Below are 70856 nucleotides of genomic sequence, written 5' to 3' on the forward strand. Positions count from 1 at the left end.
GGACAAAATTTTTTTTGTCCCTAATTTCGTTGCAAATTTGCAACGATAACACTGTTTCATTGCAATTTTAAAAAGATTAATTTTTAAATATATATATATATACATGTGGAGCCGGTTGATGGACCTACAGACGTCAGAATTTGATGAAATCAATTCCTGTGTGTTCGTATATTTGTCCTGATTATATAAATGTCCATAATTTTTTTTTTAGTTTGTAGATTTTTATTTGTGATTTTTAGATCACTTACGTGTCCAAAAAATATATTTCGGATTTTAAAAATCACACATCCAAAATCTATTGGGTCAAAATGATTTTTGAAGAAATGCATATAATCAGAAGAACTATACGAACACATAGAAACTAATTTTGTTCCATTCTGACCTCTCTGACATTAATTTGTAACTTTAATATGTTCCACTAATTAATTTTCCTTTCTAAACTTTGATATGTTCAACTGTAATTAAAATACATCTATTTTACTTAGGTATGAAAAATATATATATTCGGTAAAAAAATTATTTGCGACATTTATATAATTATGAGAATGAGACGAACACATAGGAACTTATTTCATCTCATTACAAGCTTCCTAGGTCCATTAACCGACCTCAGAGTTTTTTTTTCATCACCGAGGTTTGCAACGAATCTAGAAATTTGTTGCAAATCGGCAACGAATTTTAAATTCATTGCAAACTTTGATTCTATACATGCAGAGCTGGTTGATGGACCTAGAGACGTCGAAATTCGATGAAATCAATTTCTGTGTGTTTGTATATTTGTTCTGATTATATAAATGTCCTTAAATTTTTTTAGTTAGTATATTTTTTGTGATTTTTAGATCACCTACGTGTCCGAAAAATATATTTCGGGCTTTAAAAATCACACATCCAAAATCTATTGGGTCAAAATGATTTTTGAAAACATGCGTATAATCAAGAGAACTATACGGACACATAGAAACTAATTTTGTTCCATTCTGACCTCTCTGACATTAATTTGTAACTTTAATAAGTTCCACTAATTAATTTTCCTTTCTAACTCTAATATGTTCAACTATAATTAAAATACATCTATTTTACTTAGTTATGAAAAATATATATATTCGATCAAAAAATTATTTGGCAATATTTACATAATCATGAGAATGAGATGAACACATGAGAACTTGTTTCATCTTATTTTGAGCTCCCTAGGTCCATTAACCAGCCTCAGAGTTTTTTTTTCATCGCCAAGGTTTGCAATGAATTTCAGAATTCGTTGCAGATTTGCAACGAATTTCAGAATTCGTTGCAGATTTGCAACGAATTTCAGAATTCGTTGCAGATTTGCAACGAATTCTTAAATTAGTTGCAAATGTTTGCAACGAATCTAGAAATTCTAAAATTCGTTGCAAATGTTTGCAAATGAAAATCGACAACGAAATCTGAAATTTGTTGCAGATTTGCAATGAATTCTAAATTCGTTCCAAACTTTGATTCTATACATACGGAGCCGGTTGATGGACCTAAAGACGTTAGAATTTGATGAAATCAATTCATATGTGTTCGTGTATTTGTCCTAATTATACAAATGTTCTTAAATTTTTTTTTTAGTTAGTATATTTTTTTTGTGATTTTTAGATCACCTACGTGCCCGAAAAATATATTTTGGATTTTAAAAATCACACATCCAAAATCTATTGGGTCAAAATGATTTTTGAAAACATGTGTATAATCAGGAGAACTATACGGACATATTGTAACGCCCGCCCTTCCAGGGGACACTCTGATTGCCCTTAGAGGGACGGGGTTACTTAGATTCACCTAACATACTAATGCATATGAACTCATGGCAGCGGAAGACATGCTTAAAAATTTTATCATATGCATTTGATTGTCTTAAACATGGCATGTGAATCATAACTTATTTAACATTTACCATATCATAATAAGTCTAACACGGTAAACTATCATGAGAGCATAACATACTAGTTCAACCATCATCATCAACATAGGGTTCAAACTAAGTTCACATGCACAATTTAGTCAAAATGAATTTAAACTTAATTGATCTATCCACCATGCCACTTCCACACACATCATCATCGCCCTTCCTGCTGCTCCCCTTAGTTCATCCATTCCTTGCCCTTATCTGCAGTACAAGGAAACGTAAAACTATAAGCCCAAAGGCTTAATGAGCTCCTTTCCTACTCATAAAACATAAAGCACGTGATACCACATAGCATGTGAAACATAGCATAACATAGCATAGCATGGAGAATCATAACATAAAACATAGTGCATAACATAGCATGGCATAGCGTGTGAGTACATATCATGGGAACATATCATATCCTGAAATCATGTATCATAACTCATACCTGTTCATAATAATACATAATCAATAATTCATATAACATATGCATGTAAATGCAATATGTATATTTTTAAAACATGTATCATGGAATGCACATATACATCATGTCTCTTTTTAAAACATATCTTATACATACTTGAACATAACATAATCATCATGAGGGCCCGACTTGTACCACATACATACATAAATGCGTGCAATCTCTAGGACAGGGTAGCTAGCCCCGAACCTACTAGGGATCTAGGTCTGTACATAGTCCGTCGACCTAGGGGCGTACTAAGGAGCCCATCACTTTTTACGAGGCCCGTTTCATAGACCATCGACCTCGGGGCGCTTATGGAGCCCACCCTTAGTACAAGCCATATAAAATAAAATATCATGTCATACATATCATGTCATCATGCATATCATAGCTTATCATACATGTCATAATTTCTTGTCATATTATGAAGAGAGCTCTTGATCTCATCTTAAGGGAAGCATCTCCTTGCCATACCATGAAGAGTGCTCTTGATCCCAACTTAAGGGAAGCAACTCTTAGGCTTTTCTTCTTACATAAGCCTTTCATACATATATCATAACATGTTCGTATCACAACATAAAACATATCATGTGACCTTCATAGCACTAAGCATGACATATCATATCATGAAGGATAGCATAGCATATCATATCATGGGCATGACATATCATATCATATCATAACATATCATATCATGAGTATAGCATATCATATCATGGAACATAGCTTATCTCATAACATAAGGCATAACATATCATATCATAACATAACATATCTTATTATGAGTATAGCATATCATATCATGGAACATAGCCTATCTCATAACATAAGACATAACATATTATATCATGAACATGGAACTTAAACTAATCACTTATCAAAGACCATACATCATGAGTAAACATAAGTATGCTTAGTTAGATTCACTCTAGACCTAATTATCCATCTTGGTCGAACCCTACTAATTGGGTTTCCCATTTTGTTTCCACTATAAGAAGCATGAAACTAAAGCCACCTATAGATAAGTAACCATATATCATCAATGGGCATAAACAAGCATGGTTAGTTTACAAGACATGGCTCTAGGCCTCTACACTTGCTTGGCCGAGCCCTAAAGTGAAGTGCTAGGTTCCATTTGTGTAACATGTAGCATAAAACTTATCTAACCATAAAAGATCATGATTAGGTTTCAAAACTCTACCCTAAGCTTGGTATTCCTTCTTGGCCGAGACCTTCATTTAGGGTTTTAGGTTTTCTAATGCAACATGTAACATAGTGCTTTAACCTTACCATATACAAGATATCATACTTCATGAACAAGCATAAATAAGCATGATTGGGTTTCAAAACTCTACCCTAAGCTTGGTATTCCTTCTTGGCCGAGACCTTCATTTAAGGTTTTAGGTTTTCTAGTGCAACATGTAACATAGTGCTTTAACCTTACCATATACAAGATATCATACTTCATGAATAAGCATAAATAAGCATGATTGGGTTTCAAAACTCTACCCTAAGCTTGGTATTCCTTCTTGGCCGAGACCTTCATTTAGGGTTTTAGGTTTTCTAATGCAACATGTAACATAGTGCTTTAACCTTACCATATACAAGATATCATACTTCATGAACAAGCATAAATAAGCATGATTGGGTTTCAAAACTCTACCCTAAGCTTGGTATCATGTCTTGGCTGAAACTTTACACTAAGGTTTCCATCATTTTTATTATCACATGAAGCATAAAACCTAAGCTATCAACATATAAAAATTTCATATATCTTGAAGGAGCATAACAACATATTTTTTTCCTCAAAATCTTGCCCTAAACTCTATGATTCATCTTGACCGAACCCTTAGATTAGGGTTTCTAATTCTTTTATTGACATATAAGGTCTTAAGACTTAAAGTATCAACACATGAAAGATCCTACATCATATAAGAGCATGGATAAGTATGATACTACAAGAAACTTTGCTCTAAATCTTCCCCTTTTGTCTTGGCCGAAATCTCAAGATGAGGAGAATATATTTCTCTCCTTCTTTTTTTTTTACAACGTGAAGCATAACTTGTAACTTGTAAATCCTAAATGCCTACCAATCTATCTTGTCAAAACTTTCAATGAATTTCATAAGGTTTCAAAAGCATTTTCATACAACACAATCGAAACTACTTGTACTGCAGTGAGGGGATACTCACATCCTTCGCTTGATTTCCTTAGGGAAGTAACCTTGATTTGTGGAGCTTTCCTAGAGGGAAGCTTTCCTTTGCTTGGGTTCGGCAATGGTGAGGGGAAGTGTTCTTGGTCACGGTGAGAAGGAGGAGGAAGGGAGGAAGAGAGAAAAAAATGAACTCTCTTCTTAAATTTCTCCTTTTATTCTACATGAGTGGAGGAAGGGAAATTACATTTTTCCTTCCCCTTTCTTTTACTCACTCTAAATGAAAAGAAGAAGTAAGACTCATCTTTTCATTTGAGAGGAAGAAGGCAACTCCAATTTCTCCTTCTAAGTGAAGAGAGCCTTCACTTCCTTACCTTTAACTATGATTTCCCTCTCGTTTCTTACAATAATTACTCTTGGTCTATTGGTTAACACATACATGTATCTAGTAAGAGATTCAAGGTTTAAACCTTGGTCATCTCTTTTTAGTTCTCTTATTTTATTGTTTTTTTTTATATATAAGGCCTATTTATTTTTATTCATGATAAAATATCTAAAATCTTGCTAAGTACCCTATGGGTGTTACAGTCCCCCATACCTCATAAAAGTTCGTCCTCGAACTTAAAATAGTTCCGGGTGCTTTTGTCTCATATCGTCTTCTCGTTCCCATGTGGCTTCTTCGAACCGTTGATTTTGCCACAGGACTTTTACCAAGGGTACCTCTTTGTTCCTTAGTATTTTGATACTTCGATCCAATATCTGAACCGGTCGACTTTCGTAACTTAGATCCTCTTGCACTTGTACGGTTTGTGGTTCAATCACTTGGTCCATGCTCGGAATACATTTCTTTAACATCGAAACATGGAACACATTGTGGATAGCTGACATCTCCTGGGGTAGCGCTATTTCGTAGGCTACCTTGCCAACTCTTTTCAGAACTTGATATGGGCCTACATAGCGCGGCTTAGTTTTCCCTTCTTTTCGAACCTCATCACTCCTTTCATAGGAGCTACTTTAAGGAATACTGCATCTCCGACACTGAATTCTAGGGGCCTTCGTCTTTTATCTGGATAACTCTTTTGTCGACTCTGAGCTGTTTCTATTCTTTGGCGGATGTTCTGTATAGCACGGGTGGTGTTGTCAATGAATTCTGTTTGAACTCCCATCTCTTCTTTTCACCACCTTCGTACCAGCATATAGGGGACCTACATTTCCTTCCGTACAGAGCCTCGTAGGGTGTCATTCCAATAGTAGTCTGGTAACTATTGTTGTAGGCGAATTCCGCTAAACATAAATATCGGCACCAACTCCCTTTGAAATCTAAGGCGCAAGCCCGTAACATGTCTTCTAGTACTTGATTTACCCTTTCTGTTTGTCCGTCGGTTTGAGGGTGGAAGGCAGTACTGAACAATAGCTTGGTGCCAAGGGCTTTCTGAACACATTCCCAAAAATGTGAAATAAAACGACCATCTCTGTCAGAAATAATGGTCTTAGGAATCTCATGTAATCTAACAATTTCTTTGACATATAATTGAGCTAATTGCTCAATAGAGTAGGTCATCTTAATTGCCAGAAAGTGGCCAGATTTCGTCAATCTGTCCACGATTACCCATATAACATCGTAACCATTCGTCGTCTTGGGTAATCCCGAGATGAAATCCATAGAGATGTCTTCCCATTTCCATTCTGGGATTTGGATTGGCTGCAGTAATCCTCCAGGCCTCTGGTGTTCTGCTTTAACCTGTTGACAGGTCAAACAGGTACTGACATACTGAGCCACATCTCTTTTTATACCGGACCACCAGAATTTCTTTTTCAGATCTTGGTACATCTTAGTGGAACTCGGATGCATCACATAGGGTGTTGCATGGGCCTCTTCCAGTATCTTCTTTCACAACTCTGGATCCCCGGGAATACACAATCGATCCCTGAGATATAATATTCCACTATCCGCGATACGGAATCCGTCATTCTTTCCCTCTAAGGTTTCCTGCTTAATTCTTTGGAGGCTTTGGTCACTAGTTTGCTTTTCCAATATATTATCAAATAATGTCGGTGCTAGGGTCAGGGTAGAGAGTTGCCCAGACATATTTTCGACCCAGTGACACGTAATGTTTCTCGGCTTCCCGATAGATTCGACTATTGGTTCGCCTTCAGTATTAGATAACAGTTCACCTTCAGTATCAGATAAAACTTTAGCATATTGACTAAAATTAGGTAACTGACTTGTGATGACTGTAGAAGCATTCGCCACTTCTTCCTCGGTGAGGGAGAAGATTCGGGCATTCGTCGTCACTAGCGGAGCTTCCAATCTCCCTTGACTTATCTGAGGGCCTTCTAATGCAGCTTGCATCATGTGTAGCTGTGGAAGCGCACCTTTGTTTTGGACATGCGGTGGAGGGGGTGCCTGAATCTGAGTAGGACAGTTCCGAGCCATATGCCCTTCCATTCCACAGTTGTAGCATCTATTTGTGCCTATCCAACATATTCCCGGGTGCTTCTTTCTACAGGTGGTACATTGAGGAAACATGAGTTGTTTGCTTGCTGGTCCACCCTTGGAGTCAGTCCATTGCTTCCACTTGCCACTATGATTTCCTTTCCAGTTGGTTCGGTTATTCTGAGATTTTTGTCCTCCCGGCTGAGTTTGACTCTTGCCATCGCTCATTGCTTTCTGATAGTGTTCGGTGATCAAAGCACTACTGATTAATTCTTCGGCGGTCTACGGTCTATTAACTCCGCCGGCCACATTCAGAGCTATCTCAGGTCTAAGCATTTTCAGCATAAGTCTGACCCTTTGTCTTTCAGTACTGACCAATTCTGGACATAAGCGCGCTAAACGGTTGAATTTCTTGACCGCTTCATTAACTGACAAATCGCCTTGTCGGAACTCGGTGAACTCGTCATAATGCCTGTTTGTCACCCTCATATAGAAGAATTCCTCGAAAAATTCTGTCTCAAAGTCTGTCCATCTCATCTGATTTATCTGTCATTTTGCTTTGACTCGGTCCCACCACATTCTGGCATCGCCCGTAAGGCAGAACGACGCGCATTTGACCTTCTCGTGCTCAGGCCAATCCAGTAACTCCACTATGCTCTCCACAGTCTTGAACCAGGCCTGTGCATCCCATGGTTCACAGTTACCGGAGAAAGCTTCCGGCTTCAGTCTCTGCCACTGAATCAGATATGCCTCTTGACGAACCACTGGAGCTGGGCCTACCGGTGGTGCAGGTGTCGGTGGTACTGGTACAGCTGTAGGTATTACTGGTACTACGTTCTGGTGTCCTGGCGGGGTAGCAGGATTCCCCTGTTGATCTGCTGCTGTTCCGTAACTTGACGCTGGAGCTCGGTAACTACATGCATCAGATCAGGTGGAGGTGTTGTTTCCTCTGCTCTGGTATTACGTCTTCTAGCCATCCTTATCTTCATTAATGACAACATAGCTAGTGTAAGTTATTATCATTCTTAACCAGACTAACGAAAGGTTAACGTCATTTCTAACTATTTGTAAGTTTGTTGTGTTATCATCCCTAATCTACCATCATGCAACCTAACTAAAACTGTGACTTAACAGATGTAAGTTTGTTGTGTCATCATCCCTAATCTACCATCATGCAACCTAAACTAAAACTGTGACTTAACAGAATAAAGTAAGCATGCATACTACTAAAACACCATAAATAAAATAAATAAATAAACTGAGCATAAGCATCATAAAAGAAATAAATAAATAAGCTGAGCATAAGCATCATAAAATAACTGAGCATAAGCATCATAAAAGAAATATACTAAATAAACTGAGCATAAGCATCATAAAAGAAATAAATAAATAACTGAACATAAGCATCATAAAAGAAATATACTAAATAAACTGAGCATAAGCATCATAAAAGAAATATACTAAGCATAAATAAATTTTTTTTTCTTACTTGGAGCGGCAGAAAGAGACTCGATGTGTGTGTAGTGGAAGGTAGAAACCTGGCTCTGATACCAACCTGTAACGCCCGCCCTTCCAGGGGACACTCTGATTGCCCTTAAAGGGACGGGGTTACTTATATTCACCTAACATACTAATGCATATGAACTCATGGCAGCGGAAGACATGCTTAAAAATGTTATCATATGCATTTGATTGTCTTAAACATGGCATGTGAATCATAACTTATTTAACATTTACCATATCATAATAAGTCTAACACGGTAAACTATCATGAGAGCATAACATACTAGTTCAACCATCATCATCAACATAGGGTTCAAACTTAGTTCACATGCACAATTTAGTCAAAATGAATTTAAACTTAATTGATCTATCCACCATGCCACTTCCACACACATCATCATCGCCCTTCTTGCTGCTCCCCTTAGTTCATCCATTCCTTGCCCTTATCTGCAGTACAAGGAAACGTAAAACTATAAGCCCAAAGGCTTAATGAGCTCCTTTCCTACTCATAAAACATAAAGCACGTGATACCACATAGCATGTGAAACATAGCATAACATAGCATAGCATGGAGAATAGCATAGCATGGAGAATCATAACATAAAACATAGTGCATAACATAGCATGGCATAGCGTGTGAGTACATATCATGGGAACATATCATATCCTGAAATCATGTATCATAACACATACCTGTTCATAATAATACATAATCAATAATTCATATAACATATACATGTAAATACAAGATGTATATTTTTAAAACATGTATCATGGAATGCACATATGCATCATGTCTCTTTTTAAAACATATCTTATACATACTTGAACATAACATAATCATCATGAGGGTCCGGCTTGTATCACATACATACATAAATGCGTGCAATCTCTAGGACAGGGTAGCTAGCCCCGAACCTACTAGGGATCTAGGTCCGTTCATAGTCCGCCGACCTAGGGGCGTACTAAGGAGCCCATCCCTTTTTACGAGGTCCGTTTCATAGACCATCTTCCTCGGGGCGCTTATGGAGCCCACCCTTGGTACAAGCCATATAAAATAAAATATCATGTCATACATATCATGTCATCATGCATATCATAGCTTATCATACATGTCATAATTTCTTGTCATATTATGAAGAGAGCTCTTGATCTCATCTTAAGGGAAGCATCTCCTTGCCATACCATGAAGAGTGCTCTTGATCCCAACTTAAGGGAAGCAACTCTTAGGCTTTTCTTCTTACATAAGCCTTTCATACATATATCATAACATGTTCGTATCACAACATAAAACATATCATGTGACCTTCATAGCACTAAGCATGACATATCATATCATGAAGCATAGCATAGCATATCATATCATGGGCATGACATATCATATCATATCATAACATATCATATCATGAGTATAGCATATCATATCATGGAACATAGCTTATCTCATAACATAAGGCATAACATATCATATCATAACATAACATATCTTATTATGAGTATAGCATATCATATCATGGAACATAGCCTATCTCATAACATAAGACATAACATATTATATCATGAACATGGAACTTAAACTAATCACTTATCAAAGACCATACATCATGAGTAAACATAAGTATGCTTAGTTAGATTCACTCTAGACCTAATTATCCATCTTGGTCGAACCCTACTAATTGGGTTTCCCATTTTGTTTCCACTATAAGAAGCATGAAACTAAAGCCACCTATAGATAAGTAACCATATATCATCAATGGGCATAAACAAGCATGGTTAGTTTACAAGACATGGCTCTAGGCCTCTACACTTGCTTGGCCGAGCCCTAAAGTGAAGTGCTAGGTTCCATTTGTATAACATGTAGCATAAAACTTATCTAACCATAAAAGATCATGATTAGGTTTCAAAACTCTACCCTAAGCTTGGTATTCCTTCTTGGCCGAGACCTTCATTTAGGGTTTTAGGTTTTCTAATGCAACATGTAACATAGTGCTTTAACCTTACCATATACAAGATATCATACTTCATGAACAAGCATAAATAAGCATGATTGGGTTTCAAAACTCTACCCTAAGCTTGGTATTCCTTCTTGGCCGAGACCTTCATTTAGGGTTTTAGGTTTTCTAGTGCAATATGTAACATAGTGCTTTAACCTTACCATATACAAGATATCATACTTCATGAATAAGCATAAATAAGCATGATTGGGTTTCAAAACTCTACCCTAAGCTTGGTATTCCTTCTTGGCCGAGACCTTCATTTAGGGTTTTAGGTTTTCTAATGCAACATGTAACATAGTGCTTTAACCTTACCATATACAAGATATCATACTTCATGAACAAGCATAAATAAGCATGATTGGGTTTCAAAACTCTACCCTAAGCTTGGTATCATGTCTTGGCCGAAACTTTACACTAGGGTTTCCATCATTTTTATTATCACATGAAGCATAAAACCTGAGCTATCAACATATAAAAATTTCATATATCATGAAGGAGCATAACAACATATTTTTTTTCCTCAAAATCTTGCCCTAAACTCTATGATTCATCTTGACCGAACCCTTAGATTAGGGTTTCTAATTCTTTTATTGACATATAAGGTCTTAAGACTTAAACTATCAACACATGAAAGATCCTACATCATATAAGAGCATGGATAAGTATGATACTACAAGAAACTTTGCTCTAAATCTTCCCCTTTTGTCTTGGCCGAAATCTCAAGATGAGGAGAATATATTTCTCTCCTTTTTTTTTTTACAACGTGAAGCATAACTTGTAACTTGTAAATCCTAAATGCCTACCAATCTATCTTGTCAAACTTTCAATGAATTTCATAAGGTTTCAAAAGCGTTTTTATACAACACAATCGAAATTACTTGTACTGCAGTGAGGGGATACTCACATCCTTCGCTTGATTTCCTTAGGGAAGTAACCTTGATTTGTGGAGCTTTCCTAGAGGGAAGCTTTCCTTTGCTTGGGTTCGGCAATGGTGAGGGGAAGTGTTCTTGGTCACGGTGAGAAGGAGGAGGAAGGGAGGAAGAGAAAAAAAAATGAACTCTCTTCTTAAATTTCTCCTTTTATTCTACATGAGTGGAGGAAGGGAAATTACATTTTTCCTTCCCCTTTCTTTTACTCACTCTAAATGAAAAGAAGAAGTAAGACTCATTTTTTCATTTGAGAGGAAGAAGGCAACTCCAATTTCTCCTTCTAAGTGAAGAGAGCCTTCACTTCCTTACCTTTAACTATGATTTCCCTCTCATTTGTAACAATAATTATTTTTGGTCTATTGGTTAACACATACATGTATCTAGTAAGAGATTTAAGGTTCAAACCTTGGCCATCTCTTTTTTAGTTCTCTTATTTTATTGTTTTTTTTTATATAAGGCCTATTTATTTTTATTCATGATAAAATATCTAAAATCTTGTTAAGTACCCTATGGGTGTTACACATATAGAAACTAATTTTGTTCCGTTCTGACCTCTTTGACATTAATTTATAAATTTTATAAGTTCCACTAATTAATTTTCCTTTCTAACTCTAATATGTTCTAACTGTAATTAAAATAAATCTATTTTACTTAGCTATGAAAAATATATATATTCGGTCAAAAAATTATTTGACAACATTTACATAATCATGAGAATGAGACGAATACATAGGAACTTGTTTCATCTTATTCTGAGCTCCCTAGATCTATTAACCAGCCTCGGAGTTTTTTTTTTCACCACCAAGGTTTGCAACGAATTTCAGAATTCGTTGCAGATTTGCAATGAATTCTAAATTCGTTGCAAACTTTGATTCTATACATGCGGAGTCGGTTGATGGATCTAGAGATGTCGGAATTCAATGAAATTAATTCCTGTGTGTTTGTATATTTGTTCTAATTATATAAATGTCCTTAATTTTTTTTAGTTAGTATTTTTTTTTTGTGATTTTTAGATTACCTACATGTCTGAAAAATATATTTCGGGTTTTAAAAATCACACATCCAAAATCTATTGGGTTAAAATGATTTTTAAAGATATATGTATAATCAGGAGAACTATACGGACATATAGAAACTAATTTTGTTCCGTCTGACCTCTCTGACATTAATTTGTAACTTTAATAAGTTCCACTAATTAATTTTCCATTCTAACTCTAATATATTCAACTGTAATTAAAATACATCTATTTTACTTAGCTATGAAAAATATATATATTCAGTCAAAAATTATTTGGCGACATTTACATAATCATGAGAATGAGACGAACACGTAGGAACTTGTTTCATCTCATTCCAAGCTCCCTAGGTCCATTAACCGGCCTAGGAGTTTTTTTTTCATCACCAAGGTTTGCAACGAATTTTAGAATTCGTTGCAGATTTGCAATGAATTCTAAAATTCATTGCAAATTTTTGTAACGAATCTAGAAATTCATTGTGAATCTGGAACTAATTATGAAATTCATAACAGATTTGCAACGAATTATAAATTCGTTGCAGATTTGCAACGAATTATAAATTCGTCGCAAATTGTGATTCTATACATGCGAAGCCGGTTGATGGACCTAGAGACGTCGGAATTCGATGACATAAGTTCCCATGTGTTCGTATATTTGTCCTGATTATATAAATGTCTTTAAATATTTTTTTTAGTTAGTATATTTTTTTGTGTGATGTTTTAGAATTCGTTGGACCTAGTTAGTATATAAATGTTCATTATTGTTTTTTGGACCTAATTAGTATATTTGCAACGAATTTATGAATTCGTTGGAAATTTGCAACAAATCCAAAAATTAGTTGGAAATTTGCAACATATATCCTGTTTGTCGTAAATTTCAAGTTAAAATTTATTTAAACAATACCTGTAACGAATCCCGAATTCGTTGCAAATTTTGCAACAAATATGGTTTTGTTGCAAAATTTGCAACGAATATGGTTTTCGTTGCTAAATTTGCAACGAATAGTTTTTTGTCCCAAAACTTGCAATGAATGATTTTTTTTTCGTCGTCGATTTTGCAACAAGTCTATTTTTTGTTGCCAAATTGGAACCAAATTTAGCGACGAAATATTTTTTATTGCAGATTTGCGACAAATTAGTTCGTTCCTAAATTAGTTGTTAATTTGCAATAATATTTATGTTTGTTGCAAAATTCGTTGTAAATTTGGGATAAAAATTATTCGTCGTAAATATTCATCCCTAAATGACTGTTTTTTTTAGTGAAATAACATAAAGCTTTTTGATGATCTTATTACTAAAACAAATAAACTTATTTATACAAATTGACCAAAACAATAATGGAAAGATTAAATAAGGCATAAAATCATAATAATTATAAACATAGTAATATAATAGACTTGGAAATATTATTTTTCCTATTTGATTCATGTCGATCTTGAATATATGCCAAATATAATAAATCACAATTGATTGAAATCAATTAGAGATTATTTCCATTATTGTCATTATCCCCCGACAAACTCAATGAAAGTACCTAAACATTGAGTTTTGAGTGCTAACTTGGTGAAATGTTGTCTAGATAATGACTTAATAGATATATCAGCAATTTGGTCTTCCGTAGAGATATAAGAAATCGAACGTTGTTGAATTGCCACACGCTCGCGGACAAAATGAAAATTAATCTCTACATGCTTGGTATGAGCATGAAAAATAGGATTTGCCGTAAGATAAGTTGCTCCAATATTATCACACCATATTTTAAGCGTAGCAGTTGGGAAAAAGTGTAATTATGAAAGAAGATATTGTAGCCAAATAATTTCTGACGTTGCGTTAGCGATAACTTTATATTCAGCTTCAGTACTCGAACGAGAGACTAAAATATCCTGGAGATGAGTGGTCAGATGGATGAGAATTAGAATTAGAGAGTGGATCACCACTAGCCGCCGAGTCTATAGGAACTTGTGGAGATAAAGCAAGACCCAAGATACTATCCCCCCTTATACTTTTAATATGTCTTGATGAATCAATATGTGGGGCTTCTAGTATATTGCTTGGTGATATTAGATAGTTGCCTTGATTATCTGAAGGAGGATCTAAGGTAGCAACTGCAAATAGAAATAGAGATTCATCAAAAGTAACATGTTGAGAAATATATATCCGACCGATCAAAATATGGAGGCAACGGTACCCATGATGCAAATTACTATAACTAAGGAAAACACATTGTAAATAGTGAGGGTTTAACTTGTGCTTAGAGTAAAGTCGTAGCCAAGGATAACATGCGCTACCAAAGATACGAAAGAAGGAGTAATCTGGAAGACAATTATAAAGTCTTTTCAAGGGACACATATTTTGAAGTAGTAGAGTGGATAAGCGATTGATAAGATAGATTGAGGTTTGGACGACATCATCCCAAAATTTAAGTGGAACCGAGGCATGATTAAGAAGAGCTAAGGCAGTTTCAACCACATGACGATGTTTTCTCTCGGCGAATCCATTTTGTTCAGGAGTGTAGGAACAAGAGACTCGATTGATGATGCCAGAGGAAGTAAGATGATGATGAAGTGCTTGATACTCTCCACCCCAATCAGAATGAAGGGAGAAGATTTTACGATCAAAATAGCGCTCAACTTGTTTTTGAAAGCGACAAAAAATATCAAAGACATCATACTTTCTTTTCATAGGAAAAATCCAAGTAAACTTGTTGAAATTGTCAATAAAAATAACATAATAAAGAAACTTTGATTAGATAGAATAGGCGCGGGATCCCACACATCAGAGTGAATAATTTCTAAAGGAAAAAATAGAAGTGCGAGAAGAAGACACAAAAGGTAATTTATGAGATTTTGCTTTCATACAAACTTCACATAAATGAGAAAAGGAGGCTAAAAAATTGGTAAACCATACTTGTTAATGATATTCTGAATAACACGTAGAGAGGGATGACTAAGACGTGCGTGCCAAGAGAATTTATTAGTGCATTCTTCAACAAATGCATTAGTATAGGTGGGCTGAAGTTGATAAAAATCGTCTTTAATATTTCCTCAAAGTAGAATATTTCCTGTTATGAGATCCTTCACAAGACAATGATGAGGATGAAATTCAAAAAACACATTATTATTAAGAGCAAACTGACGGACGGAAAATACATTTTTAGTAATAGAAGGAACATGAAGAGTGTTGCGCATGCGAAAAGTACGACCGCATGAGTGAAAGGATGTGTTTCCAATGTGAGTAATTTTCACACCTGAGCCATTACCTATTTGTACCATGTTGGGCCCATTATAAGGTGAAGCTTCTGTGAGAATATTATACTTCGGTGTAACATGATAAATTGCTTCAGAATCCGGATGCCATCTTGGGTTCTCAAGAGTCGAAGAATGAGATGATCGAGTTGTAGAATACCAAGAAGGTGGTGGTCGATTTGAGGATGCATGCTCTCCTTGTGATATAGTTGGTTGTCCCAATGCTGCAGGACCACCGATAAAATTTGAGTCAAATCTTTTAGGACATTGAATACCAATATGTTCAACTTTGAGACAAATTTGCATCTTCTCCGATTATAAGACCAATCAAATCTTCTAGAGCAATGACTATTAGTATGACCAACGATGTGACAAATTTGACATCAGTCTAAACCTTGCTTTTGGCCACCTTGATATCATTGAGTATCCGACATCAAAAAATAAATAATGGACTCCGACGAAAAAGATGAAAAGTAGCGGTGATGGAACCCCGAGATGTCGGTGGCAAAATTGGCAATAAAGGATGTTGGCGTTGAAATCGGCAGCAAAGGACGACGATATCGAGATTGGCAGCAAAAGAACTTCGGCACCAAAATTTGAAACAAAGGACGTCGACGTTGAAATCGACAGCAAAGGATGTCGGTGTCGAAATCAGCAACAAATGATGTCGACGTCGAAGTCAATAGCAAAGAACGACAGCGCCAAAATAAGGAGACTTTTGGCAGAAAGCTGCTGGGAAGAAATCTAGAAGGTAGAGGGTGCGTAGAAGGACGCCGACTTCTTGGAGTAGAGAGAGAGCTTCGATTCTTGAAGAGAGAGAAATAGAAGTCGTGGAAGAGAGGTAAAAAAAACGAAGAATCATGGCTCTAATATTATGTTGAAATTAATAGGTAAAGGAGAAAAATAACATAAAGCTTTTTGATGATCTTATTACTAAAATCAATATACTTATTTATAAAAATTATTCAAAACAATAATGAAAAGATAAAATAAGATATAGAATAATAGTAATTATAAAAATATTAATATAATACATTTGAAAATATTATTTTTCTTATTCAATTCATCTTTGTTGTAGGTCAAATATAATAAATTTTAATTGATTAAAATTAATTAAAAATTATTTTTATTATTATCATTTGGAGTGCGCGAGAGCGGTAGCGTCAAGGAGACGAGTGGAGCGGAGCATCATAATTTGGGCAGACATTTTGGCCCATCTAGGAGAGGAGTGGGCTAATTCTTATTGGGGCCTCGAGTACCATAAATAACAATTACTTCGAGTACCATAAACCCTAACCGTTATTCCATTGCAGCAGCGCATGCGCATCTCCTCTCATCCTCCCGCTTCGCTCCGTCAACTGTCCCGGCCGTGGTCCTCCTCCGACGCTTCTCTGGTTTGCCTCCTCAATCCCGGTTCTGTTCTTCTCTCGAAGGTCTAAGCTGTTGACAATCTCACTTCTCCTGGCGTCGTCGCCTCTCTCTCTCTCTGCGAAAGGGAAAAAAGTGGTACTTGTTTCATAACCTAATGCTATCTAGAAGCACATCAATTTCCATTCATCTCAGTGGTTTATGGAAAATTTTGAATTGAGCAATACGCGTAACTTTTTATCATCAGGTTGACTCTATTCTTACTGAAGACTGGATTTTGCTTGGATAGTGATTTAGCGGGCATACTTGTTTGGTTAGTGATTTAGTTATACTTGTTTGGCATTTTATATAAGTTTTTAATGATTTGTGGCATCATTTTAGTTCTACTCGATTTTGTGCAATTCCTATCCACCTTTTTTATAAAGTTGAATTTCTTTTTAACTGAGTTGTTAATAATCTATCTTACTTGATTCTTAAGAAAACTAACTCCAATAGTTGCCTTAATATAGCTCTAAACAAGTTTTAGCTACCTTCGTATTGTATTTGACTTTATGCAACTATTAAAGTATATAAACATGTCAACTTATGAAGTTTATGTGCACTATACTTTAACAAGGATGGGTACTTTACATGGGAAATGTAAAACTTAAACATGGGCAAACTGAACCATGATAAAAATATTAAAATTTTGTAAAACTATATTACAAATTATTTTTTTGTTTGGTTTTAACTTGAATGCTGATTTTCTCTGTCATTGCTGTATGTTAAGCTTGTGATCGAGAAACTTAGTGCCAACCTAGTTCCTCTCTCCATAACTTGTAGAAGTATTTGCATTTTTGTACCAAATAGATTTCTTCATGCTGCCTTATTCCTTTTTATTGTCAATTATTATAGTACCTTTTCTTAGCAGTAGCTGACTGTGCAACCAATTAGGCGAGTAGGAGCAAGCACTGCAACCATCTCCTGTGTATTGTACAACACTTCCCATGTCTTCTGCCAAGGAGCTTCGTGAAGTGAAAATGAAGAAGTCAGACAAGAAGCGTAAGAAGAGACCAGATCCTGACCAAGAGGAGGCCAACACCATTAATAACGAAGCTGGCGGGCTTCCATCAGAAGAACAGAAAGTAGATAAGAACGAGGATAAATCCTCCAATGACTCCAATGTGAAGCAGGAGACCCATGTGGAGAGCAATGGAGATGATGTTGCAGAAGGCGTGGAGGGGTTAACTACTTCTGCTAAGAAGAAGAATAACAAAAGTCATGGGATCTTGACTGCTGAGCCTTTCTCCAGGCTCCCACTTTCTGAGCACACAATGAAGGCCATCCAAGAGATGGGTTTCGAACACATGACACAGGTCATTTTTCATTTATTCTTCAATAATGATATATTGATATCTTCAAACAACTCCATTTTGTGATTTTTTTTTCTTACTTCAACTTTCTCCCTTCCCCATACAATTATGTTGCTACCCATCTTTCTTGTTTTTGTTTTGGTTGTGCTGACGAGTTTTTTTTCTTCTAATAATTTAGTTGTAGAATTGTTTTGTGTTTACCATGTCTCATCTTGCGATGGCAGATTCAATCCAGAGCTATCCCACCTCTCTTGGCTGGAAAGGAGGTGATGGGTGCAGCTAGAACTGGTTCCGGAAAAACTCTTGCTTTCTTGATACCTGCAATTGAATTGCTGCGTAATATTGGTTTTATGCCTAGGAATGGAACTGGTGTCATCATTATCTGTCCAACCAGGGAGCTTGCAATTCAAGTAAGACTTTTGTTACTAGTTCGGTGTTTGTATTAATGTATATGATTTTGTTCAAACAAAACCATGGATGATTTAGTTTCAGATGGACAAGTTACTTATAGGGATTGGTTATTTTTTATTTAAATTTAAAATATGGATTTGATGATTGTGACTGTGTTTCTTCTTCGATCTTGTCTGCAGTGGTTCTTATTGAGAAAGTCAACAGAAGTCTTTTAAATGTTTGATGCAATAAACAATCTAAATTCTCCTACTAACTTATTGTTCAAATGATAGACACATGCTGTAGCGAAGGACCTTTTACAGTACCATTCTCAAACCCTTGGCTTGGTTATAGGCGGAGCGGGGAGAAGAGGTGAAGCTGAGCACCTTTATAAGGGAGTAAATTTGTTGGTGGCTACACCAGGAAGACTTTTGGATCACCTCCAAAACACAAAAGGGTTTATCTACAAAAGTTTAGCGGTATGTTTTTTTGTGTAACGGAACCTACTTCTTTTGATATCATGGAGTTGTTTCATTAGTCATTTTATGGTCCTTGTGTGTTTGTGTTTTTCTTCTGGAATTTGAATGTATCGGTTGGCATTTCAGCATGCCCATCCATATTGAGAATGGATGTGAATGAACACTAGTAAAGTGGTGCTGGCCTATGGGGAGTTGATGTAGTTTGAAGTGGTGGCATACTGAAAGATATTATCTTTGTTGAATGTCCTCACTGCTCATTGAGTTCCTTGAACTAAATGATCTTTTTTTCTTCTTCTTGTGTTATTTGCTTGAATCCAGTTCTTTATACTTTTGTTCTACTAATTGCCTGTTTCCTCCATTGCATACCCATGCCGATGGTATTTTGATAGCATGCCAGTTCCGGCATTGCATGTTTAATCCTAACTATGATATCAGTATTATCTTCATATATTCTTTTGATTGACATTCAAATACTAATTTTGAGTGTTTGTGTCTCAAATGTAGTTTCTTATAATTGATGAAGCAGATCGAATATTGGAGGCTAACTTTGAGGAAGATATGAAGCAGATATTTAAGCGTTTACCAAAGGTATGATATTTAGTTTCCTTGTTAGTCCTTGCAAAAGTGGTGTAAAGTTGGCATAAGATTGTTTAATCATTACATGCATTGTCTGCTCATTCTTTAATGGAATATATAGTCTCCAGCTAACAGCAGCTTAACATATAATAATAATAATATGCAGACAAGGCAGACTGCTTTATTTACAGCCACCCAGACTAAGCAGGTTTGCATTTCATACTAACTACTATTCATAATCATTTTGGTTTTCATTTTCTTTAACTTATAAAAAAAAATTGCAGGTTGAGGATTTTGCAAACTTGTCATTTAAGGAAAAGCCTGTATATGTAGGTGTTGATGATGGAAGGTCGAAGGTAATCTCCAGATTTATTTTATCATTGTTTTTACTCGGTTGTTTCGTCAATAGCAAGGTTGACACGAATTCATCTTTCTCAGGTGACCGTCGAAGGGTTGCAGCAGGGCTATTGTGTCGTGCCTAGCAATAAAAGGTTTCTGGTCTTGTATGCTTTTCTCAAAAGGAATCTTTCAAAGAAGATAATGGTCTTCTTCTCCTCATGCAATTCAGTCAAGTACCCTCAGAGCTTCTCAGGTATATTGAGTTGATTGTCTTGATATCCACGGAAAACAGAAGCAGCAGAAACGTACTAGTACGTTTTTTGAGTTCTGCAAAGCTGAAAAGGGTATACTGCTCTGCACTGATGTTGCTGCCCGCGGTCTCGATATTCCTGCTGTGGTAAGTTAAACTTTGCTTCTCTATTGCATTTTCTATTCCTAATGCTACAGCCTCTTGATTGTCTGTAGGACTGGATTGTGCAATATGATCCTCCTGATGAGCCAAAGGTGCGATTAACCAAATTAGATGGAATCCTGTTTGTCTTCGCGTGTGAAAATATATCTTAGTTTGTCTGAATTCACATTATTTTTTAGGAATACATTCACAGAGTTGGTCGGACAGCTCGAGGGGAAGGCAGTAAAGGGAATGCTTTGCTTTTCTTATTGCCTGAAGAGTTACAATTTCTAATCTATTTGAAGGTACATGTTTCCTGCATAAATGTGTCCTTATTTTGATACAGAAGTGTGCTAATCTATTTGGTATGGACTCTGATAGGAAGCAAAGGTTCCTGTCAAAGAGTACGAGTTCAACGCAAAGAAGGTGCCAAATCTGCAATCTCATCTGGTAAAAATCTTAAGCAAACATATTAATGTGTGTGTATATATATACAATTGCAAACTGAACTTTGGAGCGTGTACAGGAGAAAATAGTCGGGGAAAACTATTTTCTGCAACAATCGGCTAGGGACGCGTATAGATCCTACATCTTGGCCTACAATTCACACTCTATGAAGAATGTTTTTAACGTTCACCAACTTAATCTCAAGGTATGAACTAACATTCTTCTCTTGCTTTGTTTCTGTGAAATCTGATAAGCACGCTTAAATATTTTATAAATTAAAAAAATCCTTTCCTGTGTGTATTCCTATTTATCACTATTCTTTGAGGAAGTTTCCTAATAGACAACATGAAAAAATTAAACTATCTATATTTCCAATTATGTTTCTTCTCTCAATATCTACCTTCCTAATGTTCTATGTGCTCTAGTATTAGTACACGCCTCTTGCTTCTTTCTTAGGCTTGTAATAGTTTTCTTTTGATCTCTATCTTTATTATACTTGAGTTTTGCTTAACAGGATGTTGCTGCTTCCTTCTGCTTTACCACGCCGCCAAAGGTGAACTTGGACTTGGAAAGCAGCGCCTCCAAGTTCAGGAAGAAGATGCGCAGAACCGATGGTGGTCGACACGGCATCAGCTCAAGTAATCCTTACGGAAGACAATCGACCGACGATACAAGACAATTTGTGCGGCACTAAGGTGCAAGGGAACCAACGAAGAGTCAGCACAGAATCAGCTCAAGTAGCCCGTGCAGAATGAAGAAGGTACAAGACAATTTGTGTTGCATGATAGTTGGGTGTCCAAAATGGCAGTGCCCAAGATGTATTGTATTGTTAGAGGACGGGTTCTGACGGATTCCAATTTTGTTGCTTTGTATTTAACAAAACATGTAGTTACTTAAATCGATGAAGACAAAAGCATCATTATCATTGTAAGGTTGTCCAAAGAAGGGCACACGAGACTGAGACACTAGTATTTATTTCACTTCCCTTGTCGCCTACTAACTTTATTTCAATCTATTAACGTCAATTTGATGGCTCATTCCTCTTCCTTTACTAGCCCATCAAGATGGTGTTGTCTGTCCTTTCTTTTCTTCTACAACATAGCAATTGCTCGTACGCCGCCGCCCTTCCACGGCACGGTGAGATGATCATCGATAAGAATATCGGCCGGATCATCTATCGATGATGATGAATACACGTGGTGATTTGGAAGGATTTTATATATTAAATGTGGGGATAACAGTTTGGAAGGAATCTTTATGATGCTTAAAATTAATAATTTAGAAAGAAAAGTAGGGCACATTGAAGAAAAGTTGTTAAATCTTGATAGTTATTTTAATAATTTCCTTAAATAAAATGTTATCTCAATTTAACGAGCAAGTAGATAATCATGGAGAAGCTCTTACTTGCTCTGTCCCAAATTCTTCCACTGCCCATTAATAAATGTCTTGGAACAAGATCAAGCCCATCCATCGCCAAACTTGAAGTAATTCAATCGCCGACGAAGCTGCCGACGAAGCTGCTTACGAAGCTGCTTCTGTTCTTCCTCCTCTTCTCGCTCTGGCTCTGGCTCTGGCTCTGGCTCTGCCTCTGCCACTTCAATTGTGGCGCCGATGGCTAAGCTGCTCATGCTCAAGGAGTACCTCGAGCTCGACGACGACGGTTTCGTGCTGGGCGTCGGCGTCACTACCATCCGCAGCCTCCTCGACGCCGAGCTCCTCAGAGAATCGGCCATGAGGAACGCAGCGCGCAGCGCCGCGGCAGCTAACGGGAACGCGCTCGGTAAATTCGCCGCCGCCATCGAGGCCGTCAAAGCGCGCTGTTTGCCGTCCTCTTCGCGGCAGGAGCGGGCTACCTTCTCGGTGCTCTCCAGGAAGAATAAGACGAAGGAGAAAGATAAGAAGACAAAACAGAGGCTCACGGCGGATCAGAACCCGTCCGCCGCCGTCGGATGGCAGTGTCTCCGGTTCCCGTCGCCAGTCATCAGCAGCGGCCAGAGCAATTGCTCGCACGCCGCCTCCCCTGCCCCCTACTACCTCCAAGTCAGCTCCTCCACCAGCGAAGAAAGGAAAGAACACTCACCGCCTCCATCATCCTCGTCCCAACCATCGGGGAACGAAGAAGTCACCTCCATCACCGCCACCCTCTCGGCGGCGACGGTGAGTCACAAGACCCGTATTATTTATCTACAAAATTTCACATCGCCCCCTAAAATTTGCTAAAACTTTCCAATTTAGCCAAACATTTAATCTAAATCACGATTAAGCCCAAACAAGCCTCTTTTTCCCTACAACATCCTATTTAAATCACGATTTAGGGAACGCAAGAGTTAATACTCGTGAAGTTTCCTATTATTTTAGTCCCTAAATTTAATGCTCCCTCTATTATTTAGGGCCCCCGAAGTGACAATTAGGTGCACTGCTTTCCAGCGCTTTAATACTATATAACCGTCGACGGGCCTCCGTAATCCACTTTTAAGGGGGACCTAATCACACTCTAACCATCATTACAAAGGCTTCCAAACTGGAAACGATAAAGCACATCATTAGTAGTTAATCCGACGACAGGGACTGATGCTAATATTCCATTAATTATGAGGAGCCACCGAACTGATAAATAGTAGACTCTCTTATCTTTTTCCTTTCTGAGCCTGTCCGCAGAAAGAGTGGGGGACCGGAGCATGCGCGATCGGCTTTTGGTCTGGTCTTGTTTCACTTCCACGGTCTGGACCGGTGGTCTGGTCCAATTCGGCTCGACTCATCTTTCTCTTATTGTAATGCAGGAATTTGATGGAAGAGAGTTGGAAGAGAACGAGTCCAACGACGATGCAGAGAAGATTCGAGTGAATTTAGTTTCGGTGATCGACTATACGAATAAAAAGGATTGTGTTGTTGTTGAGGAGGAAGAGGAAGAGGAAGAGGAAGAAGAGTCCTTTTATCGCAGCCTCGACAATATTGAAAGTAAGATTTGTTGATTTTAGAAGCAAATTGGTACGTGTCTTGTTTTAAGCATATGAACACTACACGCATAATTTCTTTGGATTCTTCGACTTGATGGGCCCCGCGATATTCAATCAAGAGAAAAAAAAATAATATCATATTATATTGTCCTAAAAGCATTATTGTCCTAAAAGTATAATATTGAAAATTGGAAGGCGTAGAGTACAAACAAACGGGAGGAGACTTCGTTTTGAAATTTTGGAAAATTTGGGGTGCGAAGTGAGATTGTTTTCTACTGATCGTGTGGCACAGGGTCGACGGAGCAGCTGCTGCACCAGATCCGACGGTTCGAAATGCTCGCGGAGCTGGATCCCCCGATGGAGTGTTGCTCCCTGTCGTCGGACGGGGACGACGACGTGTCGTCGCCGTCGTCGCACGCCGAGGAGGAGGAGGGGCGGGCGTGGGAGATGTTCGGGCGGCTGAAGGCCAACGCGCCGCAAGGCGGCGGGGAGAAGCTTCTGCTGGACTTCTTCATCCAAGGCGGCAAAACTGACGGCGGTCTTCTTCTGATGAGGCAGCGTGAGACGACCACAACGACGGAGTTGCTCCGCACGGCCAGGCGGTGGATCGACGGGAGTCCGGGCGGGGAGGTGGAGGAGGACTGCGGGCACGGGGAGGCGGCGACGTTGAGGGAGATGGAGATTAACGGACGGTGGAGATGCTTCCATGAGGAGGTGGACGAGCTGGCCCTGCGGTTTGGAGACGCAATGCTTCAGTTGCTCGTGGAAAAATTAGTGAAAGAACTAGCATCACAATTATAACAGTAAAAATAATAATCCAAGATTTTCTTCTTTCTTTTTGCTGTTTTGATTCTTTGATTCGCTGATGGAGATTGCATAGTTTGATTCTGTTGGTTGATCAAATAAGAACAATAGTTTGGTAATATTATGCGGACACTAGCAGCATATTTGCTCAACAAATAGATTCGCACAAATCTACTGTTAGATTTCATCAGGATCCACACTAATCTCCTGACCAAGATCGTGCAGTTAGATCCCCAGCAAAAGAAGTGGCTAATTGTGCGAAAAGTCTACAGTAGCCACCATTTTCCCGGTTCCTGCGGCGAATTTAAATTTTTTCAAAAGTTTATTATTATTATTATTTTTTATATATTCATCGTAATTGTCGATTAATTATTAATGTCTGCTATAAAGTGAAAGCAGAGTGGCTTCTTGTTGGTGCCCTGACAAATCAACCACTAGAATCGAGAAGCGAGCGTCCTCCGCCTCCGTCGATGACCCGCCACGGCGAGCCCCCGTCGGAGCAGCCCTCCGCCACCACCGAGGAGCAGGCGTTGATCCCCTGCTCCGGAGGCGGAGGGGCAGCCATGCGCCTCATCGTCCCCCTCCAAGGCATCGTCCAGGGCCACGGCGGCGGCGGGCTGGTCCTCGGCTCCCTCCTCCCCTGCGTTCTCTTTTACGCCTTCCAGATGTACCTGAAGCGGAGCCGCTCGCCGCCGTTGAATCCCCCCGCTGACGTCCCCGAGCACCGCGGAGTCGTCCGCTCCTCCTCTCGCAGGCGTCTGCCCGTCCGCGACGCTGTCCTCTCCGCCCGTGCCTCTTTGATCGCCAAATCCGCCGATTCGTCTTATGCTGCTGGGGACAAGAGGTTCTTGGAGGATCCCTACCATCTTTTCGATAATCCCGATGGGGTTATGCAGCTTGGGTTGGCGGAGAACCGTGTAGCTCTCTCGTCCTCACCCCCCCAAATTAGTTTTTTAGGGTTCTTTGGTCTTCAAAGAATTCTTTTTCTTTACATCTTTCCCGTCGTTCAATGTAGTTGTCGTTGGATTTGATTGACGACTGGCTTGCCAAAAATTACAAGGATACGATGCTTGACCAACGGCAGGGCGCATTGAGCATTAAGGGATTAGCTACCTACCAGCCCTTTGATGGATCTTTAGAATTCAAGACGGTGAGCAAATGATCAGTCTTGTACTATTGTCTAGTGTTAACATGTTTAAGGCATTTTAGGAGAATTTTACGTGAGTTTCCTCGTTATTTTTTCTTTGTGATTTAAAATGCTTCCTAATTGTGCCATTTCTTATTTTCTTTCTTGCAGTTTCATTTCTGGAGTATCATGTTTGTTACTAATAGATGGCCAAGTGATATATTTATTGTAGCCAACTGTTCTCTGGGCACCCAGCAATCCTTTTCTAGTTTTGCCTTTGTTGGCTGTATTAAGGACATAATATCTGAAATCATACATCGCTAGGTTTTAATTGAAGAAGCCACGACTAGTTTATTGAAGTAACCAAGATTAGAGAAGCCTGACATATAGCATGGTAACAAAACTAATTATAGAGATCCAAGGAGAAGTTCAATCCAACACAAAATGCCAAGGAAATCCTTTATATAAAGTATATACAAAAGTCCCTCCTTTAACTGAAGGAAGGAGATGCCCCTTTACTTCTTTTCACTCCTTCAATCATAACATGACCATAGGTGGAGTACCATTTTCAATGTCATGTAACAATCTTAGCAAAATCTCAGTCCAAGCCAAAATGCTATGGCCCTTTGGTGCTTCTTTACTCCCGTACAAGTAGATTTAATGCATCCTTAATACTGATTATTTAGAAGCATCTAAATGTCTTTTCTTTCACATGGAGTATAATTTTCAACTTTTGTTTGTACTCCAGTAACTTACATTAATCAGATTTATGCTTCTAAGCTTTCTTTGTGAATACCTTCTTTCCATTCCCCAAAACTTGTTAAATTATAATCAGTGGATATGACTTATAATGCTCGTAGATCTTGTGTCTCTCTATTACACCTTTGTCAGTCACTCATGTATCCAGAACAACCCTAAGTATATTTCTAGGTTACTAGTAGTGGATAGTGATGATGCAACAAAAGAATCAAACTCTTTCAAGTATCATTATGAAGTGGATGATCCAGATGGGAGATTGGAGTCCCTTTTGAAGACAATATTGTAGGGAAGTAATAATCTTATACATAAAAGGAGAAAACTATCTTAATTAATCTATGCTCCTGCATAAGAAAAATCTGCCAGTGTAATCTTTTTGTGTAAAATTTTAGAAAATTAAATTCCTAATTGGCATTAAGTAACTTATTATTTTCATGCTTTATTATGGCTGTATTTCTTTGCACTATGATGAAGATGGAACATCAAAAAAATTGTTTGCATATGATCTGATAATGTTTTTGCTTAAAGAAATGATGTTATGATGATGACATTCTTTATAATGCTTCCTGTTTGCTGAAATTGCTTATGTTTCACTTCCTTGTCTTTTTCTTAGTTGATCTAGCACAAGTAGCATACTCTTTGTGATTTGATTTTTTTTTTCTTTTCCATTATGAAATATTTTTTCCGGCAGGCCATTGCTGGACTCATGGGGCAAGTGATGCAAGGGTCAGTCTCGTTTGATCCGTCACGCATTGTTTTGACTTCAGGTGCAACTCCTGCAATTGAGATTCTCAGCTTCTGCCTAGCAGATATTGGAAATGCATTTCTTGTTCCTTCACCATATCATCCAGGGTAAAATTGCTCCAGTGATATTGCGAACTTCCTTCTACAATTAAGACATCATATTTACAATTCAACATTTCTAACTGCAGGTATGATAGAAATATAAGGTGGCGAGCAGGCATAGAGTTGATACCTGTCCCATGTCGAAGCACCGATAACTTTAGCATAAGCGTTGCCTCACTTGAAAGAGCATACACTCGGGCAAAAAATCGAAGTGTAAAAGTGTGTGGAATTCTTTTCTCAAACCCCTCAAACCCAGTGGGCAACTTGCTTCGTACAGAAACACTGCTTGACATTATTGATTTTGCTACAGAGAAGAACATACATGTCATAGCTGATGAAACTTTTGCTGGCTCAATTCACGGAAATGAGGTGTTTGTGAGCATGGCAGAGGTTTTAAACACAGATGGTGTTGATAGAACTAGGGTTCATATTGTTTATTCCTTATCTAAAGTTTTTTGTATTCCTGGCGTCAGGGTTGGTATCGTATACTCCTTCAATGAATGCGTACTTGCAGCAACCTCCAGATTATCTAGGTTCTCCATTTCTGCTCCAACCCATCAATTACTTATCTCAATGCTCACAGATGTCAAGTTCATTGCACAGTACCTCAAGATGAACAGAGAGAGACTTCGAATAATGTATGCATTGTTGGTCAGCAGCCTGATGGAGTTAGGTGTTCAGTGTGTCAAAAGCATTGGTGGTTTTTACTGTTGGATGGATATGAGCAAGCTCATGAAATCATACAGCGAGAAAGGAGAGTTTGAACTTTGGAAGGTTATGCTTGATTTGGCTAAGATCCACTTAACATCTGGAACAGCATATCATTGCATTGAACCTGGATGGTTTCGTTTATGTTTCACAACATTGTCTCGAAATGATGTCCCTCTACTTATGGAACGCTTAAAGAGAGTAATCCATAGGCAATAAGTTTATTGAAGCTGAAAGCTAATAATTTTCTGTGTTGGATAAGTACGAGGCTTCAACATACATAAATGTTTTTGATGCAAGGGAAATCCAAAAGCAAGTCTATCTTGACGCCCTTTCCAGCAGCCACTTTTGATTTTGTTAGTGTAGCTACTGTTCAATTCTTCAATGTTTCTTGCTGTATATGTGGTTTATATTAGGAGCACCACATATCTTGTGAAGATTGCCGCAGTGATACTACGATGAATTTTTACTTACCAGCTTCTGATATTATGCCCTTGTTTTGTTGCTATTGCGGATGAAAGGGAAGCATAGGAGCATGCTCTTTGAGTGTTCCTGTAATGAATAAACTGGTTTAGAATGGAGAACCATGAGAGTTTTCAGTTTTGTAATCTACACAAACCTTTATGTGGAAGTAAAGATTGTTGTGTTAGTCGTAGCAATTTCTTGTAGACAACAGTGTGTTTGAATACAATCTATTTTCTATCTCTCGAAATATTACCTAGTCGAATGCACTATATTTATGTAGCTAAAGTGATAAAGCAAAGTAGGTTACCATTCTAACGTCAGTTTGTTTGCTTTTATAACTCAATTTGCGATTCAGCATCATGAGTTCCTCGAGCGTAAATGTTTTTGCAATGGCAGTGTGTTCGTGGTTGAATTTCTTTAACAGAAATGGTCCTGGGCAGGCAGTCACTGAAGATGGAGTATGATCTTTGCCATGGTTGTTGAGAAAGCTAGTATCAGCTAAAGAAACTGGGAATGGGTACTTAACAGTCGAGGTGTCCTTTCTAATTTCTGCTTCTGCGCCGCTTGAAATGCTATGATCATCTGTTTCTGATGCAGTGTGAAAGTTTTCATTCCAGTAGGAGCCATCCTCACTGAAACTTTCCCAAGCAGCTGCCATGATGTCGAAAAATTGAGTTGCTTCCATGCCAGGGACTTCATCACTTAACCCAAAAGTGAAGGCCTCAAGATCTGATGCAACAATTTCACCTTCCTCCACTTGGAAAGGATTCAGATAGGATTTGTTCTTCTCATCGACGAAAGGGTTCACATAGTGATCTGGCACAGGAAGAGGATTCGTTACATTAGAAGTGGTTGAATTTGGCACTGCCTGAGCCGGTTCCGGTTGGAGTATCGGCTTCCCGGGCTTCTCCTCCCATTCAAATGGCACAGAAACCACAAGCTTGGCAGGGGATGGAAGCGAGGCAATGGGGGCTGTCTCGATGCTCCAGTCTTTCTTCAGCTTGCCTGGCTTCTCTTCCCAGAGAAAAGGAACAGAAATCTGCTGCTTCTCTCGTCGCGGAAGAACACAGGACTCAGAGAACTCATTCGACTCCATCGTGGCTGGTGTTGTGAATTGTCTGTGTTGCTTGGTGCCATGGGCAGAGGCAGGTATATCTAGGACTGGATTTGTTGGTTTGACAGAACTGTTCCTTGATCAATTTGTTCTTGTTCAACTGTACCAATTGTGGAACTCTCCTTCTAATTCTTAACTGCATCAACTACTTTCTTCTCAAGTTGAATTTTATAAATAGTTTTAAATTATATCAAATTCGTATAAATTTTTGCATAAAGTAATACAGACAAATGAGCTTTTGGTTTTGTTTACTCATGTCAAATTGACCCAAACTGAGCCGGCATATGTCACCCGGTTCAGCATTGGGCCCGCTTTATTTTCCTTTTAAACTGTGACGGTGGTTGTTCGAAGAATCGAAGGGACGAGCGATGGCCGTGAATCCGCTGGTGACGTCGCCAATAACAATAAGGCAGAGCCCCCAGACCGTCGGTGACGCCGGAGAGCGAGATCCGAGCCGTGGCTCGCAAGTTTTCTCCGATCGGCTGCACGTTCCACTTCCTTCTTTCCCTTTTTCCTCCTCTGCCTTTTTCTATCTTCCTCCTCATCCTATCGGAAATGCACGGCTAGCGAACCCAACCCTAGCGCCGAAATCCTAGTTCTTCTTCAGCCGTCGTTGGCATAGCGCCGCAATGCTAACTAAGGGTTCGACTTTATAATGCTGACGCCTGATCTTTGTGTGATCTTTCAGTTGAAGCATCTAGTCTATTTCATTGTTTGCACTTGTTTTTTTAAAAAATGAATGTTTGGGAAGATGCGTTGAGGATCCAGGCTACCAGGTAGGTATAATGGCTATTGGCGGAAGTCATAGCAAAATGTTTTCTCTTTAAGCTAAGTATACTGCTGCAGCAGATATTACAAGTTTATAATCATGTCTAAAACCTCTGGAAGATTTCTCATGTTGTCTTTTCCAGTACAATTAACCACTATACAACCTTCGTAGGTTGAAGGAAGTTGCATTTGCATCGCCAGCAATTAATTTCTTTGCAATGATAATGTTAGCGGCTTCAGTTGGGTGATATGCATCCCAAAACACATACTTGTTTCTATCTTTGCAGAGGATGGTGCTGGAGTTGCCATCACGGACTCTGAGGCAGAGAGGAGGAAAGCTTAGGCCACAACAAGGATCATATGGATTTTCAAATCCTGGTAATATCAGCATTTGTTAAGTCAATGCCACTGATTTTTCCTATTTCTTTTTCTTTGTGGAAATAATGTGGGCTGGAAAGTTGACAAAGTGAAACACTTACCGTATTTGTGATAGTCTTGAATTATATCTTGGAAAATGTCGTAGATATTCGCATATACGAAAACAGATTCAGGACCCAGATCTTCATTTAGCTTGTTGATTGCCCTGATCAACTTCATGTTGTAACCTTGGATTAGTGTGTTTGCAGCTGATAAGCATTCCCCTTTTTTCACCAACTTTATTACTCGAAGATACGGTATGCATCCAATAGGTCCTACCCCAATGACTAGAAACTTTCTTGCCCCGAGCTCATGCAATCTCTGTTAAAATTTGCAGTAATTAATAAATTGATCAAATTTTCCATGATAGAACAGTTATTCTAACTTTGATTTGCTAGATTGTCTTAACTTTGATTTTTCCGTATGACTTTGCTTTTTGACATCTCAGAATTCATTCAAACTTTAACATGCCGTCAAAGGATTAATCATGAATAGTTTCAATTATTTTTCTCGTTTATTTTGATGATTCATTCTTTGGTTATATCTTCATGACATACCAATCAGTGCTAGCTACCTCAGATGATAGAATAATTTAAGTTAGATTCTTAGTATAGCATAATTTTTTTTTTAAAAGGAAAACAAATCCAGTCACTGATTCTTCGTATGCAATTCAGATCATCTATAATTTGATTTGATCTATTTCAACTTGTTTACGAGTATGTACTAGGTTATAATCCTAGTTCATTTTATCAAAAAAGAAGCTATAAATGTGTCAAGTAATTCTATAACACCCAGTAGCCTTTCATTACTACAATAAATCATTCAAATCCTGATGAGTAGGTACTATTTGTTCTCACCTTTAGATGCAGAGTTAAGTTGGAGACCAATATGTCCTGAAGAGCTGTTGGGGCGAGCTTCTTATCTCCAAAGAAATATACGGATGGCTCGAAGTAGTTCAAGATGTCATTAGACCCTGTTATTATTTGGAAGACAGCGGTCTTTAGGAACTCAGTAGCATTCTTTCCCAGAGTTCTCTCCATGTAATCTCTGGTTTCTTCAAAATATTTCACCTGCATGCTCAATGGTATTCTCTCAACCTGAGCATAGTTTGAGTAGAAAGCAGGTAGACAAAGTTGACATCAAATCCAAAAATTAACACCCATTAGAAGAAACATTTGTGAGTTTGCCACATACAAACAAAGATCCTGTCTCGTCCAATATCCCAGAAGCACCTGAAGCATAGTTGATGCCATTCTGAACAGCATTGCTACAGTTGTTGCCGGCTAAATAGGGTGGAGGGAAAGAATTCTTCCCCAAAGCTTGAACTAGTACAATCAATGCATAAAATTTAGAAAACTATTAAGTAATTGATCTCTAGTAAAGCTTCAGTCATCAAGTCATTTTTTAAAGTTACCATCAAACAGATGAGATTCTCTTTTCTTTTATTTTTTTGCCTTACAAGATGATGGGAAAGTAATACGAGGCCTCTGATTTAGGTTTTTTTTTTTTTTTCCAATTTTTTTATTTCCTGCAGTATATAGGAGACATGTGTATATATACCTACGAGATCACTTGTGGTTCTGCCATTAGTGAATCTTCCTGTAGGTTGGCCGCCAGAAGGCGCGAAATCAATGCCGTAAGGAGGTGAGTTAGCTTTGGAGATGGTGAAGAGATAGTTGTTGTTCCCAACGTCGACGAGAGAATCACCGAGGACGATGGTGGGGTAGCGAACTGCTGGAAGACGAAGGCCAAGAACAAACAATGGAAGCAGCAGCAGCAGTTGAAGAAGAAGAAGAGACAGGAACAATGCAACAAATGGTGAAGCCATGAGGTATGCCTTCTTCTGCTGCAGAAGCTCTGCTGTGTATTGAATATTGCATAGCTTGTGTTCTAATATTAGTTCACAAAGCATGCGATTGGCATGCCTTGCGTTGCAGCTTTGATGTGACACAATCATGAAATTTGGCCTTGGTATCCATTTCTGTGTTTGTGAAGGAGCCAAAAATCCGTTGCAGGAAAGAGGGAAAAGATAAGGGTGGAGAAAGATCAGCCGTCGAAAAGAAAATTAGGACTATTTTCAAAAATGCACTCCAAGTTCTCTAAATTATACAACGAGACCGAGTAGACCAAGAAAGATTTAGGCATTGGTCGGAGTGGAGGGAGATTGGGAGAGAGGGGTCAAAGGAGGAAGAGATGCGGCGTCAAGGAAGCGCGGGGTTTCCACCGTCGGATCTCATGGCGGCGGAGGCGCCCCTTGTGGTGGCTCTCAACTGCCTCGAAGACACCTCACTGGAGCAGGAGGCCCTCGCTGGGGTCGCCACCGTCGAGCACGTCGGCAGCGCGGCCCTCGCCGACGGGCGCATCGAGTCGGCCGCAGCTGTTATCCTGCACTCGCTCTCCCTCTTACCCGGCCCCGCCCAGCGCCGCCTCCGCCCTTGGCAGCTCGTCCTCTGCCTCGGCTCCGCCGACCGCGTCATCGACTCCGCTCTCGCCGCTGATCTAGGGCTCCGCCTCGTCCACGTCGACTGCAGCCGAGCCGAGGAAGTGGCTGACACCGTCATTGCCCTGTTTCTCAGCCTCCTCCGCCGGACCCACTTCCTTTCCCGCCCGTCCTCCGCCTCGGCCGGTTGGTTCGGATCGATCCCGCCGCTGTGCCGGGGAATGCGAAGGTGCCGTGGCCTTGTTCTTGGGATCGTTGGCAGGTCGGCCTCTGCAAGTTGCCTGGCCACCAGGATCCTTGCATTTAAGATGAGCGTGCTCTACTTCGATGTCCACCACGAGGTATTCAACTATTAGGAACCTTGGTACTGTTTTCTCTCATATTGTGCTCTGTTTCACAATGTACTTTTGATCTATCTGTTTTCTGAGAAATAAGCCTTTACAAGTTGCTAATATGAACATTCCTTTGCTGTTTAAGTTTGATTTTTTCCTTGCTCAATGAATCCGATTGAACATAGCTACTTGTTAAGCAAAATCCCGATTTCTGCACACAAAATGGTAGGCAACTCGTCGTTGTGTTTCCTTTCTACCGGTCAATATTTTGGCCAATCTGTATCCACTAGACATGTGTAGAAGTATTTGGCGCAACATCTGATATTTATGGCTAGCTATGGTAGTGTAGTTTATTATGTAATAATTACTGCAGATAACAGTTATGTAATAATTACTGCATATAACAGTTAGCCTCAGGCAATATACTCAGTACTCACATCTATTGTCAGATTTTAGTGCTGCATATTCTGAGAGCTCCGTGCTAATTTCTTAGTGATATCCTCAAAATGAAATTTTGGCACAATCTGATCATAATAAACTCTAGTCAGTGTGTAGAGGGCTTAGGTTTTCATGTTTGTATCTTAACAAATAATAAGTTGAATGGTCTTTTGAGTTAAGGATTTGATCTGTGGAAGCGAAATAGAATTTCATTTTCATGATAACAGAATCCAAGAAACTCCTTGGTAGTTTTCTCTAGCTTGATGCGATGAAAATAAGACTGTTATGCGTGTGTTAATTATCTTACCATTCAATTGTTTAAAATTTCATGACTTTTAATATTTTTTGAACATCTGTAAAGGTGACAGACAAATCAAGACGGTCTGCTATTGCATTTCCTTCTGCAGCTCGAAGGATGGACACCCTAAATGATTTGCTGGCAGCAAGTGATCTTGTTTCACTTCACTGTTCACTCTCAGATGCTACCATGCATATTCTTAATGCAGAATGCCTGCAACATATAAAGCCTGGTAAACTGTTTGACATAATTTGACTATTTGGACTATGCGTTTCTTTCAATTCTGGTTGTCTGCATAATTTAATCGCAATCTCAAATAGTTAAGTATCTGTTTTTCCACAGGTGCATTTATAGTTAATACAGCTAGCAGTCAATTGATAGATGATCGTGCATTAAAACAACTATTGATTAATGGTACCATAGCCGGTTGTGCATTGGATGGTGCTGAGGGGCCACAATGGATGGAAGCATGGGTAAGAGTCCAACTGCATAAGATCTACTGCATAAACTGTGTAACCTATGTGAGCCATAAGTGTAAAGATAAGGAACCCAAGATTAATAGTTCTCATAATAGGTGCTTGATGCATCAATATACCTAAGAGTTTACGATTTGTGTTTTATGTTTGCGACCAGAAGTTAGTTCTTTGAGCATGTTCTCATATGCCGATGCATAAGATTGGACTTTTTTTAAAAAAAAAAAAATCACAAAAATTAAGTTCATTTAGTTGCATCTTTTTCTTTTTCTATACTGCGTGTTCAATTTAGCCAATTCCAGCTGTATTATTGCTATGGAGTGCCACATAAACATGTTGAACGAGGTTTGGCTCTAGCTTATTTTACTTTGTACTTGTCAAGAGCAGATGCTGAATTTTGTCTTTCTTATATCTTCTTTCCTTTTTGTGTACATTGCGTATTATAAAATTAAAATATCTAATATGGCACATTGCTCTGAAGTTTTGTTTTAACCCATTTTCAGGTAAGAGAGATGCCAAATGTGCTAATTCTTCCTCGCAGTGCAGACTATAGTGAAGAAGTATGGATGGAAATAAGGGAAAAAGCAATCACCATATTACAGTCATTTTTCCTTGATGGAATTGTACCAGATTATGCTATATCTGATGAAGATGAAATGATAAGTGGAATTGTATGTAAAGATGAGCATACAAAGAAGGAAGTAAAAGAAACTCAAACTCAGCAGATTCATGGTCTTGAACAGCAGATAAATGAGAGCCACTTGACTTCAGAATACATCTACAAGAAGGATAACCGTGAATTTAACATTTCTCATGTTTCAGCTGTTTCCCAAAATGTAGGCTCTATAACTGAAGGCAGGCATAGTGGAACAAGTAAAAAGGGTAAGAAGAGACCTGCTCGCCGAAGATCCCACCAGGAACCAGATGATTATTCAGCAGGAGAGAGTGATACTAGTTATACATTAGATCAAGATGATGATACGGCAACAAGTGGAAGGGAGAAAGTGTTAGGTTCTGGTTCTAGGTTAACTTCTCCTGAGGATCCTAGAAATAAACTAATGTGCACCTCTGAGCCTACACTAGACTCGTCACCAAAACAGGTGTCAGTAAATGCAGAAGTTAATGAAAATTCTGTTCAACTGCTGAAAGATGGTTTCATCATTGCCCTACGTGCAAGAGATTGCCAAGGATATCATGTCTCTAGACAAAGAAATCAAGGAGGTGGCTGGTTCCTTGATACAATGTCAAACATATCAAAGAGGGATCCGGCTGCAGAATTCCTTGTTTGCTTTAGAAGCAAGGTATTTATATAGTTTTTAGTGTTGCTGAATGAAATGCCACTTCATCTCTCTTAATAGCACTTACAATTTCCAGGGCATAATCGGGTTGCGGTCTTTATCGTCTGGTGGGAAACTCTTACAGGTTAGGAATTGCATTTAATGTCTACAAGCTTTCAATTAATGTTCAAACCATTTACCGATGTATTCCGCCAACCAGCGTTTACTTTGGCTACAAATACACAACTTCCATATAACTTTTTCATGTTTTGCATGGTACCAGATCAATAGGAGAATGGAGTTTGTATTTGCGAGTTATAATTTTGATGTGTGGGAGGCTTGGACATTGCGTGGTCCTACATTGGAAGAATGTAAACTAGTTAACTGCAAAAAACCATCGGTATGCACCTTATTTGCATTATCCATACAAGGACACGGGCCATCCTACTAACGTCGCATATTTGATACTCAATATAAGACATAAAGTTTGAATTTATTCTCCCATTTTATGCCTCAGTTTTCATATTGAGTGTCTTCTCTTGTTAGCACTACAAACGTCAAACTAATTTGTGGAACTCCGTAACAACCCGTTCCAAACTTTGTTCATCAAGCATACTTTTCTGCATAATCTTGATGCTTTATATAATCACAATTTTGAATTTGTGCTTTCTCTATGATCATCTTCAATTTTAATCTATTATTCGTTACCCACTAGTGTAAATTTTCTTTTCTGCTATAATATTTTAATGACATTTTATTTGTATCATCATGTGTAGGCTGTCCTAGAAGTAAGTATAGAGATCCTTGCGACTGTCAATGAAGACGGCATCACTAGATGGATTGATTAACTTATTTACGGTAAAAGATGCTCGGAAAGAATCAGGTATCCTTGTCTTTCGACAAAGGATTTTCCTAATCTATCTGTTTTCTTTTAGCTGACTCTTGTAGTTGCTTTAAAGTTTAGGAAATGGTTGTGGAATGTGTTTTCCAATCGTTATGTATCTTTCTTTGTAAACATCAAACTCCAGTGAAGTTCTGTAAAACATTGCTCAAAATCTCAATGTCGAAGCTGTTGTCTCCTTGTTTGTTTCCTACCTTCCTCCCCGAGGCCTTGCTGGCATCCAAAACTCTTCAGATTTATGTCGCTGCAAGAAAAGATAAGAGACTTTTAGGGGGTAAAAGAAAAATTAGCGGCTCACACGATCAAACTCTTCCAATTTCTGTCACTGAAAGAAAAAAAAAAAGAAATTTTAAAGGGGGGAAAACGAAAAACCATATGCTTAAGAATATGTTCTAACCAGAGTTAAATTTCATGGGATTAGATGATAACTATGTTTTAGAAAATGGAGGATAAAATAAAATTTTTAATGGCCATGCTCGTATTCCGTGAACATAGTTAGTCGACACGTATCACTAATCATCAAAACGACTGACGTGGACGCGTTACGTGACAACTACTTCTGCATGCACGACACGTCGCACTCTCTGGATCCTGCCACCTTTATCCACCAAATCCTATATAAATGGTTCACTCGCTCACTAATGGCCATCGAAGTCTCTAATCTACTGATTAAATATTAATAGTAGCAACTGAATGCAATCGGCGGCGGAGAAGATGAAGGATGCGACAAGCAAAGCGAAAGAGAAGGTGAAGGAGTTCGCCGGGAAGGCGGAGGGGACAGCAGAGGCCGCCACGGCCCGGACGCCGGAGGAGCGAGCTGCCGCGAAGGAACGGGCCAAGGCGAGGGAGAAGGAGGCCGAGGCGGAGTATCACGAGGAGAAGGCGGAGCACCGGGAGGAGGCCGCTGCAAAACACGGCATCGCCGGCGTGCCCCTTGCCGGCACTGGACACCGTCACCACCGCCGCCCGGTGGGAACGCACCCAACTTATCCAACGTCCGGCGGGAAGTACATGTAATTTTCTAGCAAAATGTAGTATCCGCAGTCTCAACTAAATAAAAAAATAAATAGTGTGGGTTTTCATATCAGCAGCAAAATATTTGAAGTTTTCAAATTAAAAAGTTGAAATTTAGAAGTATTGGTAAAAACAAAAGCAACTTGTTCGATGGTTCCAACTAAATAGATCATAAAAAAATTAAGTAATAAAATATAAATAATAGTAGCAAAAACATCAAGGGGTGGTGGCGCAGTTGGCTAGCGCGTAGGTCTCATAGCTCCTGAGAAATCCTGAGGTCGAGAGTTCGAGCCTCTCTCACCCCATTTTTTGGTGATGTTTTTACTATTTTAGGTAATTCTGAATTCAACCATGCCGGTCAAGAGTTCGAGTCTCTCTCCCTTTTTTTGCTATTTTGCATAATTCTGAGGTCAACAATGCTGTGATGTATGAGGAGTCAAACCTTTGGGATTTTTTTTAATATCACTGTCAATTGGTCCATTGATGAATGATTGCCAAAAACTGAAACTATCATATATTTGGTAAGTTCCTAGCATAAGCTATTCGTTTGTACCATTTTTATGAGAAAATATCATGATTTAAATTACTAAATGATGATAATAGAATTTACCTCTGAGTAATACAGTGAAGATCTTTCGAGCAATATAATTGAATTCCTCCTAACAGGTAGATTAAGTTTCACATAGCAATATTACTTAGATCCCCCAGGCCAATAATATCATGATTTCACAAAATAATATTGAAACGTCCCTGATTATTCTTCTTTTTTAAACATGCGGACATCCCAAATTACAATTACACTTACAATCATAATATACTCTTGATTTAACTAAGATATTTAAATATTAGGTGCGGGTCATGTAGCTCTAAAATTTATTCTTTAAAGAAAATATTTAACTAATGTGGAAATTAAACTGAAAGATGTTTGGGTTGTACCATCATTATCACTAGCTAGCTTGCTCATCTATCAATGTCTCATGTTTCATTTGTATTATTATCTGAAATAGTTAAAATATGTGAGTTGAGAGACTTAACACATTCAAATCATACTATGCATTAATTAGTTCCTATATCCATTTGTCCAAAAGAGAAAACTTATCTAACTAAATCTTTATTCATAGTAAAGTATTTTTCTTGCAATGCATACTAAAATATGAATGTAAACATACTACATACAAGGAACAAGGACATACAAATGAACATTGTTAGGGTCGAAATGTACTAGATGGGGGGGGGGGGGGGGGGAATTACTCGTCGTCCGCTCGTCGTCTTGTTTCTTGGTAATAATAGGCAGCAGAAAATGCAAGAAACACAATTACAACACTAACACAAGGATTTACTTGGTATCCACCTCAAGAAGAGATGACTAATCCAAGGATCTACACATGACACACACTCTCCACTATAAAAACACTTCTTCTCGGTCGCAATCGGAGGTGGAGAAACCTCGTACAAACTCACTCAATAACAAGAAGAAAAGAAGAAGCAAATACAAGTAAATCTTACAAGATTTTACAGCATAAAATCATAGCTAGCTTCTCCTTCTTGTTTGGAATGCCTCTTGACCTTGGAAGTGCAAAAACACCTTGCTCCAAGAAGCTTCAAGATCTGGCAGTGAGTGGTGGAGAAGGCACTGTGAAGATCGGAGATGAATCGCGCTGTAGTCGTGTAAGCTCTGCAAAGAAGAACGCTGGCCAAAAGATATAATATGCGTCAACGATCAGATCCCAATCGATTGGATTGCTCTCAATCAATTGGGAGGCTTTGGATCGATCGGTCGATCGATCCAGAGCACCTCTGTGCTCTCTGAAAATCACCTGAATCGATTGCCCGATCGATTCAGGGTTCTCGCGCGATTTCCTGCCTCTCAATCGATCGCTCGATTGATTGGAGGCTGCTAATCGATCGGGTGATCGATTGGAGGCTCCCAATCGATCGAGTGATAGATTGGGAGGCTTTCTATGCTCGCGCCAATTCTCCCCAATCGATCGATTGGGTGATGTTTTTGTCGCGACACCTCACCCAATCGATTAACCGATCGATTGAGCATGAGTCAATCAATTAGTTGATCGATTGATTCAACTTGATTTGCCTTAATCAAGTCCCAAATCCCCAAAACCCAAGATCTGGTCAACCATAACATGTTAGGACATTATGCCTAACATCCGGTCACCCTCGACCTGGTAGGACTTCCTCACTAAGTGTCCGGTCAATCCCTTTGACCCACTTGGACTTTTCTCCTCGTGCTAAGTATCCGGTCAACCCTTTGACCTACTTGGACTTTTCAACACCAGGTGTCCAATCAACCTTGACCCACTTGGATTTCCACGTGTTTGACTTCACTCACCAGGACTTTCCTTCTGCCTAGCTTCATTCACTAGGATTTCCCATCTGCCTGGCTTCATTCACCAGGACTTTCACCTAGTTTCACTCACTAAGGTTTCCCATCTGTTTAGCTTCACTCACCAGAACTTTCACATAGCTTTACTCACTAAGGTTTTCTATCTGCCTGGCTTCACTCACCAGGACTTTCACCTAGCTTCACTCACCAGGATTTTCTAATTGCCTGGCTTCACTTACCAGGACTTTCCATCTGCTTGACTTCACTCACTAGCACTTTCCATCTGCCTAACTTCACTCACTAGGATTTTCCATTTGCCTGGTTTCACTCACCAGGACTTTTCGATCAAGTATCCAGTCATTCTTGACCTACTTGACTCTTCTTCACATCTAACTAGCCAACCATTATTAAAGGAGAATTATACCAACAATCTCCCCAAATGAACGATTGCACCTGCAATCTCTATGTATTATCAGTCTCTATGTATTGTCAAACATCAAAACCCAAACATCAAGACTCAAGCTTGAGCCATCTCAAGCTTAGTCAACCAGGTCAACCTTGACCTAGGGAATATTACACTAACAATCTTCCTCTTTTTTATGTTTGACAATACTTTTAAGTTAGGCTAATCTCATAGCCTCAACTTCCTTCATGCCAAGACATGAATGAGAGTTTCCATCATTCTCCCTCTTTCCTAGACGGCAAACTCTCTCTTTAGGTAATGAAGGCCTAACTTAAACCCTACATTCTCCTCCTATTGACACACATAAAAAAGAACTCTCCCCCTAAAGAGTTACTCACTGTTATTCACAACTTCACTCGTTGTTCACAACACTATAATGAAAGTCTCATACCATTCATTATCTTCAACGCTCACCCTTGAGCGTTAACCAATCCAACAATGAAGGTCTCATACCCTTCACTGTATTAAATGCTCACCCTGGAGCATTATTCCACCTTATGATGCTCATCCTAGAGCATCCATAACCCCACAATGAAGATATCCACTCTCCATTGTTCTTCAACGCTCAACCTTGAGCATTGGTTTTCAAGGTTTAACCACCTTCAATGGTGTTGGAAAATAAATTCCATGTCCTTAAAGAGTAACTCCTCCTAAAAACATGTTTCAAAATTCTGTCATTGCACCAACAATGAGTTGGAATCCCTAAATCTTTAGGAAGTCCAAAATTTAGAAGTTTTGAGGTTCAAAAATTTAATAATGAAACCAAACCTCAACCTAAACTTCTACTTAGTCTTCCTTAACCAATCCAATCTTGTTTTTGTTGGTGCAACCTTAGGTCAAGGTTGACCTGGTTGACCTGACTCGAGTTGACCTGACTCGAGTTGTATTTTGATGTTTGACTTAGGAAGATTGTTGGTGCAACCTTAGGTCAAGGTTGACCTAGTTGAGTTGTATTTTGATGTTTGACACTCGTGGAAGAGTTGTATTCTTGATATGGGACAAGAATAGATGTTTGGGAGATTATTGGTGCAACCGTAGGTCAAGGTTGACCTGGTTGACCTGATTCGGGAAAAAGTCCAAGTATGGAGACTTGGCAACGGAAAAGTCCAAGCAGGGAGCTTGGCACTGGAAAAGTCCAAGTATGGAGACTTGGCACTGGAAAAGTCCAAGCAGGGAGCTTGGCACGCGAAAAGTCCAAGTATGGAGACTTGGCACGGAGAAGTCCAAGCAGGGAGCTTGGCACGAGGGAAAGTCCTAACTGGGATGTTAGGCAGTTGGAAAGTCCTGGTGAGTGAAGCCAGGAAAGTCCTATGGAGATGTTGGCGGTGGGAAAGTCCCAGTGATGGAGCGGCAAAGGAAAGTCCTAACTGGGATGTTAGGCAGTTGGAAAGTCCTAGTGAGTGAAGCCAGGCAGTGAGAAAGTCCTAACTGGGATGTTAGGCAGTGTGGAAGTCCTGGTGAGTGAAGCAGGGCAAGGGAAAATCCAGATGGATCAGGGATGATCGGACTTCTGGTGTTGGAAAGTCCAAGTAGGTCAAGGGAGTGATCGGATACTTGGCATGAAGAGGAAAATCCAGATGGATCAGGGATGATCGGACATCTGGTGTGGAAAAGTCTAAGTGGGTCAAAGGGATTGACCGGACACTTAGCGGGGAGTGCTAGCAGGTCAAGGGAGTGACCGGATGCTAGGCATGATGTACCAACAGGTAAAGGTTGACCGGATGTTGGTGTGGAAGCCTTAGGTTTAGGGCTGAGAAGTTTGGATCGGGCTGCAGACCAATCCAATGATACATGGGTCATCTGATCGGTCTGGTGACCGATCAGTGACCGATCAGTATGCTACTGATGGTTATCTGATCGGTCTGGAGACCGATCAGAAGGAGATCAGTGGCAAACTAGCAGAGAAGAGAAGCCTGATCGATCTACGGACCGATCAGAAGGTTCCCTGATCGGTCTGTGGACCGATCAGGATGTTCCCTGATCGGTCTATGGACCGATCAGGAACGGAACAGAAGATCGGTCTGCAGACCGATCAGGATGTTGCCTGATCGGTCCACAGACCGATCAGGGTTCTAGCCGTTGCAACGCAACGGCTAGTTTCTTCGCTGTTTCTTCTTCGCAGGTATAAAGGAGACGAGGGCATCTTCTGTGATTCTTCTTCTTCTTCCTTCCAGTTGCGAAGTGCTGTTGTGCTTGAGCTTTGTTGAGCTCCTCCTTGTCGAAGCTTCGCGTGAGCTTCATTCCACGACTGGATCAGCTGCTGCTGAGTTGCTTGTTGCATCTGTCCGTGAAGTTGCTACTTCATCCGGGACCCCAGTCGACGAGAAGGCAAGCTACTGTGTTTACATTCCTGTTGTATTTTGTTCTTGCTATTCTCTTGTACTCTTAGCTTGCTGTTGCAAGTGATTGTGGCGAGGTTTCTCCACCCACAAGGAGTTGATATTAGCCGGTTCTCCGGGGACTCATCCACCGACGGATTGATAGGCTTCGTCCACCTTACGGACACGCCGAGGAGTAGGAGTTTCATCTCCGAACCTCGTTACATCCTTGCGTTGAGGTTTGATTTCTTCTCCTGTTTTCTTTCTACATTTAGTTTCCGCTGCGCTAACCCTAGTTTGTAGAAAGAAACGCGAGCAATTGGGGTCGGCTATTCACACCCCCCTCTCTAGCCGTACGAAGAGATCCTAACAAGTGGTATCAGAGCAAAGGTTTGCTCTTCATCGGATTAACACCCGGGGAGCACGAGCTAGAGGATGGATCTACTCGGAGAAGATGTCACCATTCCACCCTTCTACGAATGCGGTGACTTCGCGTATTGGAAGGTAAGGATGAAGTACTTTCTTATGACTAACATAATGAATTGGTTTTGTGTACAAGAAGGTTTTACTCCTCCGGTGGATAAGGAAGGAAAACCTCTTGAGAAGAAGGAGTGGACCAGAGAACAAATTCACAAATCCGAAATCAACGAAGAGGTAACGAGAATAATTGAATTTTCATTGCCTACTAACATCTTGTGTAAGATAGGTTACAACAATGCCAAGGAATTATGGGATAACTTGGCCAAGTACCATGAGGAGAGCTCCACTTCAAATCATGAAGAGGAGACAAGTGAGTCATCAAGTAGCTCACATCATGGAGGAGAGGAATTAGAAGTTGAGGGTTACTCAACATCTAAGGACGAAGAGGAGGAGAGTTCTTCTTCAAGTTCGGAGCAAGAAGAAGAAGCTTCTACCTCCGAAAGGGATGAAAAAGAGAGCTCGCATCCACCCTCAACCCTAGGTAACTCAAGCAATTTAAGTTCAATTAAATTACACATTATGTGCTTTGAGTGTAGGGAACATGGACATTACAAGAGTAAGTGTCCGAAGAGGGTAAGAAAGACTCCACCGGCGCCAAAGGTCAAGGAAGCCGGAGTCCCGAAACGCAAGGGCAAGGAGCACATCGTGTGCTTCCAATGCAAGCAAAGGGGACACTATAGGAGCCATTGTCCGAGGGGGAGGCAACCTCACAAGGGCAAGAGACCGGGCACATCGATAGGGGGAGCTAAGGCAAACCCTAAGGTAACCTCTAAGGTTCATTTTTGCAATTCTAATAAAATGCATGCTAGGAATTTTATTGCACTTGTCGATAATAACAAGCATGATAACCTTAGGAATCAATACATGTGCTTAGGAGCTAAACATGTGAGTCTAGATAAGGATAATTCTAGAAAGGCTAACCCTAGGATCAACCCATCTAAGGCTAAGGATAACCTAGGTAGGAATCCTAAATCAACTAGACATATGCCTAAGAATACCTCAAGGAAGAGTGATAAATCAAAAATTGAGGTATTAGAGAAGGAGAATCAAGTCTTGAAGTCAAGACTTGATACTTTGGAAAAGACTCTTAAGAACATGGAGAAGTCATCCCTAGGGTTTAAGGGTCAAAAACCAATGTCCAAGGACAAGAAAGGTATGGGTCACAAACCTAAGTCCCAAGTGGTCAAGCCCACCTATCATGATGTTCCATTCGATTATGGAACAAAACCTAGGGCTAGGAAGACCACCAAGGTCACAAGGGGAGTCACCCCTAGAGTTGATCTTGATGAGTCCCAAATGACCAAGGCTTCAAATCCTAGGAGGGTCATTAGGAGGGTTGCTAGGGAAGTCATCCCTAGTGAATATTTAGTGAACCCAATGAGCTCACATAGATATTAGGTTCCTAGGAGCATCTTCTCTATCCCATAGATGGGTTAGAGAGTGTCAACTCCAATTAGAATGGTAGTTAACCCAACTTTGAGGAAATTGACACTCAAGGAGCATTTTCAAGGTTTTGATAACCTTTGAAAATGAAAAAGAATTATTATTTACTCCTTGAAGAGTAAATTGTGCCATATTTGAAAAATATCGATTTTAATATTATTTGGCACAATTTAAGAAAACCTAGAGAAATACCATAATTGGGATTTTGGTTTCTCTTAGGGATATATGGGCAATCTAGGGTTAGATTTTAAGTTAGCTAAGGCTAAGGATACTTAGATAGGGAATTTAGGTATTTTGTTTGTGCTAACTTGCCATGATTGGTTGCCATATTCCATGCCATGACATCATATTTATTTTATTATCATTTGAAATGTCATGATAATGCTTAGGCTAGTTTATATGTCATGCTTTATTTAAGTTTTCAAACTTTATGCCATGACATCATGACATTGGCACATGTTTTTACTTATGATATCATTATATGCCATGTCATCATCTCTTGCATTATAATCAATGAAATTGATTTGAGGACAAACATATAATTTGATATTGAGATCAAATTGGTGTTTAGAAAATGCATGAGAACTTAGCCTAAGTTGACCTTAACCCATATCTCACATCAAATTGACTTGAATGTGGTTTGATACACCTTAGATGTGTGTGAGATATTAGGATCATGAGTTAGGATCAAGGTGCATTGTCCTTGTACCTAGATGACCCTAATTCAAGAAATTAAGGATCATAGGGAAAGCTTGTGTACAAGTCATGTACATCTAGCCCTAAGATTATGGTCTTAAATTCAAATGGGTTTAAAAGCATTTTAAAATTGATTTGAAAAACCTTGATGAAGCTTTCCTAGTGATAGCATTCATCATTGAACATTGTGATACAAAGTTGAGTTAAACTTGAACTATTTCAAAGTTTTTGAACTTTGTATCAAGATTGAAAAATGGAAGTTATTTTCATAGAAAAATATTTTTCCATGATAGTATATGTTATGAGGAATGTATCCTCAAAATTTCACAATTTTTTGAATTTTCTGGAATTTTCTAGGAGTTTCTGTATTCCGGGTAGGAAATTTCAGAAATCTGCCTATCGGCGTCTGGATCGGTGGGGACCGATCCAAATCTGATCGGTGCGTGGACCGATCCGATGAGCAGACCGATCCAGTAGGATCCAGAGCTAGGTGCGATCTGGTGAAGGCTGATCGGTCCGGGGACCGATCCATGGGGTTTCGATCGGTCTGGGGACCGATCAGGCGTGCTAGTTCGATTTTCAGCTGTTGGTCTGAAATTTCAGCTGGAAGTTGGGTTTTGTGGATTTCTAAAGGTTTGGAACTCACAAAGACATTGTTGGTGCAATGGTTAAGGGGAAGTTAACCTTTAGGGGGAGTTTTACCTAATTGTCAAGGGGGAGTTGACTGTTAGGGGGAGTCTTTACTCCTTAAGACTTTTGAGGATTAGTGATATGGGATTATCACTAAGCTGATTGTTGAGTTTAGTATCAAGGGGGAAATTAAGAGTTTCAATGAAATGTATGGGACTTTCATTAGGAAGAAACTCTTGACCTTGATACCCTTTTTTTTTTTTTCCTTTTTGATGTGTGTCAAAAAGGGGAGAGTGTTCATTGGAGAATTATTGGAGAACCCAAGTTAGGTTATCGGGTTAACCTAAGCTAGGGAAAGAATGTCAAGGAATGTTCAAGAAAAGAACATTGGAATTCTTTTTGATGTGTGTCAAAAAGGGGGAGAATTATTGGAGAACCCAAGTTAGGTTATCGGGTTAACTTAAGGGGAGAATGTCCAGAGAATGTTCAAGGAAAGAACATTGGACATTGGAAGATGGTTGGAAAACCTAAGTTAGGTTATCGGGTTAACCTAACTTGATTATGGGTTTTGTCAAACATCAAAAAGGGGGAGATTGTTGGTGCAACCTTAGGTCAAGGTTGACCTGGTTGACCTGACTCGAGTTGACCTGACTCGAGTTGTATTTTGATGTTTGACTTAGGAAGATTGTTGGTGCAACCTTAGGTCAAGGTTGACCTAGTTGAGTTGTATTTTGATGTTTGACACTCGTGGAAGAGTTGTATTCTTGATATGGGACAAGAATAGATGTTTGGGAGATTATTGGTGCAACCGTAGGTCAAGGTTGACTGGTTGACCTGATTCGGAAAAGTCCAAGTATGGAGACTTGGCGCGGAAAAGTCCAAGCAGGAGCTTGGCACTGGAAAAGTCCAAGTATGGAGACTTGGCACTGGAAAAGTCCAAGCAGGGAGCTTGGCACGCGAAAAGTCCAAGTATGGAGACTTGGCGGAGAAGTCAAGCAGGGAGCTTGGCACGAGGGAAAGTCTTAAGCTGGGATGTTAGGCGGTTGGAAAGTCCTGGTGAGTAGGCAGGTAGGAAAGTCCTAACTGGATGTTAGCGATGTGGAAAGTCCCGTGAGTGAAGCCGGGAAGTCCTAACGGGATGTTAGGCGGTTGGAAAGTCCTGGTGAGTGAAGCCAGGCAGTGAGAAAGTCCTAACTGGGATGTTAGGCAGTGTGGAAGTCCTGGTGAGTGAAGCCGAGCAAGGGAAAATCCAGATGGATCAGGGATGATCGGACTTCTGATGTTGGAAAGTCCAAGTAGGTCAAGGGAGTGATCGGATACTTGGCACGAAGAGGAAAATCCAGATGGATCAGGGATGATCGGACATCTGGTGTGGAAAAGTCTAAGTGGGTCAAAGGAATTGACCGGACACTTAGCGGGGAGTGCTAGCAGGTCAAGGGAGTGACCGGATGCTAGGCATGATGTACAAACAGGTCAAGGTTGACCGGATGTTGGTGTGGAAGCCTTAGGTTTAGGGCTGAGAAGTTTGGATCGGGCTGCAGACCGATCCAATGATACATGGGTCATCTGATCGGTCTGGTGACCGATCAGTATGCTACTGATGGTTATCTGATCGGTCTGGAGACCGATCAGAAGGAGATCAGTGGCAAACTAGCAGAGAAGAGAAGCCTGATCGGTCTACGGACCGATCAGAAGGTTCCCTGATCGGTCTGTGGACCGATCAGGATGTTTCCTGATCGGTCCATGGACCGATCAGGGACGGAACAGAAGCGAAGGCTTCTTCCCTGATCGGTCTGCAGACCGATCAGGATGTTGCCTGATCGGTCCATAGACCGATCAGAGTTCTAGCCGTTGTGGTGCAACGGCTAGTTTCTTCGCTGTCTTCTTCGCAGGTATAAAGGGGTCGAGGGCTGCTGCTGCACGAATACTTCTTCTTCTTCCTTCCTGTTGCGAAGTGCTGTTGTGCTTGAGCTTTGTTGAGCTCCTCCTTGTCGAAGCTTCGCGTGAGCTTCATTCCACGACTGGATCAGCTGCTGCTGAGTTGCTTGTTGCATCTGTCCGTGAAGTTGCTACTTCATCCGGGACCCCAGTCGACGAGAAGGCAAGCTACTGTGTTTACATTCCTGTTGTATTTTGTTCTTGCTATTCTCTTGTACTCTTAGCTTGCTGTTGCAAGTGATTGTGGCGAGGTTTCTCCACCCACAAGGAGTTTGATTTAGCCGGTTTTTCGGGGACTCATCCACCGACGGATTGATAGGCTTCGTCCACCTTACGGACACGCCGAGGAGTAGGAGTTTCATCTCCGAACCTCGTTACATCCTTGCGTAGAGGTTTGATTTCTTCTCCTGTTTTCTTTCTGCATTTAGTTTCCGCTGCGCTAACCCTAGTTTGTAGAAAGAAACGCGAGCAATTGGGGTCGGCTATTCACACCCCCCTCTCTAGCCGTACGAAGAGATCCTAACAGTTTTCATCATGAAAACTCCCCCTAAATGTAAACAAATGGGGTTTGAGGGGTTAGGAATGGTTACCTAGACTCAACATGGTCTAAAATGCTGAAAATAGGTTTTCCTAGCCAAATTCAGCACTTCAATCGATCAATGGATAAATTGAAGCAGTGTGGATCGATCCATAGAGTTTCTATTCGCGTAACCTGCCTTCTCAATCGATCGCTCGATCGATTGAGGCACTTTAATAAATCGGGTGATCGATTGAATGCCTGATTTTCTGAAACTTAATTTCAACGAACTTCAGAAACTTCCCAAAAATTATACAAAATTCTAAAAATCATGAAAATTCGTGTAGACATTACTTAGGGTATATACTATCAAGGAAAAATAGTTTTCTATAAAAATACTTTCTATTTTCAAAAATTGATACAAACTTGAAAACTTGTAAAATCTTTAGTGTTTTCTTCCAGTTTGTGTCTAACTTTTCAATGATGATTACTATCAAAAGATAGTCTTCACCAAGGTTTTCCAAAAGTATTTTGAAATAATTTTCAAAACCAATATCTAACCATATTCTTTGGGCTCAATACACATGACTTGTACATTAGCTTTTTCAATGATTGGAAAACACATAACTATATGTTTTGATGAACCTAAAACTCAAAAGAATGCACTAAATCAACATCTTGAGTTTTGTTCATCATCCTAAAATCTCACTTGTATATAATGTGCATTAAACACATACAAGTCACCTTATAAGTTTTTGTGAGATGTAAAGTTTAGTTTTGCCCTAAACTAGGGATCATGCATATCTATCTAGGTATTTTAAAAATTTTGAACATCTACCAAGGATGTTACTTGTTAATAAATGCCATTAGTCCTTAATTGCAAGGAATTAAAAATAATACATGATGTGCTATGACATACATCAAAAATAAATGATTTTTCAAACGAAAATTTGTTATAACTACATGATGTATGTATGACATGACATGGTATTTTTGTGTGTTTTCATAATAAAGCATGAATGCAAAAATGATATCATGGCATGTGATGGGCAAACAAAACATGGTAGTTTAGCTTAAATAAAATACCTAGATTATCTATCTAAGTGTCCTTAAATCCTTAGGTAATCCTAAAATTAACCTATATTGCCCCTTATCTAGTCATGAAAATGTCAAAATCCAAATTGACATTTCTTTAACCCATGATTAAATTGTGTCATTTAAAAATAAGTATATTCCTCAATGTTTGGCACACTTACTCTTTCAAAGAGTAATAATTTAAAATTAAGGCCTAACTTTCCCTTACCTTTATAAGAAAATACTAAAACCCAACTTGATATTTCTTACGCTTCTCCCAATTGTGCCAATTTAAATTGAATTCCAAATCTTCAAGTTTTGGCACATTTTACTCTTCCAAAAAGTAAACAAGTAATCTATTTCATTTTCAAAGGTTAATAAAATCTTGAAAATGCTCTTCGAGTGTCAACTTCATCAAGGTTGGATTAACTATCCTTCCAATTTGAGTTGACACTCTCTAACCCATCTAAGGGGTAGAGAAAATGCTCCTAGGAAACTAAAACCTATTTGTGCTCCTTGGATGCTCTAGGTACTCACTAGGGATAACTTCCCTAGATACCTTCCTAATGACCTTGTTGTTAGGACCTTCGGATGGCTAGAGAGGGGGGGTGTGAATAGCCTCCTTTAAAAACTTAAACAATCTTCTCACAAAAGCTTGTTAGCACAGCGGAAATAAGCAAAAGAACAACTAATACAAGGAGAAGAAACAACCCACAACTAACACAAGTATGTACGAGGTTCGGGGATAACTTGCCCATACTCCTCGGCGTGTCCGTAAGGTGGACGATCCCTTGATCTTTCGGTAGATCACACCCCGGACAAAATCCGGCTAAGTATTTCTCCTTCTCGGTGGAGTAACCTCTCCACAACGTCACAGAAAAGATTTGAAATGAAGCACAAGACTTACAGAGTTCAGTGGCCAAAAGAAATGAACAATGAAACTTACAGCCACGAAGCAGAACGCAAAGACAGAAGGGATTCCTCAGCCAAGAGCTCAACAACACAGCACCCTTGCTTCGGTCGACAGAGAGTTTCAAAAATCTTGCCAAACCTCTCTTCTTCCTTCTTCTTATTCTGCTTTCTCACTGTCTTCATCCAGAGCCGAATCATTATCACCTGTATTGAATCACTGCGACCAACTCAGGCGTCGCCAATCACTCTTCCTCCTCATCTGGTTCTCTGAACTCATACTAATACCATCCATGGTCTTCACTGGTGTCTCTGAGCTCGAACCAATAAGCAAGAGTCAAGCTGTTGCCAACTGATCACAGCCAGTGAACGTTGACGCTCCAATTGCACCATTTGCAGCGAAACACAGCAGAAAGAGCACTTGGTCTTATTCTTCTGATGGAGCTTAATTTGAAATTGAGCATTGGCACGACACCTGCAACCTGCAACTAAAAAATCTCACAGCAGATGATTTGATCAGATGAATCAGAAATCGCAGAGAAACAGCAGAAGACAAACGACATCGTTGTGGATCGGTCATCAGACCGATCCATAGCCCTCTAGACCGATCAGGACACATCCTGATCGGTCTGGGATGATTCTGATAGGTCTGTGGACCGATCAGCCTATAGGTGGATCGGTCCACAGACCGATCCCCCCTATCGCTCTGAATCCCATCGCATCCCATCTCTTCTTATTGATCGGTCACCAGACTGATCAGATAACCTCACAGATTGCTTCTGTGTGGTTACTGATTGGTCACGAGACCGATCAAATGACTAATGTATCATTGGATCGGTCTACAGACCGATCCAGACAACCAAAGTATCACTGGATCGGTCAACAGACCGATCCAATGCTTCTGTTGGTTTTAGAGCTTCCCAGCCCTAAATCCTAACGTCTTCCTGGTCCAGAGAGCGAGCTACCGAGCCCTCTCTAACTTCCACATCCGGTCTAGAGAACGAGCTACCGAACCCTCTCTGACCTAGTCCGGAGAATGAGCTACCGAGCCCTCTCCGACTTCCACATCCAGTCCAGAGAACGAGCTACCGAGCCCTCTCTGACCTAGTCCGGAGAATGAGCTACCGAGCCCTCTCCGACTTCGTCCGGTCCAGAGAACGAGCTACCGAGTCCTCTCTGACCTAGTCCAGAGTACGAGCTACCGAGCCCTCTCTGACTTCGTCCGGTCCAGAGAACGAGCTACCGAGCCCTCTCCGACTTCGTCCGGTCCAGAGAACGAGCTACCGAGCCCTCTCTGACCTAGTCCGGAGAACGAGCTACCGAGCCCTCTCCGACTTCGCGTGCCAAGTATCCGTACTTGGACTTTTCCTCTCCACATGATCAACCTTGATCATTAATCATTCTCAGTTTAATTAATATCTGATACAAACTTAAATCAGTGTCAACATCAAAACAACAGCCAGGTCAGACTGTATTAACAATCTCCCCCTTTTTGTTGTTTGACAACACGATTTAAGTTTAGATCAGAAATGTTCATATTTTCCTAATTTTAGGGGAATCAAGATTCTCCCCCTGAGACAGATACAACACCATGTAAGGATGGAGAAATCAAGATCCTCTCCCTAAAGCCAAACTTTCATTTATCTCTAAACTTAGTTATCTTCTCCCCCTTTGTTAAACACCGAAAATGTGCGAATTAGGTAAGAAAACGATAAAGGACTCCCCTTAACCCATACTGTCTTTTACTTAATCCACCTAGAATGCCCTCTAAGTGTATTATAAGACAGTAATAAAGAAATAAGAGACATACAAGACATGACATATGAAAAGCAAATTAACAGACAATAGGAAGTGAAACATAAAGAAAAATAAGAAAATGAGCAACATGAAATCAGCAAGTATCCAGGTCAGACATAAGTATCCAACAAACAATATCCAAAACATAGATAATCAAAATGACATCATAGAACAATGTGTATCACTCAGTCTCCTCATCATGAGGAGCATCAGCATCATCAACAGGAGGAGTGGGTCCTTGAGGTGGCATGCCGCTGCTCGAGGATGGATAGCCCGGGAAATCCTGCGGAGGTGGGTATCTGGCCATCCATCCCATAATCGCCTGATGTGTCGCCAGCTGCTGACTGCGTAAATCATCGTAGTGCTAGTCAATTCGGACGCGCAACCCGTGGAGCTCAGCAACCAGCAACTCATCGTGCCGATAAATGCCACTCTCCAGCTCGGCGATCTGCCAGTGCAGATCAGGATCTGCCTCTCCATCGTCAGCAGCAGCAGCAGGAGGAGCAGCAACAGGCGCAGCAGCAACCTGTCGTGGAGGTCCCCGTGGTAACTCACCTAGAGCTCTCCCATCCTTCCACCGAACGTCCCCATCCTGTCCTATGATGCCAGACTTGGAAAATGCCCGTTTCCCAAGTCTGCAGTCCTGCCTGACCATCTTGACTATTCTACCCTTGGAGACATCAATCTGAAGGGTCTCGAGCCAATCTGTAATGATATGCCCATAAGGCATATACACAGTGAAGCTGTTTGGCTCACTATAGGAGATGATCGAAGAGTAGATGCTGGACATGATGTCAAAGTCGAGAGGCCGACGCAATCCATAAAGCATCAGGCAATGATATGGTCGGATTTCAGACAAGGGTTTAGATGTGATTGACAGAAGGCAGTTTGTGACAATCTTAAAGAGGATGTAATCTTGGGCAGATAATCTCAAGGCTGCAAAAGTAGGAAAATCAACATCTAATTCATCTAGCCCACCCGGTCTAGGATGTCCAAAGAAATACTCGTAAATGGAGTCAGATGAAATATCAAAGGGAGAAGGTAAGGGGTCTGGTAAGTCAGGATATATAGAAAAAATATTTCCTGAACATCTACGGCAAGCAAGATAATCAAAGAAAGTTGAAAAACTGAAATCAAGTGTCTGCTTAGCAACTTTTGTTTTATAACTTACATAATTAGTTTGATGAACATTGTTATAAAACTCAGATACTAAGTCATAGTTGATATCTCGCTCTAAATAGACAAGGGAATCAAGTTTGTAATAGGCAATGATTTCTGATACAGATGGACAAAATTCATCCATGAATTTTTGATCCACAGACCTACAAGGGAGCAATTTGAAGGTCCGTTGTTTAAAGGCTTGTTCAAAATGGTGGTTTGGAAATCTCCCGGAGACAGATGGTTGAGGTCGGGAGGGAGCCTTAGACTTCGACTTCTCAGGTGACTTAGACTTAGAGGTTCCTTCACCCACTAGTTTCTTCCTAAGGGTTAACAATGTGATACAATGGGGCAAGTAAGTGAGCACCGAAGCCACCAACACCCGAAACAAAAAGCACAGATACGATGAGAAATGAAACCGAAATGCCAAGGTGAGTAGTTCTAGGGAAGTATGGAGTTACCTTGGTGCCATTGAAGTGTCTTTTGGCTAGGGCTTTGGCTAGGGCTTTGGCGGGCAAAGAGAGGAGAAGAGTGGAGGTGTAGGAAAGAGTCGGCTAGGGCTTCCGCATGAAAGGAGAAAAGAAAGGATCGGGAAGATTTAAGGGAGATGGGTGTTAGGTGTTGAAATGATCGGACGACTGTCCGATCAGGAGATATCAGGAGCCTCCTGATCGGTCCCTGGACCGATCTGGGAACATTCTGATCGGTCCGTAGACCGATCAGGGAACGATCAGTAGCCTGCTGATCAGTCCCTGGACCGATCAGTGAACCTTCTGATCGGTCTGTAGACCGATCAGAAGGTGATCATTGTCCTTCCCTTACCAGACTAACCTGATCGGTCCCCGAACCGATCAGGGATCCTTCTGATCGGTCTGTAGACCGATCAGTGTCTGATACTGAAGTTTCTCCAGGAATTTCAGTAACTAAAATTCGTAGAGGTGTTCGATAGAAGTTTTTCCAGTAAAACTTCCAAGTCCAGTACCTAGACCCTGAAGAATCTAGAAGCAAAATTATTTCCTAAAGATTATGGTCTGAGATTGTTTATAGCCCGAGAGTTTCAGACATTTCGAAAAACAGACAACTCAAGGCTTGAGAATTGAAATTTTCCGACTTTGTTATGTACAATTTCAAATTTGTCAAAATATATTCAAATTGCTATCATTACTTCAATAGCTTGTCTTATTTTCAATCAGAATCATGAACGGTATCGATCAAAAATATCAATCAACTCATTAACCAAGGTTAGATAAAATCTAGGTAAAAACCCAACCAAGTTTCCTTGGTTGGAATATATGAGTAAGATCTAGGAACCAAATACACATGAATTATGTAATGGTGTTCCCCATACTCAATTTATGTCTCTTTAACCTAATTATTCAAGGGATGCATGATACATTTTGAATAAATCGGTTGATCCTAGCATCTCACCCCATTTATAGCAAACAAAAATCATTTGTTAACCTTATAGTTTGTGTGAGATGTTCCCAAGTTGTCCAAATTAATTTCCCCTTTTTTTTCTTATCGTTTTAATTGTCCTTATTGATCATAATGAGGTCCTAATGGCCTATTGAGCCAAACACATTCCCAATTCTCTCCTCAAATGACTAAATTCATTTTCCGGAAGAGATTTGGTGAAAATATCGGCTAGGTTTGACTTTGACTCAACATATGTGAGTGCAATGTCTCCCCTAGCTACGTGATCTCTAATGAAGTGATGACGCACTTCAATATGTTTGGTCCTTGAATGATGGACTGGATTTTTCGTTAAGTTTATTGTGCTGATGTTGTCACACAACACTTGCACTCCCTTATACGAAAGCCCATAATCTTCTAGGGTGTGGATCATCCACAATAATTGTGATACACTCTCTCACATGGCAATGTATTCAGCCTCGGTTGTGGAGAGAGCAACGCAATGTTGCTTCCGACTCGACCAACTAACCAATGATGAACCTAAAAATTGGCAACCCCCACTGGTGCTTTTCCGATCCAATTTGCACCAGCATAATCAGAGTCGGTTTAACCTATCAAGTCAAAAGACTCCGTACGAGGGTACCATAGACCTACTCTAATTGTGCCCTTAAGGTATCTCAGAATTCTCTTAACTGCAATTAAATGAAATTCCTTGGCACATACTTGATATCTAGCGCACATGCCCACAGCAAAAAGTATGTCCGGTTGACTAGCTGTGAGATATAGAAGACTACCAATCATGCTTCTATATTGCGTTAGATCAACTGGTTTTCCATTCTCATCATTGTCAAGGCGAGTGTTCGTCGCCATTGGAGTGGATACTTCCTTAGAGTCACTCATTTTGAATTTCTTGAGCATCTCTTGAGTGTACTTCGTCTGATGGACATAAATGCCATCTCGAGTTTGTTTGATTTCAAGTCCAAGGAAGAATGTCAATTCTCCCACCAGACTCATCTCAAACTCACTTTCCATGTGAGTGATAAATTCATTCAAGTAGCCCTTGTTATTTGAGCCACAAATTATGTCATCGACATACACCTGGGCTACAAATATGTTTTCACCATCTCTACGCAGAAATAGTGTTGGATCTATTTGACCTCTTACAAAGTCCTTTTCTAGTAAGTAAGTTGACAACCTTTCGTACCAAGCTCAAGGTGCTTATTTAAGCCCATAAAGAGCTTTCTTGAGCTTGTACACGTGGTTTGGAGCTTCGGTATTCACAAACCCTGGTGGTTGTTCAACATAGACCTCTTCTTTATTGAAACCATTTAAGAAGGCCGATTTAACGTCCATTTGATAGAGCTTGAAGCCTCTATGTGCAACAAAAGCTAGCATTAAACGAATGGACTCTAATCGAGCCACGGGAGCATAAGTCTCATCATAATCGAGGCCTTCGACTTGACTATAACCTTTAGCTACAAGTCTTGCCTTGTTTCTTACGACTTCTCCCTTTTGGTTCAACTTATTTTTGAAGACCCATTTGGTTCCAATAATGGTGGTCTTCTTAGGTCTAGGAACTAAGTCCCACACTTGGCTCCTTTCAAATTGACCTAACTCATCTTGCATAGCTATGATCCAATCAGGATCGTGCAATGCCTCATCAACTAATTTTGGTTCGATTTCTGAGATCAAGGCGACCTCATTAGACTCATTTCTAAAGAATGATCTAGTTCTAACCCCTTGTTGAATGTCTCCCACAATCTAGTCTTGGGGATGACTAGAGGCTATCCTAGATTGCCTTGGTGTTGGCGGTGCCTCATGAGTGGTCTCACTAGACACAGGCAAGGGCTCTGTATCAGGTAAAGGATCAAACTGAACCCTCTCTTGCCTTTGCTCATCATTATCGGAGTCAATTTCGACTCTTCCTATGTTTTGATCATTTAAACTTAGATTTCTAAGTTCAAATTGAATTTCTCCTACATCCCTTGATTGATCATTTGATTTAGGAATTTCTTCAAATGCTACATCCGAGGACTCTTCAATCAATTTAGTCCTATTGTTGTAGACTCGATAGGCTTTGCTGGTGAGAGAGTACCCGACCAGTATCCCTTCATCAGCCTTAGCTGTGAACTTTCCAAGATGATCCTTGGTGTTCAAGATAAACACCTTACAACCAAACACCCTAAGATGTTTAATTGTAGGGGGTCTCCCAAACCAAAGTTCATGGGGAGTCTTTCCTAAAAACCTATGTATCAAGACTCGATTTTGCACGTAGCAAGCGGTATTTACAGCTTCAGCCCATAAGTAGCTCGGTAGTGAGTACTCATTGAGCATGCTTCGTGCAGCCTCTTGCAAGACTCGGTTCTTTCTCTCCACAATCCCATTTTGTTGTGGGGTCCTTGGAGTAGAGAACTCATGCCTATATCCTTTTTTTTGACAAAATTCTAAAAATCTATGGTTTTGAAATTCTCCACCATGATCACTTCTAATTGTTTTAATTGTTGTTGATTTTTCATTTTCAGTTCTTCTACAAAAAGAAACAAAAACATCTATGGTTTGATCCTTATTTTTCAAAAAGAAAGTCCATGTATATCTAGTAAAATCATCAATGATCACTAAGCAGTATCTACTTCCATTCAATGAAATAACATTACTGCAATCAAACAAATCCATATGCAATAAATCTAAAGCAGTAGATGTACTTACAGCGCTTTTACCTTTATGAGACGCTTTTGTTTGCTTACCCTTTTGACATGCATCACATAATTTTGTCTTTTGGTACTTGATGCTTGGTAAGTCTCGCACTAATCCTTTGTTGGCCAGCTTTCGAATATTCTTCATGTTTACGTGGGCCAACCTCCTATGCCACAGCCATGATTCTTCTTCTTTTGACATGAAACACTTAGCAGAGGCATTAGTAGCACTTTTAAAAGATACTTGATAAATGTTGTCTACCCTTGTGCCTACTAGTACCGTGTCAAGTGTGTCAATGTGTTTGACCAGACATTGACTTGAATGAAACTCAATTGTGTAACCCGTATCACACAATTGGCTGACACTTAGGAGATTAAAGGTCATCCCCTTGACTAGAAGGACATTTTTGATTTGGAGACATTCGGATATATGAATATCTCCAACTCCTATCACCTTAAGACTATCATTATTACCAAAGGACACATTACCTCTATTTTTGTTTTTTTTGCTTGGAGCATCCACTATCAACAAACCAAGTTGATAGATGCTCCCCCTTGACAAATGCCTACAAGACACGAAAGATAGATGTTTTAGGTACCCAAATCTTGGGACCTAATGCATCTACAATGAAAGACCTAGGAACCCACGCCTTAGTCACACCCTTCCTAGTCTCATGAACCCTAGAAGCATGTGATATATGAAACTGGGTTCTAGACACTAGGGAAATGAAACTAGACTCCTTAGGTTGATATCCTAACCCAGCCTTGTTGTAGACCGCCCTTTGGGCATTTAGAATCATATCTAAGGTCTTAGAGCTAGTTGAGAATTTCTCAAGCATTTTCTTGAGTTTCTCAACTTCACTCTTTAAGGCTTTGTTTTCATCCTCAAGAAGCTCTTGATGTAGGTCATCAACCTCATCTTCTCTAAGAGTCTTCAAGTGTTCTACTTCATCTTTTAATGATTTAATTTCTGTTTTTGATTTCTTAAGCAAAGTAGATAAATGTGCAATAGTTTTATAGCATTTTTCTAAGTGAGGAGAAGTTACCTCTTCATCATCCGAAGATGATGAAGCCGCGGCTGATGTATCACTTCCGGAATCCGATTCCTCCCTTGCCATGAGTGCTAATTGACGAGTGTTTTTCTCCTTCTTCTCTTCCTCCGATGAGCTTGAGGAGGATTCATCCCAAGTAGCTTTTAGAGCTTTCTTCTTCTTGGCCCTTTCCTCATTCTTCTTGAGTTTTGGACACTCACTCCGATAGTGTCCTTTCTTGCTACACTCATAACACGTAACATTAGTCTTATCAACATTTTGATCAATAGACTTACCTTTCCCTTTGTATCTCCGGCTCCTTCTCATGATTCTTCTCACGAAGTTGGCCATCTCGCTTGATGATGATCCACCTTCATCATCGGACTCGGAGGAGGATGTAGGACTTTCTTTCTCCTTCTTCTTTTCTTTCTTCCTTCTTCCATCCTTGCTCTTTTCTCCTACAACTAAGGCAATACCTTTCTCTTTTTGACCCTTGTTAGCAAGTTCATGAAGTTCCATTTCACAAAAGAATTCATCTAATTTAACAATTGAAAGGTCCTTAGAGACCTTGTAGGCATCTACCATAGATGACCACAAGGCATTCCTCGGAAAGGCTTTGAGAGCGTACCTTATAAGATCGCGATTCTCTACGCGTTCATCTACGGAATGAAGACCATTGATGATCTCTTTGAACCTTTTGTGTAGTTCACTTACCGTTTCGTTCTCCTTCATGGTGAGATTTTGTAGTTGGTTTAGGAACAAGTCTCTCTTGGCGATCCGAGAGTCTCGGGTTCCTTCTTGGAGCTCGATGCGCTTGTTCCACAAATCTTTTGCACTCACAAATGGACCTACCTTGACAAGTTGATCTTTGGCTATCCCACATTGTAGAGTGACCACCGCCTTGGCATCGGCTTGTCCTTTGCGAGTTTGCTCGGCAGACCACCTTGACGATTCTAGTTCCTTACCTTCTTCGTCCTTCGGAGGTGTGAACCCTTCCTTGACCGAGAACCACATGGAGATGTTGGTCTTGAGATAGTACTCCATACGGCTCTTCCAATATTGGAAGTCCGCTCCGTCGAAGTAGGGTGGACGATTGGTGCTAAAACCTTCCTTCATAGACATCTTCTTGCTCTTTAGGGTGTTAATCCGGATGAAGAGCGCCTTGCTCTGATACCACTTGTTAGGACCTTCGGATGGCTAGAGAGGGGGGTGTGAATAGCCTCCTTTAAAAACTTAAACAATCTTCTCACAAAAGCTTGTTAGAACAGCGGAAATAAGCAAAAGAACAACTAATACAAGGAGAAGAAACAACCCACAACTAACACAAATATGTACGAGGTTCGGCGATAACTTGCCCCTACTCCTCGGCGTGTCCGTAAGGTGGACGATCCCTTGATCTTTCAGTAGATCACACCCCGGACAAAATCCGGCTAAGTATTTCTCCTTCTCGGTGGAGTAACCTCTCCACAACGTCACAGAAAAGATTTGAAATGAAGCACAAGACTTATAGAGTTCAGTGGCTAAAAGAAATGAACAATGAAACTTACAGCCACGAAGCAGAACGCTAAGACAGAAGGGATTCCTTAGCCAAGAGCTCAACAACACAGCACACTTGCTTCGGTCGACAGAGAGTTTCAAAAATCTTCTTCCAAACCTCTCTTCTTCCTTCTTCTTATTCTACTTTCTCACTGTCTTCAGCCAGAGCCGAATCACTGCGACCAACTCAGGCGTCGCCAATCACTCTTCCTCCTCATCTGGTTCTCTGAACTCACACCAATACCATCCATGGTCTTCACTGGTGTCTCTGAGCTCGAGCCAATAAGCATGAGTCAAGCTGTTGCCAACTGATCGCAGCCAGTGAACGTTGACGCTCCAATTGCACCATTTGCAGTGAAACACAGCAGAAAGAGCACTTGGTCTTATTCTTCTGATGGAGCTTAATTTGAAATTGAGCATTGGCACGACACCTGCAACCTGCAACTCAAAAATCTCACAGCAGATGATTTGATCAGATGAATCAGAAATCGCAGAGAAACAGCAGAAGACAAACGACATCATTGTGGATCGGTCATCAGACCGATCCATAGCCCTCTGGACCGATCAGGACACATCCTGATCGGTCTGGGATGATTCTGATAGGTCTGTGGACCGATCAGCCTATAGGTGGATCGGTCCACAGACCGATCCCCCCTATCGCTCTGAATCCCATCGCATCCCATATCTTCTTACTGATCGGTCACTAGACCGATCAGATAACCTCACAGATTGCTTCTTTGTGGTTACTGATCAGTCACGAGACCGATCAGATGACTAATGTATCACTGGATCGGTCTACAGACCGATCCAGACAACCAAAGTATTACTAGATCGGTCAACAGACCGATCCAATGCTTCTGTTGGTTTTAGAGCTTCCCAGCCCTAAACCCTAACGTCTTCCTGGTCCAGAGAGCGAGCTACTGAGCCCTCTCTGACTTCCACATCTAGTCCAGAGAACGAGCTACCGAGCCCTCTCTGACCTAGTCCGGAGAACGAGCTACCGAGCCCTCTCTGACTTCCACATCCGGTCCAGAGAATGAGCTACCGAGCCCTCTCTGACCTAGTCCGGAGAACGAGCTACTGATCCCTCTCCGACTTCGTCCGGTCCAGAGAACGAGCTATCGAGCCCTCTCTGACCTAGTCCGGAGTACGAGCTACCGAGCCCTCTCCGACTTCGTCCGGTCCAGAGAACGAACTACCGAGCCCTCTCCGACTTCGTCCGGTCCAGAGAATGAGCTACTGAGCCCTCTCTGACCTTGTCCGGAGAACGAGCTACCGAGCCCTCTCCGACTTTGCGTGCCAAGTATCCACTTGGACTTTTCCTCTCCACATGATCAACCTTGATCATTAATCATTCTGAGTTTAATTAATATCTGATACAAACTTAAATCAGTGTCAACATCAAAACAACAGCCAGGTCAGACTGAATTTCTTCCCTTGTGACATTCTAATTAGTGACTTTCTTAGACTTCTTTGAAGTTTTAGTCACATTTGTTATTGCAAAGATACTCCTAGGAATAACTTCCCTTGTATCCTTGACTTGACCGCTAGACCTAGGGTTGGTTGCATAGCTATATGGAACACTATGTTGGTGCAGCGGGGCCGACAAGAGGGGAGGGGTGAATTGCCTGCAAAATAAGAATACCCTCCTTAAACTTTTAACTTTAAAATTATAGCAACAATAATAAGAAAATTAAATAAAGCAAAACAACAGAAAAGAAAGAAGACTCAGCAATTTTAACTTGGTTACAACCAAGAAGGTTGTTCATCCAAGGTGGTTGGAAAGCGCACTAGAAAAGTCTTCTTCTCTGAAGGCGGAAAAGCCTTTTACACACTAAAAGCTCTTACAGGTTGCTAGGAAGTTGTTACAGAGTTGATTAATTAATTTCTTAGCTCCAGGGGCCTTTATATAGCTCCTGGAAAACCTATCCTGAGTCCTGAAGGCGCCTCCAAGAGGGTTGAGGGCGCCTCCAAGGAGTTTAACCAGATAAAACTTTATCTGTGCTTAAACAGTCAAGTATACTGGGTCTGAGGCGCCTCCAATGTTCTTGAAGGCGCCTTGGACAGCTTGAAGGTGCCTCGGACAAATCTGAGGCGCCTCCAACACTACATGGTATAAATAGCTTCCAGCTTCTCTTTTTCCTCTTCTTCCGAAGCTTCGATTGCTTAGGTGATTTCGGCCAACCGAAATAGGGCTCACCCGAACCCAATTTCCGGCCTTCTCCTTGAGCAGGCTTCCGACCCGGCTTCTTGTCCCTCGAACACCGCACTCATTTTTCTCGTCCATCGGTGTACTCTTCCGCAGCTCTCTCGTCCTTCTGACGCACTGAGCCCGTCGGCTCCTTTCCTGTGCCGTCCTTCTCGCTAGATGTGTCTTCCACTCGACTTTCTGCGCTCCTATGCTCCTGCACACTTAGACATAGGGATCAAATAACAAGCAGGACCTAACCTAACTTGGTTGATCACATCAAAACAACCGCGGGGTCCAACAATCTCTCCCTTTTTAATGTGTATCAACCCAAGTTCAAGTTAGGGAAAAAATAGACAAATAGTAATTTATAGAAATTACTAAACTAACAGTTTAAGCATAAAGATTTCAATAAAAGAATTTACAGTACTAAGATTTTTTTTTTTTAACTCTCCCTAACTTGTTCCTATCTCTCCACCTTTGATTACAGTAAAAAAAAATGGGGTCATAATTATCAAGTAGAAGTTTTCTAAAGAAAAGTTCAAGTTTTAAAAGAAATCATTTTCAAAAATAATTTCTAAGTAGAAGATTTTTTTTAAATTTAGTCAATTTTTAAACAATTTTGATAACTTTTTTTTGAAAATTTTCTAAGTGAAACTTTAGGTAAGATAATTTGTCTGAAAAAAAATTTAAACAAAAAATTATTTGAAAAATTTGTCTAAGTACAAAATTTTATGCATGAACCATTTTTCTAAGTATAAAAATATTTTTGAAAAATGTTTAAAAAATATTTGAAAAACTTTTTAAAGTATTATTTAATTCTAATTTCAATGCTTTACCAAAAAGTTAATTAAACATTTTATTTCAATATTTTTGCTTCCAGATCATGGCGAGGCACTAGACCTTCTTGGTTATTGGAACAACAACCACTTCCTTAGACAAAACCTCATAAAGAAATTTTAATGTTTAATTTTCTCGCTGAAAGTTTTAACCAAAAAAAATTTAGTCTAGAAAAGATTTTGGAACCCGGTAAAGGTTCCTTCCTACATGATTAATTAGGATCTTAGGGGGTACATAACTTTTGAGAATCTTGCTAAGTTGTCCCTGGTGTTTTCTAATGTACCAGTTTAATTTTCCATATAACTTGAGTTTTGATTTTGTAAATTTATTCAAGCATGCATAATCATTTTTAAAATTTTTAATTTCATTTTTTAATTTCTCATTTTCTAATTTTAAATTATCGTACATTTCTAGTGGGCATGCTTTTGCTAAATTTAATTTTAACTCACTATTTTCTTTTTCTAATTTAATTAAATCTTTAGTGAGTACTTTAATAAATTGAAAGGATTGCTTGGGAGTTAGGTTACATACCTAACTTACCTCTATTTTCGATGCTCCCCCTTCATCGCAACTTTCTTCTTCTGATGATCCTCCCCCTTCATCTATCCTTATCTACGAGCTGGTTTCTTCAAACAGATGGTTGGCCATCAGTGCTAATCCCAAGAAGGCTTCGACTTCTGATTCCGAGGATGATGATTCATCCCATGTAGCCTTCAGACTTTTGCGCTTCGAGGATGTCGACTTTTGAAACTTCTCTTTGTCTCTTTTCTTCAGTCTTGGGTAGTCATCCTTGATGTGCCCTTCCTCGTTACAGTTGTAGCAACGAACTGTCCTTTTGCTGTGTTGATGCCTTTTTGACTGTGATATAAATTTATTAGTTTTAATAAATTTATTTAGCTTCCTTACCAATAGAGCCACTTCAGATTCGTCAATCGACGCTTCGGAGTCGGGATCGTCCTTTTCGGCTTGTAGGGCAATGTTGAGATTTGGCTTCTCTACTTGTTTAGGCTTTACAATTCGAGATTCATGAAGTTCAAATGTAGAAAATAAACTTTCTAAAATACTTACCTCAAGGTCCTTAGAGATGTAGTATGCATCTACTAAGGACGCCCATTCTGGAGACCTTGGGAAGGTGTTGAGCGCGTACCAGATTGAGTCTCGGTTTATTACCGATTCTCTGAGGTTGTTTAGCTGAGTTATTAGCTCTTTGATTCTCGCTTGGAGTTGTGCTACCTTCTCGCCGTTGTTCATCCGGAGATTCGTCACTGAGCCCGGAGGATGTCCCGCTTTGCTAACTTCGCTTCTGAGGTGCCTTCGTGGAGCTCCAGGAATTTTTCCCAGAGGTCTTTGGCGGAGTCGTAGCTTCCGATCTGACTTACCTCTTAGGGCGGCAGAACGTTGAGCAGGTGAAATTCCGCCTTTCCGTTGGCCATGAAATCGGCTTGTTCCTTCTTCGTCCACTGAGGGAGGGGGGGGGGTGAATAGCGTTTCATCGCACTTGTCTGTTGCTTCGTCTTGATAATGTGTAGCGGAAATAAACACAAGACACACACAACGCTAACACTACAGATTTACTTGGTATCCACTTCAAGAAGAGGTGACTAATCCAAGGATCCACACGACACGCTCACTCCACTAATGAAAACCTCATTCTCGGTCGCAACCGGAGGTGGAGAAGCCTCGTATAGTACTAACACACAAACAAAAACACGAACACAAGGAGAAACAAAAATACAATGTAATACACCCTTCTTCTTACTTACTTGTGTTTGTCGTCGCCTCTTGAACCTTGGAGAAACTCCCCAAGTGCCTTCAATAACTGGCGTGAGTAGATCGGAGAAAACTCGTGAAGAATCGCTGAAGAGCTGCGCAAAAGATCGCAAGAGATCTCTTGAGAAAAAGCTCCGCTTGGGCTTTATACAGTGGCTCCAATCGATTGCCATGTCACATCTGGACAATCCCAGCTGTCCATCACTTGCATCTTGCATAACGGTCACTTCCCAATCGATCGACCGATCGATTGGGACTGGCTGAATCGATCGATCGATCGATTCAGAGCCTTTCTATGCTCTCGCGATCACGCGAGAGCTTCTGCTACCCAATCGATCGACCGATCGATTGACAGCTCCTAATCGATCGCCCGATCGATTGGGAACGCTTCTGTGCTTGCGATTTCATGACCCCAATCGATCGGCTGATCGATTGAGTCATCCCAACAATCGCAACACACTCCAATCGATCGGCTGATCGATTGGAGCTTGTTCAATCGATTGGGAATGCTCGATTGAACACCCTGAACTTGACTCAAACTCAAGTCCAGCTCCCCAAACCCAACTCTCGGTCAACCATGACCTGTTGGGTTTGCACGCCTAGCATTTGGCTACTCCCGACCAACCTCGAACTAGCCTTCTAGTCTCCTCCATCAGCCTTGCGTCCCTCGGATATCTCCCAATCCTTCATGCCTTGCCTTATGGAGCTTCCATCGGCTTCATCCTAATTGTCGGGTTCTCTTAGCTAAATCATCCTAGGACTTGCTTTGCCAAGATCACACTTGGACTTTCCAATTACCTAGCTCCTCACCAGGACTTTCCCTTTGCCAAGATCATACTTGGACTTTCCAATTGTCTGGCTCCTCACCAGACTTTCCTTTTGCCAAGATCACACTTGGACTTTCCAGTTGCCTGGCTCCTCACCAGGACTTTCCCTTTGCCTAGCTATACTAGGACTTTCCAATTTCCTGATCTCACTTATCAGGACTTTCACCATCCAGTCTGGTCAACACTGACCTACTTGGATTTTTACTCTTGCCAACCTTCCTATCGGACTTACCTTTGCCTAATCTCCAATTAGGACTTTCCCAGTCAAGTCTCCTGTCAACCTTGACCTACTTGACTTCTCTCTTGCCTAACCTCCAATTAGGACTTTCCCAGATGCTTAAATTCCAGTTAGGACTTTCTCATTGCCTAAACTCTAGTTAGGACTTACCCGGTCAAGTCTCCGATCAACACTAACCCACTTGACTTGTCTTCTCATCAACCTGGTCAATCCCTTGACCATCTCCATAATCGGACAATTGGTCTAGCAATCTCCATATATTGTCAAACGGACGATTGCCCTAGCAATCTCCATATATTGTCAAATGGACGATTACCCTAGCAATCTCCATATATTGTCAAACATCAAAACTCAAATCCTGACTCAAACTTGACTCAACTCAAGCTTAGTCAAACTGGTCAAACTTGACCTAGGAAAATTGCCCAACAATCTCCCCCTTTTTGATGTTTGACAAACCTCTAAGTTAATACCTCTAAGTTAGCTTAAATCTCATAGCCTTAACCTCTTCTTTATCACAAGGCTAAATCCCATAGCCTTAACTTCTTCTTTATCCCAAAGCTAAATTCTATAGCCTTAACTTCTTCTTTGTACCAAGGCTAAATCCCATAGCCTTAACCTCTTCTTTATCACAAGGGTAAATCTCATAGCCTTAACTCCTTTTTTATCCCAAGGCTAAACCTCATAGCCTTAACCCTTTCTTGACAAGGCATGAATGAAGGTTTCCTTTATTCTCTCCCTTTCCTAGAGGGCAACCTCCCCCTGCTTGGGATGAAGGTCTGACATAACCTTCCATTCTCCCCCTTTGTCACACATCAAAACAGAAAACAAACTCTTCTCCATAAAAGTTAACTCTAAGTTGTTTACAACCTCATATGTTGTTAACAATCCCATAATGAAGATCTCATATTCTTCATTGTCTCCAAATCTTCCCCTTGAGCTCTACTTCACTTCACGATGCTCATCCTAGAGCATGCATCAACTTCCCAATGAAACTCCCATTTGTTGTATTCAATGCTCCCCCTTGAGCAGTAATCTTCTTCTCAATGCTCATCCAAGAGCATTTTTCACTTTACCAATGAAGATCCGATCCCCTTCATTAACCCAATGCTCCCCCTTGAGTAGTAATCTACTCCACAATGCTCATTCGAGAGCATTTTTCACTTTACCAATGAAGGTCCGATCCCCTTCATTAACCCAATGCTCCCCCTTGAGCAGTAATCTACTCCACAATGCCCATTCGAGTGCATTTATCATCCTAGTAATGAAGATAACCAATCTTCCATTGCTCCCCAATACTCGACCTTGAGTATTAATTCATCACGAAGGTTTAACCCCCTTCCAAGGTCTTTGAAAATATTTTTATATTTTCAAAGAGTAACTCCCCCTAAAAACATGGTCAGACTTCTATCATTGCACCAACAATGACTTGGAGTTCCTAAATAATTAGGAAAACCAAAACTCTAAGTTTTGAGGTTCAAAATTCAATAATGAAACTAAACTTCAACCTAAACTTCACCTAAATCTGCCTTAACCAATCCATGACTATTTTCATCATGAAAACTCCCCCTAAGTGTATACAAATGTATTCCAAAGGGTTAGGAATGGTTAATGACCCTGGAAAACCAAAACTTGAAGTTTTAAGGTTCCACAATTCAGAATTGAAACTAAACCTTATCCTAAACTTCACTTTGGTTTTTCTTAACCAATCCATACATGTTTTCATCATGAAAACTCCCCTTAAATGTATACAAATGTATTCCAAGGGGTTTAGAATGGTTAGTGGGACTCGAAGTGACTTAAAGTGCTGAAATTCAGCTTTTCAGGCCAAAATCAGACTTCCCAATCGATTGAAGTTGGGACTCAATCAATTCAAATCACTTCAATCGATCCATTGATCGATTCCGCAAGCTACTGCTGTAGAAATGCCCTCTGTATCAATCGACTGATCGATCCATCCTGGGTTAATCGATCGGCTGATCGATTCACTATCCTTCTATTCGTGAGAATTGGCTTCCCAATCGATTGACTGATCGATCGAAACCATCCCAATCGATCGGTTGATCGATTGGGTTTCTGATATTTCTGAAATTCAATTTCAGCAGACTTCAGAAACTCTCCGAAAATTCTACAAAATTCTAAAAATCATGAAAATTCATATAGACATTATTTAGGGTATACTTTATCAAGGTAAAATAGTTTTCTCTGAAAATACTTCTTATTTTCAAAGATTGACATAAATTTGAAAACTTATAACAACTTTAGTGTTTTCTTCAAGTTTGTGTCTAACTATTCAATGATGATTACTATCAAAAGATAGTCTTCACCAAGGTTTTTCAAAGGTATTTTAAAATCATTTTCAAAACCAATATCCAACCATGTTCTTTGGGCTCAATGCACATGACTTGTACATTAGCTTTCCCAATGATTAGAAGACACATAACTATGTGTTTTGATGAACCTAAAACTCAACAAGATGCACCAAATCAACATCTTGAGTTTTGTTCACCATCCTAACATCTCACTTGTATCTAATGTGTACTAAAACACATACAAGTCACCTTATGATTTTTTATGAGATGTATATTTGGTTTTGCCCTAAACTAAGGGATCATGCATATCTATCTAGGTATTAAGAGATTTATGATCATCCACCTAGGATGTCACTTGGTATAATCCCACTTGTTGGGATATTTACCATTTATAATAAATGCCTTTTGTCCTTAATTATAAAGAATTAAACATGATGCATGATATGTTATGACATACATCAAAAGGAAATGATTTTCAAAAGAAAATTTCCTATAACTACATGATATATGTATGACATGACATGGTATTTTTGTGTTTTTCATAATAAAATGAATGCAACACATGATGTCATGACCTATAATATGCAATCAATTATGACATTTTAGCATAAATAAAATATACCTAGATAATCTATCTAAGTATCCTTAAACCTTAGCTAAAACCTTAGCTAAAACCTTAAAATTAAGTCCTAGATTGCTTATCTCTTGAAAGAATGCCAAAATCTAATTTGGCATTTCTTTTACCCCTTTTCTATTTGTGCCAATTGAAATTAAGAATTCAATCCTCAAATATTTGTTTGGCACATATTACTCTCTTTAAGGATCAAACATTTAGATTGAGACTTAATTTTGCTCTTAATCCCTTAAGAACATACTAATATCTCAACTAGACATTTCTTATCCTTTCTCCAAGTGTGTCAACTTACCTTTAATGTGATTCCTCAAGGTTTGGCACAACTTACTCTTCCAAAGAGTAATTAATTTAATTAAGCTTTAAATTTTCCCTTAACCCCTCAATAGAATACCAAATTTCCAGTTTGGTATTTCTTTTTGCATTTGTTCCAATTTAAATTTAAGTCCAATTTCACAAGACTTGGCACATTTTACTCTTTCAAAGAGTAAATGAAATCAAATTAAGGCTTAGATTCACCTTTAACCTTCTAAGAAAATATCAAAACTCCAACTTGGCATTTCTTATCATTTTCTAAATGTGTCCATTTAACTTAAGTTCAAATCCTCAAAGTTTGACACATTTTACTCTTCCAAAGAGTAAACATCTTACATTAGGACCTAGATTTTCCTTTAATTATCCTAAGAAAGTATCAAAATCCCAATTTGGTATTTCTTATGTTTTCCCAATTGTGCCAAGTTAAATTAAATTAAATTTTCTTAGGTTTTGGCACATATTACTCTTTCCAAGAGTGACAATTTTGGATTAAGGTTTACATTTCCCTTAATTCCATAAGAAAGTGCCGAATTCTAAATTTGACATTACTTTTGCTTCTCTCAAGTGTGTCAATTTAAATTAGATTTGACTTCTCAAACTTTGACACATGTTACTCTTTCAAAGAGTAACACTAATAATCTTTTTCATTTTTAAAGGTTAACAATAACTTTGAAAATGCTCTTCAAGTGTCAACTTTACTATGGTTGGGTTAACTAACTTTCCAATTGGAGTTGACACTCTCTAAACTCATCTAGGGTGTAGAGAATATGTTCCCAGGAACCTAAAACCTATTGGTGCTCCTTGGGTGCTCTAGGTACTCACTAGGGATGACTTCCCTAGATACCTTCCTAAGGACCTTTCTTGGCTTCTTAGAAACCTTGGTCACTTCCACTAGGTCACTTCTAGGGCTAACTCCCCTTGTAATCTTATTTATGACTTTGTTTGGCCTTTTTGGAGCCTTAGTCACCATTACTAGGTCAACTCTAGGGATGGTCTCCCTTGTGACTTTGTTAGACTTCTTAGAAGTCTTAGCCACATTGGTCTTGCCAAAAATACTTTTAGGGATTCCTTCCCTAGTATCTTTGACTTGACCTCTAATCCTAGAGTTGGTTCTATAACTATATGGAATCCTATGAAAGGAAGTCACATCCTCCTTGGCTTTAGGTTTG

At 39.9% G+C, this 70856-nt stretch overlaps 6 protein-coding genes, 1 non-coding gene and 1 pseudogene across 8 annotated transcripts; 6 read left to right on the top strand and 2 right to left on the bottom strand.

The window, feature by feature from the left end:
• Positions 1–16951: 16951 nt before the first annotated feature.
• LOC122018697 lies at positions 16952–21978 on the top strand (annotated as a pseudogene).
• A 406-nt stretch (positions 21979–22384) lies between these two features.
• LOC122018700 lies at positions 22385–24880 on the top strand. The gene is made up of 3 exons (XM_042576099.1): positions 22385–23155; positions 23779–23956; positions 24248–24880. The coding sequence occupies exons 1-3, from the start codon at positions 22610–22612 to the stop codon at positions 24754–24756; spliced, it is 1233 nt and encodes a 410-aa protein (XP_042432033.1). The 5' UTR covers positions 22385–22609; the 3' UTR covers positions 24757–24880.
• A 128-nt stretch (positions 24881–25008) lies between these two features.
• LOC122018699 (probable aminotransferase ACS12) lies at positions 25009–28907 on the top strand. Its single transcript, XM_042576098.1, has 4 exons — positions 25009–25676; positions 25775–25909; positions 27333–27493; positions 27574–28907. Exons 1-4 carry the CDS (start codon positions 25230–25232, stop codon positions 28412–28414), a joined length of 1584 nt encoding a protein of 527 aa, XP_042432032.1. The 5' UTR covers positions 25009–25229; the 3' UTR covers positions 28415–28907.
• On the bottom strand, positions 28614–29819 carry LOC122018701. Its single transcript, XM_042576100.1, has 2 exons — positions 28968–29819; positions 28614–28747 (listed from the first exon to the last, which is right to left on the bottom strand). The coding sequence occupies exons 1-2, from the start codon at positions 29754–29756 to the stop codon at positions 28682–28684; spliced, it is 855 nt and encodes a 284-aa protein (XP_042432034.1). The 5' UTR covers positions 29757–29819; the 3' UTR covers positions 28614–28681.
• Positions 29820–30690: 871 nt separating this feature from the next.
• LOC122019326 (GDSL esterase/lipase At5g41890) lies at positions 30691–32787 on the bottom strand. The gene is made up of 5 exons (XM_042576806.1): positions 32520–32787; positions 32154–32284; positions 31817–32056; positions 31022–31280; positions 30691–30917 (listed from the first exon to the last, which is right to left on the bottom strand). Exons 1-5 carry the CDS (start codon positions 32785–32787, stop codon positions 30691–30693), a joined length of 1125 nt encoding a protein of 374 aa, XP_042432740.1.
• On the top strand, positions 32638–37309 carry LOC122020159 (C-terminal binding protein AN-like). 2 transcript variants are annotated; one of them, XM_042577941.1, is made up of 8 exons: positions 32638–32790; positions 32869–33740; positions 34531–34699; positions 34810–34940; positions 35444–36241; positions 36315–36362; positions 36501–36617; positions 36994–37309. In XM_042577941.1, the coding sequence occupies exons 2-8, from the start codon at positions 33153–33155 to the stop codon at positions 37063–37065; spliced, it is 1923 nt and encodes a 640-aa protein (XP_042433875.1). In that variant the 5' UTR covers positions 32638–32790; positions 32869–33152; the 3' UTR covers positions 37066–37309. The 2 variants fall into 2 exon arrangements, with proteins under 2 accessions (XP_042433875.1, XP_042433876.1); XM_042577942.1 differs by lacking the exon at positions 36501–36617.
• Positions 37310–37811: 502 nt separating this feature from the next.
• LOC122019327 (late embryogenesis abundant protein 18-like) lies at positions 37812–38135 on the top strand. The gene has a single exon (XM_042576807.1). It carries the CDS (start codon positions 37812–37814, stop codon positions 38133–38135), a length of 324 nt encoding a protein of 107 aa, XP_042432741.1.
• A 217-nt stretch (positions 38136–38352) lies between these two features.
• On the top strand, positions 38353–38437 carry TRNAM-CAU. The gene is given in 2 exon segments: positions 38353–38390; positions 38402–38437. It is a non-coding gene; the product is annotated as a tRNA-Met (tRNA).
• The last annotated feature ends 32419 nt before the right edge of the window (positions 38438–70856 follow it).

This window comes from Zingiber officinale, chromosome 9A, assembly GCF_018446385.1.
Source record: "Zingiber officinale cultivar Zhangliang chromosome 9A, Zo_v1.1, whole genome shotgun sequence".
Classification (NCBI taxonomy): Eukaryota; Viridiplantae; Streptophyta; class Magnoliopsida; order Zingiberales; family Zingiberaceae; genus Zingiber; species Zingiber officinale.

Excerpts from the sequence above, each read along its gene's own strand:
- LOC122018700 (XM_042576099.1), top strand. The coding sequence starts at position 22,610 with ATGGCTAAGCTGCTCATGCTCAAGGAGTACCTCGAGCTCGACGACGAC. Across the intron at positions 23,156-23,778 it reads CCACCCTCTCGGCGGCGACG|GAATTTGATGGAAGAGAGTT; the intron begins GTGAGTCACAAG and ends ATTGTAATGCAG. Across the intron at positions 23,957-24,247 it reads CAGCCTCGACAATATTGAAA|GGTCGACGGAGCAGCTGCTG; the intron begins GTAAGATTTGTT and ends CGTGTGGCACAG.
- LOC122018699 (XM_042576098.1), top strand. The coding sequence starts at position 25,230 with ATGACCCGCCACGGCGAGCCCCCGTCGGAGCAGCCCTCCGCCACCACC. Across the intron at positions 25,910-27,332 it reads GATCTTTAGAATTCAAGACG|GCCATTGCTGGACTCATGGG; the intron begins GTGAGCAAATGA and ends TTTTTCCGGCAG. Across the intron at positions 27,494-27,573 it reads CCTTCACCATATCATCCAGG|GTATGATAGAAATATAAGGT; the intron begins GTAAAATTGCTC and ends TTCTAACTGCAG.
- LOC122018701 (XM_042576100.1), bottom strand. The coding sequence starts at position 29,756 with ATGGAGTCGAATGAGTTCTCTGAGTCCTGTGTTCTTCCGCGACGAGAG. Across the intron at positions 28,748-28,967 it reads AACAAACTGACGTTAGAATG|GAACACTCAAAGAGCATGCT; the intron begins GTAACCTACTTT and ends TATTCATTACAG.
- LOC122019326 (XM_042576806.1), bottom strand. The coding sequence starts at position 32,787 with ATGGCTTCACCATTTGTTGCATTGTTCCTGTCTCTTCTTCTTCTTCAA. Across the intron at positions 32,285-32,519 it reads AACCACAAGTGATCTCGTAG|TTCAAGCTTTGGGGAAGAAT; the intron begins GTATATATACAC and ends TGATTGTACTAG. Across the intron at positions 31,281-31,816 it reads ACTTAACTCTGCATCTAAAG|AGATTGCATGAGCTCGGGGC; the intron begins GTGAGAACAAAT and ends AAATTTTAACAG.
- LOC122020159 (XM_042577941.1), top strand. The coding sequence starts at position 33,153 with ATGCGGCGTCAAGGAAGCGCGGGGTTTCCACCGTCGGATCTCATGGCG. Across the intron at positions 36,242-36,314 it reads TTGTTTGCTTTAGAAGCAAG|GGCATAATCGGGTTGCGGTC; the intron begins GTATTTATATAG and ends TACAATTTCCAG. Across the intron at positions 36,618-36,993 it reads TTAACTGCAAAAAACCATCG|GCTGTCCTAGAAGTAAGTAT; the intron begins GTATGCACCTTA and ends CATCATGTGTAG.
- LOC122019327 (XM_042576807.1), top strand. The coding sequence starts at position 37,812 with ATGCAATCGGCGGCGGAGAAGATGAAGGATGCGACAAGCAAAGCGAAA.